We start from the raw sequence: 52,389 nt of genomic DNA on the forward strand, positions 1-52,389 counted from the left end.
TTTTTCACCCTCTTTTCAGTTTTTCAACCCCCTCTTGTCTTCTTTTCTAAAACAAAATGCCCCCATTTCCACCTCCTTTTGTTTCTCTTTTCTTGAAAACGATTTCATCCAGGGTTCGTTCCGTTGTGTCACTTTGAAAAGAAAATAAATGGAAAACACTAGCTATTCTATTGCTTAAATTAGGAATTCTTCAGTCCTACGTGGAATCCATTAAATCATGTGTGCTAGATTAAAATTCTCGCCTAGCTTTCGGCCTCCCAACAGCAGAAAAGGTTGAAATTCTAGCGCGGTTCCTTCTTATCGAGACAAAAAAAGAAAAAGAAAAAGGAAGTCGAGAACCCTCCTCTTATCGAAAAAGCCTCCATCGTCTTCTTCTCACTTGAGCGAAAAAAACCAGTCAATTCCTATAAGACCAGGCCCCATGTAAATTTTTTTGAAATATAGGTATCCTTATCAAATTGAACTTATGTATAATTTTTATGGGTTTCATTATAAAAATAATTTAGCTTGTGAATTATTTCCTTGGAATGGGTGTCGTTATCACAGTTTGAGCCTAGAGTTATTACTTTGGAATGGGTGTCATTATCATAATTGAGCCTATGCGTAATTCCCTAAAATTGAGTCATTATCAATTAAATATGTGGGTAAATTAGGGAAGAAAAACCTACAGATTTTATCCACCTTAGTTATCCAAACCATTTAGAGAATGTAAGTGGGAAACTCAACAATTGATGCCTCTGTCAAACCCCAAGACCACGACCATAACAGCGTCGTCGCGTATCCCCATGAACACGCAAGGCAATATCTTCGCATCACCATTCCATTCAATGAGTAAACAGAGCAAACTTAGTTATCAATAGAATTCATCACAAAGGTTCCATAAACAAATCCAATCACCAACCTCCTAAGAGGTCTAATCAGAATAAAATAATAAATTGTCTAAATTGTCTCTACAAAATTAGAATTAATTGTAAATAAACTAAAGTGTCCATCAAGTAAATTTCCACATTCATCCCAATTTCCTGATTTACGTCCAACCCTAGTCTTCGTTATATGAAAAATAAACAACATGCGTGGAATGAGGTAACGCTCAATGAATGGACAAGCATCCTATAACAGGTGGATCAAGATTGCAATACAACGATACAAATACAATCATGATACATTTCAAGATATCAAGACTATACAACATTTATCATGACATGCATGCAACAAAAACATTCTCTAAATTGCCACCACCCTTGTGGCTTCACAGCCTCCACAGGCAATTTCTAGTTTCACCACCCTACTAGACGAGGTTCCCAATTTCACATCCCTACTGAATGAGGTTCCCAGCTTCACAGCCCTGCTTGGTGTGGTTCTTAGTTTTACCTCCCTACTGAGTAAGGCATAGCCTCCACACACTATTTATACATGTCCAGTTTCACCATCCTACTAGACAAGGTTCCCAGTTTCACATCCCTACTGGGTGAGGAACTTGAGCCAACCACTAGCAACCTTGCAGCCTTTCCACATCACCTACCTGCATAGGTTCAATCTCACCAATTCATGGTAACAAGATATATACAACAGGATACATATCACTTTGGCCCACACGGATCCAATACAACATTAATGATGCATAATTTAAGAAATAGTAGACATGCTTTCAGATTTAACATCAAGGCTATATGCATAGCTACAATACGATTATGATAAACAAGTGCAACTAGCTACCACATGCAAACAGACTTGATCCAAACTTTTGAAATCCATGTAACAATGCACAATACAGGATCTCATGTTTTTATTTCTAACAACATTCCTCCAATTCTCTGATCTAGCAAATAACCCGATGTTTAAATATGGCACATGATTTTAAAACACTGTTATAGGAACAAGCCACTCACCAATAGTCGTTTAACAATTTGTCAGTACAAGCTTGAACCCAAGTACTTCTACTCTTCTCAAGGATCTCCTAAAATTCATATTATTTGAATTAGTGTTCCAAACAACAACCATAGGGCATTAAAGAAGTTCTAATGGACCCTAAAAGGTCCGAGAAGAGACCAAACACCCAAGCCGAACCCCAAATAGCCCGCAGCCCTTGGGGGTTCTAGCCGGTCGTCTGGCCCTGGCTCGGTCGACCGTCCAGAACCCTCTTCGGGTTTTGTTACCGCTGGCCGGTCGACCGGCTCTTGCTCGGTTGACCGGCCAGGACCCTTTTTTGGGTTCGGTTTAACATACAGTTTGGCTCGATTTTTTTTTCTTGTAAAAGCTCTATAAAAATCTGTTTTCCCCTCTATTAAACAACTACAATTACTTACTTGAATACCCTTTAATCTTACCTTACCATGATTTTTAAGTCTATTAAACATGAAAAGTTTAAAATGATCTTTGGAAAGCGAATTTTCAAATCCACTTCCCTCTTAAAATAAATCTAACAATCCCTTTTTCTTGGAAATCAAAATTCTTTAAATATAACAGTGATTTGATCATCAAGATCGACCCCAAATTCATGGTTTTTATCTTAAATCCCCATCCCAACATAAACTCTAACTCTTCTCTGAAGAGTGCGGAAAGAATTGATCCCAGCTGCCCCACTAGAAGTTAGATATGAGGGAGTCCATTATCTTTAGAACTACTATTGGGGTTCCAACGGCTGACAAGATATGAATTGGAGTGTTGAAAGGATGTGATTTATGAGGATAAGGCTCCCTGTTGGGAATAGTAATTTGCTCTTCCATCATTTGATCATCGTTCTTATCTTCCGAATAAGATCATCGAAGTAACTTGATTTCAATCACCCTGTGAAAAGGGGGACTCCCAAGTAAGGAAAAGGAGGAGGTTTGTTGATGAAGCCACTGATATCTGCAATATTTTTTTATGGCCTGGGGGTGTCATTTCTGAGATCCCAAAACAGCTTTTTTTTTTTTGAAGAAGGCAACAGAATATATATTTATATATATGAATAAGCAGAACCGAGATGGTCCTGTCGGAACAATGAGCAAATAAAATAGCAAGACAATGACTCAAGGGGGGAGATAGTCAAAACACTCCATTTCGGCCCGAGAAACACCACTTTTAGCCAGAGAGTCGGCTGCCACATTGGCCGATCTCCGGACATGCTGAAAGACCATGGAGTAGCCCTTTCCTCTATCCTCTATCTCCCCAAAACAGCTTTTTGATTTGTTCACTTTCAAACCTAATGCTTGGTTGTATCTAGATAGGAAGGATGTAACTTCCTTAAAGCTAGATTTACTCCAATTGGTGAAAATTATGGTGTATTCTGCGAATAGGCAATGGGTGATTGGAATACTACCACCGTTCCTTAGGAAATATGTTGCTCGGCCTTCACTGAAGAGTAAGGAATGACCTCTGCTTAAGAATTTTGCAGCTAGAATGAATAAGAATGGGGAGAGAGGTCTCCTTGCCTGAGACCTTGTGATTTGAAAAAGATGTTGGGTTTGACAACCAGTAGTGTTCACTTTCCTCTTCGATTAGATTTCTACATTTTGAAGAGAACCCAAACCTTACCACCTAAAAGAAGTACCAATTAAGTCTGTGGATTGGTTTGGCCATGTCTATCTTTAGCATCACGGTCCCACCTCTGACCTTTCTCTTTAAACTTGACATCATTTCGGGAGCAAAGCAATTTCAGTTGCTTTGGCTTGCAAACCATAACCCCAAAGCTCCTGTAAATCCCAAACAAGAGGGTGACGTCTACTATTTTGTCACGCCCACGACGTAACAGCGTTGTATACCTGCAAAGCAATCTCTACAAGTATACAAGGCTAAGCAGAATCATCAGATCCATTCCTGGAAGTTAAATCTCTAATAAAAGGTCATACAATAATTATTCATAAATCTACTTTCTAACACATCTCTCACTCTCTGCCCAACTATGGGGCAGCCCAGTGCACGAGGCTCCAGCCATTGCGGGTCCTGAGGACGGCTAGATGTACACAACCTTATCCATGTTTTGCAGAGAGGTTGTTTCCGTGACTCGAACCCATGACCACTTGGTCAGACTGGAGCAACCTTACAGTTGGGCCAAGGCTCGCCCTGTACAAAAAATTAAAATAGTTCTTTAACAGAGTCCAAATCAAATAATCATTCATTGTCAATCTTATCAAATGAAACTAATAAATGACTAGAAGAATCCTAAGGGTGTGTTTAGCAACTATTCTTGGTCATCCAGAGACGAATCGAGCTAGACATTCATAAAATCAAGGCTACTCAAGAAATGACCCCACCAAGAACTGAGAAGGAGATCAGAAGATTCCTAGGAAGGGTCTAATACCTGAGCCAATTCCTTGTACAGTTGACTACCATGTGGTGGCCAATCTTTAAGCTTTTAAAGAAGAATGCACATATGGTTCTATCAGCCTTAAAAGATTTTCCGTAGAAAACATATTTAAATTATCTCAATTAAATTAAAATTAAAAGGGATTGTCAATACAATTTCTCAAAATGCCATTTCACAGTTCAGTTTTTCAGTAAAGAACACCAACATCGAATGAAATAAATAAATATGACAGTAGCAAAATGGTGTTATGCGAATGTCTAAACAATCCCAAATTAAAATTATCGTGATGTATGCATGATTTTATGCATGTCTCTAAATTCATCTAATTACTTTAAAACTAATTACCATCTCTATTTTAGAAAGGATCATTTAGCAGATTTTCTACTTAAGAATAGCCATCACTGACTTCATTTTTCTACCTAATATTATCTAGAAAATAAGAAAAATTATCCCAATATAAGCATGATGTTATGCTTGTCTCCAAATTCATCTGATGATCGACTCAAACATTAATTACTATATCTATTTTAGAAAGCAGAAGATAAACTCGCAAATAGCCATATTAATTACCATTTTCTACCTAACAATAGCCATACCTAACTCAATGTTTCCAGCTAATACTATCTACAAGTTAAGAAAAACATTAAAACAAAGATGATAAAACTTTCCATAGATATCTAATTTGAGAGGATGAATCTTCTTCATAAGCTTGTAAATTGTTAGAATACGTGGGATCCAACGGTTGGATTGGGTTAAGATCTCACCGTTGGATCATCTTGGAGGTAGATTGGGTAAGTTGGCTAAATGAGGAGACTAGATAAATTAGGCGAGTGGATAAGAAGAGGCAAGCAAGAAAGATTAGGAAAGTAGATTTAATTAGGTAGATTTGATCAGGATTCCTTTCCTTCCATAATTATCTTGATTTCCCTTCTATGCTTATCATGTAAGTGTTTTATATAAGCACCCTTTGACTTCCCTTCTTATGCACTCGCCTAATTCATCTAGTCTCCTCATTTAGCCAACTTACCCAATCTACCTCCAAGAATATCCAACGGTGAGATCTTAACCCAATCCAACCGTTGGATCCCACATATTCTAACATAAATAGAGGCACATAGAGAAACTCCAAGACACAAGCTTAGGAGAAATGGGGTCTTTGAAACTCTTCTTTGTGGCACTCCTTGTGGCAGCCATTGCAACAAAAGAGTTTGCGGAAGCAACTAATCGCCTTCCATTTCTCGACGAGCTCAACGGTCCCATTGTGGCCAACGGAAGGGGTAAAAATTCTTGTCCCAATTTCATTTTCAATTCTCATTTGTACATTATCAGAAGAAAATGATAGCCTTAAATAGAGCCTTTTAGTATCGGTTTTTGTACTTAATTTGTATATTTTGTGAAATAACTAGGACGTTGGCTTATGGTTGGATTTTTTGTTTGCAGTTTGTGATGAATGCGGAATTGAGTTAAAGTGCTGCTTGTGCTCAAATGGAATATGCAGACGTTGCTGTGTAGAAGGCGAAGAACCCAAGTATCCCTGAGTCTTTAGGACATGTATATTGAGCTTGTGAACAAGCAGCAGCATTATTTGTGCCCAATTCCCTTTCCTTGCTTACTGTGAAATGGGATTATGATATAATAAAATAGAATAAGGAATGACCAATTCCTCTTATATTTCTTCTTTTCTGCCTTGTTTTGTTGTTTGAGGGAGAGATGGAGGGGCTTTTGTTGTTACACAACTATACAACAAATACAGTTGCTAGCAAAATGGAAACCCATTTTACTAAAAAAGACGAATTTCTCGTTTGCCTGCACGTGTGCAAAAAAAATCAAGAACGAAAGTATAATCCTAGGGCAAAATGGTGCGTCCATAGAAGATGACTAAAATACCCTTAGGATATGTTTTGGCAACCATGAAAAATTATTCCATTGAATATTTATGGGACCAGTTGTGAGAGATGCGCCAACAAAGGGGAGACTTGAGAGATTGGGTGGAGGGAGCATGAAATGTCCCTCAAAACAGGAAAAATAAATCCCAATTTCAAGTAGCGTATTATCAATCAAAAGAAATTTGAAGTAGTATATTTTTCAATGTTTTGGGGATTTTTCATACTCTCTCTAATCTTGTCCTATTCTAGGCTGTGCTTGCATGTAGGCTGTGCTTGCATGCCACATGCAAGGGATCCTCAAGCAATCCCTAAGCAAAAATATGGACCTTTTGGATTACTTGGTGGTGTTTGTTTGCATTTGTGACATCCAAATCCCTAGAGATTGCCAGTCAAGAAGCATGAGTAATAATTGCATGTCACTACCATTTACATATGAAATATCTGAAGAAAAACAATGAGAGACTCTCTCTCTCTCTCTCTCTCTCTCTCTCCATGTCCTTCTCCCTCTCATGTTTAACTTGCATCCAAACAGAGTAAAGCACGTGGCTCTCTCTCTCTCTCTCTCTCTCTCTCTCTCTCTCTCGGTTAACTTGCATCTAAACAAAAACAAGCACATGGCAGGATTTTGGCTGCCATGTAAACTAGGGCTGGCAGCGGGGCGGAGCCAGATGTAGCATTCCCCGTCCCAGTCCCCGCTTCGGGGGATGGCGGAATCCCCGTCCTCGCCCCACAGAGAATATCTAATCCCCATCCTGTCCCCACACACTATAGGGGGGAAATCCCCACCCCAAAAAAAGCTTTTTAATGCCCATGAAAATGACAAGCTATGTCCGTGCACTTATCAAAATATGGTAGTGCCAATATCATTTACCTGAAAGAAATCTTTACCGTTCACAAAAAAAAAAAAAAAAAAAAAAAAAAAAACTAAAAGTACTAAAATAAAGATGGTACTGATAATGATTTGCATATTGAAACAGCGCGGGCAGGGGATGGGGCAGGGCAGCCCATCTCCATCTCTATCCCTGGTCAGGGTAATTTTAATCCCAGCCTCACATGGGGCAATGTACGGAGTGATGAGAACAATTTATCACAAGGTGACCTAGTAAGTCTAATCGGATGCAAAAGGGAGATCCCTCATTCGAAAGATTTGAGTCATGCAAAAATCATCAAAAGTATAGTAATATTTGATGAGAGTGGTATGAACATGTGATGGTCAACAATATTCGTGGACCTGGTCACTATACAAATGGCAGTGGGTGTATGCCGTATATGCTCATTTTCATTTAGGATATGTTTCTTTCAACGTACAATGGGCGTAAAACAAAGTTTATGGGTATGGTCATTAGCCATTTTCATTGAAGCTTAAAAAAAAAGACAATGTTCATGGACCTGATCCCCATATACATGGTAGTGGGTAAATGCATTTTCATTGAGGCTCCGTAAACTTTAGGCCTATTTCTAAGTTGAGAAAACGGTTCCTACACATATGTGTAGAGAGTTCTCTACACACTAGCTTAAAATACAGTGGGGGCCCACATTGTTTGGGTGATCCAAGCCATCAATTTTAAGGGCCCTCGCATAGATAGGGTGTCTACAAAAAATCAGATCCATAGGATCATCCCAACCCTACGATTTGTGGAGGTAAAATTGATGTCTTTAAACCTTCACAAATTAGTTCATTTTGTGCCTCCACAGTTCGAATGGTTAGGATGATCCTACGGATCTGATTTTTTGTGGACACCCTATCTATGTGAGGGCCTTAAAAATGAATGGTTTGGATCACCCAAATAATATTGCCCCTACTGTATTTTAAGCTAGTGTGTAGATAACTCATCTACACATGTGTGTAGGAACCGTTTTCTCTTCTAAGTTTCTGTTTCTTTCGACGTAAAAATGGATGTAAAATTGTTTCATATTGTAAAAATTTATGTTCATTTTCACATCGAAAGAATCCATGCCTAAATGGAAAATGGGCATATAATTTTGTTATCTCAAAAGAAGTGGAGCCTGAGGAAAAGAATGCTAGTAGTAAAAGATGATTATTTCCTTTCTCAATATATAGGGGGAAAAGTACAAGTAACGACTACTTGATCAGTGATCCAAAACTTTTATCAGCAAGTAAGGTTGTTAATGGACCCATACGGTCCAATGGATCCGAATGTTAATAGACAAGAATTTAGGAAGAGCAAGTGGATCTGATGGCGTCCATTGGATCCATATCCTAAGGTTTGAAATTATTTAGGATCATGACATAGTCGTAGACACTAGGACCTATATCTGAATTAAGGTGGCATTTTCACAATATTTTATACAATTTGCTATTGCTATCAATAAAAAGACCTAAAAAAAAGAATCTGATGAGCAAAATATAATCAACATACTAATTATGAATCGAAAAAAAATTAGAGCAGAAATAAACATCATATAAAAATGGCACTGCCAAAATAGGAAATGTAAAACAATTCTCCAAATTACCAGGGAAAATGGCACCTGCCTAAATAGGAAATACAAAAGAAATCTCCAAATCTAAATTAAGGCAACCAATTAGCTTCCATATTTACGTCAAAATGAACCTATGTACAAGCTTCATAAACTTAGTAATCAATATAACAATGGCTGGTTGATGAACAAAAAAATATATTGAAACAGTATCTGGTATGTCTAAGCTATTCAACGGAATAGCCGCTTACTCTTCCTTTTCACAATAGCTTCTCCGACCGAATCAACTTTTTCCGGCGAATCGTCGACTACTGATTGTTCTTGTATGACCAGGCCGCGGTTTCTCGTCAGTTTTCTTATTGGTGTTGTCTGTTCAGCTGCCTTATAATTGGCGGGTACTGGCTCCTGCTGTGACGCACTAGATATGTTTTGTGAATGCCTATTAGGCATAAGTTCCTCTCCATTCCCAACTAAACCAATCATCAACTGCAACCACAAACTATATCATTTGCACCAAAACTATAACTCGAGGATAGAAAATGTCCAATTCCTATGTAAAAGAAAGTCAAAGAAACAAGTCCAGTTAAAAACAAATGTCTTTCAATTCATGGGTTTAAGCTGCTTCCCTGTCAGAAATATAACAAAACCACATTGATGATTTAAAACTTAAGTTCATTCCAATTCAAATATTTATCAGAAACAAAAGGCTTTAGCAAATTGGTGCATGTTATTTCTTTCCTATAATTGTAATAGATTTTCCTTCTTGTTGCATACCTTCCAATCCTTATAATCAAATCTGAAAACAAAATGGCTGTAAGTAACCTCGCCGGAGGCAATTGCACTTGCAGAAGGTGCATTTCTTGGAGCTGATGGACAAAAATAATAACAACAGTTAATACAAAAGAGGAGTTTGATAAGAAAAAATACTTGCATATCAACTGGTGTGAAATCTTACAAACTATATGACGCCCACTGTCATTCACTGTCATTTCAGCTCGCCCATCTTTAACAAGAAAAGAGAGAGCAAATATGTTCTCTACTGTCTGCGCAAAAGAGGTTCTGTTCAGAACCAAGTTTTCGAGTCTCACGCTTTTGTTCTTCCTCAGTATATCAAACATCGTCAACATGTTCTTATCAGTATCTGTTTTCCCTTCCTCATCAGTATCATCAACCTGCAAATAAAATGCAAGAAGAATAGACTTTGATAAGAATTTTCAGGAGATGGCTATTTTACTGTGATTTAGATAAATAAATTGCCGGACTTTATTTGTCAAAACCAATGTTTCAAAATGCAAATGTGGGCCAAAATGAGGCCAAAGCAAATCCTAGTTGGCGCAGCAACACGATCAGTACTTGGTTGACAAGTTCATAACTTGAGTCAAGGAGTTTTGATTAATTTTGTAGGGCAAAAAGATGAATAAAGGGAGTCAACTCAGGTGAGTCAGAAATGACACAGGAGTTTTGTTACTTTGTTACTTTATGCGCTGAAAGAGCAATTCTTAAAACATGATGAAAGTCACCTGATTCTTCATAAGTATTAGCATTTTTCGGAAAGCCACCCATACCCTCTAAACGAAATGTTTATTTATACAAACTACTTTATATAACAACACCACGAAAGATCATCTATTGGGTTTTACCACGTCAGAAGGTCGGCTAATGAGAAGGCGGATTTGCTTGCTCGGAAGGGGGCATCTGGCAAATTGCTAGAATGGTTTGATTATCTGTCACCATGAGGAATATAGTGCATATTTGTATCTTTTTCTCACTCTTTTGATTTTTATATCTTGTATTCTTGGGTGGTGCATCTCGGGCTCCTGTTTTTCTTTAATACAATCTTGCCATTTCAAAAAAAAAAAAAAATACAACACCACGAACGATATATATTAAAACTGTTATTCTTCTCAAAATGAATGGGACTTTGGAACTTTCTTGGGCTGCAATCTTTTCTCTCCACTCTCTTCCTTTCGTTGCATGAAATTTGGTTGTTTCATCAGCTTTTGAAAGAATAAATATAGGTTGTGCTTGGGGTCATTGGGATGTAATGTTTTTCCAATTGATGTAATTTTTATCCACTGATCTGTCCTTCCAATTTCTGTCGGCCCACCTAATGTGCTATCAAATCCAATTTCTTGTGCTTCTTCAATCATGATTTCACAACACGCATCAATCATCTCTTCCAGTGAATCATTGATCGATTTGCTACCATAAAAAATAAATAGTTCATCATCTTCACTCTTTAGAAACAACTAAGAATTCGTCTTCTAAATATTCATCATATATTGGCAGAAATTCCCAGTTTATGATTTCTTGCTCGAAGTAATAATAAAACGATTTCAAGTTCAGACTTACCTCCCAATCTTGGCATTCCGCAACTCTCCTTTGAAGTAAATCAAGCATCTCACACTTAAGCCACAAAAGGCAGTGGTGGCAACTTAATTGTTATTAATCACTCAAATGGGCTGCGAGGAACATGTGACAAGGAGGTCGCAAGTGTAAATGATGGGGATTTAGAGCATGGAATTTCTAGCAAACATCTGGTTTTAAATTTCGGCCTCGGTCAAGACCAAAACTGTCACGCCCTGAACAGACTACGGCCCGGCACGTGGCAGCACCGCAAGCCAGTGTCTCAGCCATATGAGCATGCAAGGCTATCCAACAAGTTCCCCATGCAACAATGCAGAGCTACTAATACCATCATTTATTTATAGCATCAATAAGTTCTACAACTAGAAATCCATAAGTCGCCATTCATAACACTTCGCTAAGGATAATTAAAATTACATAAAGAGTCTGCCAATTGTCTTAAATTGAAATAACTAAATTCTCAAAATCAAGATCTAGGAAGAGGGTTTTTCCAAATAAGAAATTAATCTGCCTCTCTAAAGACGAAGTCCAAGAGTAGCTATCGCAAATGGTGGTGGTTTATCCTGAAATGGTAACATTAATAGGGATTTTCTTTAGCTTAAGTCCACTAAGTAACTAAATCAAAAGGCTATATATCTAGTTCCAAAAGGGCCTCTGATTTGAATTGCTAAGATCAAGAGATATCACAGATTCATTTTCCAAGTAATACATGCTTTTGCTTCACTCAAAATCTAATGCCTTAGACTAAATTATGGCTTCAAGACAACAGTCAAAAGAAGAGGTAACTGACAATCATAGTAGAAGGCTTACCTTATATATGGATTGGATCGATCTTCTTTTGGTGAATCTTGTCCGTTTAATGATTTCACAACATGATGCCTTTTACACAAAACCTACTTCTTGCCTTTATGATGCCTTATTCTAGATTTTGCAAGGAAAGGATGGTTTCTTGGAGAAATGGAGTAGAAGGTGGGGTATTGAGAGAGAGGAATGGGTTGAGATGAGTGCCCGGTTGGGATTTATGGGTGAGGGGAAGAGGCATGGGAGAGAAGGATCTCATTAAAGAAAGGGATGGAGAGTGGGAGTGGGTATACTGTTGGGCGTATGGGAGGCAGAGAAGGGTATGGGTAGTCGGTTGGGATAATTATGAGCGGGAGAGGGAGATGAGAAGTGGGGAGTATTTGGGTGGAATGGGAATTGGGTCTCACCCTCTGCATCTCTCTCTCTCTCTCTCTCTCTCTCTCTCTCACACACACACACACACACACATGCCTTGGGCTAAAACTGCCAAGCAATGAAAGCATAAATAACTCTTTCATAAATCCATTTGCTTTGATAATGACACCCAACTTAGAGGTTAATAGCCATAGGTTCAAGTGATAAGGACACCCCTTTTCAATTGATTGTCATGGTCTTAATTTTAATAATGATACTTATTTCAGGAAAAATTTAAAAAAAGGAAATTTAACATGGAGCTGGGTATTACAGAAACCAAAACGTTTCGAAACCAAAATTGCTGAAATTTACCAAATTTCGGTCGAAATTTCATACATTTCAAAATTTCCTCGAATTTTTTTATAAATTATTCAGTTTTTATTCCTTTACAGAATTTCAGCCGAAATTACAGAAATTTTGGCCCAAAAAACGACATTCCGAGCGCTTCTACTGAATTTCAGCCGAAATTTCAAGATTTCTGCCAAAATTTCAGTTTAGGTGAGGACGTAAATTACCCCCGAAACCAAAATTTAAAAATTTAGTGGTAGATTAGGCAAGTGGGTAGAATAGGGTAGCCTAGCTAAATTAAGTAGCTGGATTGAATTAGAAATTAGGCTAGAATAGAATGTTCCATTCTCGTCTCTTTCCATAGTTATGAAGATTTGATTCTATGTTTGTCATGTATGTGCTCTATATAAGCACACCTTTAGATTAATTGTAATTAATCCAAGATCAATAGAATATCTCTAAATTTATCACGCTTAGGATATCTTTCTGTTTTCTCTAAATCCGATTTTATAGAAAAGCAAAGGACATGTTAGGGTGAAACATCGCACTTTTTTAGTACATGAGAAACGTTTCCCAAACGGTCACTAAACCACGATTACGCCGTATCTCAAACAGAACAAAGAGTTAAGATAATAACGGTAATAAAATAATTAATAAAAGAAGAAAAAGAAAAAGAAAAAGGCTTTGGGCAATGCTCGGCCAGCCGAGCTGAGCCGGGCGGCGCACATGTGTGGTATGGTATAGCCCGCCGGGCCACCAGACGGCTCATGCACGAAGGACCCCCATTTTCCTCTTCTCATTCACAAGACATAGAAAAGTGGATCTATATATATACCCATAAGTTTCTCCTTAATTCTCCCACCTAGGACTAAAGGTTTTCACCTTACTTTAGAAGAGTTGGAGGGAAACTCAAAATTTGAGCTAAAAGGCTCCAAAGGCAAAGAGAGACACCAAGGACAAACCATAAAGTAAGTCACAAAGGACAAACCATAAAATGACAAAATATATTCTACCATTTGTAATTTTGAATTACAACTTGGTTTTTTCAATAAATAAAAATCAACAAGATATGCATGTCTCCAAAATCATCTAATCACCTCAACATTAATTACCATCTCTATTTTAGAAGCAAGAAGATCTGCTTGCGGATTTTCTATCTTCTTCATAAGCTTTTATATAGTGGCACACAGAGATTGTGCAAGACACTAGCTTAGGAGAAATGGGGCCTTTGAAATTCTTCTTTGTGGTATTCCTTGTGGCCACCATTTCAATCAAAGAGGATGCTGAAGCAACTAATCGCCTTCCATTAGTCAATGAGTTCAACGGCGTTACGCCTATTGTTAATGAATCAGAACGTAAACATCGTATTCCAATTTCGTTTTCTATTGTCATCTTTACCTTACTACAAGAAAATTATAGCTTTGGAAAGTGCTTTTTAGCATTGGTTTTTGTACATAATTTGTATATTTTGTTAAAGTCTAAAGATGGCTTATGGTTGGATTTGTTGTTTTCAGGAAGTTATAAAGCATGCGCTGCGACTGGGTGCTGCAAATATTGGCTCGGAATAGTATGCACGCACTGCTGTATGCCTGCCAAAGAACCCCAATATCCCTAGTATTTTTAGGACATGTTAATGGTGGTTGGAGACAAGCAATAGCACTGTTTTTGTCCATTAACCTTACCTTGCTTAGCATTGAAATTGTATGATATAATAAAATGTAATAAGGAATGACCGTTTCCGCTTATATTTGTTCTTTTCTTCGTTCTTTTTGTTGTTTGTCTTTTCTTTCTCTTTTTCATTTGTGTTTTGTGTATGTTAGAGGAAGGGAGGGAGGGGGAGTTCATTTCTTTCACACTGGAGAGGGCGGTCTCGATTAAAAAAATGGTTGATATATCACTTCCCTTAATGTTACATAACTATATAAAACAGAAACTTTTATAAAATGGGATAGAGAAAATGAAAATGATTTTTTCACCCTCTTTTCAGTTTTTCCACCCCCTCTTGCCTGTCTTTTCTAAAACAAAATGCCTCCATTTCCACCTCCTTTTGTTTCTCTTTTCTTTAAAATAATTTCATTCAAGGACCGTTCTGTTTCATCACTTTGATGGGAAAATAAATGGAAAACACCCGCTTTTCCATGGAGAAGGATTAAATTGGCCGTTCTTTTGCTTAAAATTAGGGCTTCTTCAATCCTACGTAGAATCCATTAAATCTGATGTGTTGGCTTAAAATCCCCGCTCAGCTTTTTGCCTCCCAGCAGCGGAAAAGGCTGAAATTCTAGCATGATTCCTTTTTATCGGGACAAAAAAAGGAAGTTGATAACCCTCCTTTCGAAAAGGCCTCCATCGTCGTCCTCTCGCTTGGGCTAGAAAACCAGTCAGTTCCTAAATTACCCGGCCCCATGTAAATTATATATGTGTGTGTGTGTGTCCTTATCAAATTGACATATGGATATTTTCTGGGTGTCATTATCAAAAAAATATCTTGTGAAGTATTTTATTGGAATGGGTGTCGTTATCACAATTGAGCCTAGAGTTATTACTTTGGAATGGTTGCCGTTATCACAATTGAGCCTATGCATAATTCCTTAAAATGAGGTGTCATTATCAATTAAATATGTAGGTTAATCATAAAAGAAAAACCTATAGATTTTGGCCACCTTAGTAATCCAAACCATTTTGAGACTGTAATTGGGCAACTCAACGATTGATGCCTCTGTCATGCCCCAAGACAGGGACCATAAGAGTGCCACGTATCCATGTCTTACCCCCATGAACACGCAAGGCAATATCTTCGCATCACCATTCCATTCAATAAGCATAGCAAACTATGTTATCAATAAAAAAATTTGAGAACATCCGCCCGGCAAAACAACCCGATTGTGCACAAATTAGATGAAAAAGTAAAAGTAAAAAATCTAGCCACAAGATGAACACAAAGATTTTACGTGGTTCGGCCAAGCCTACTCCACGGGCAGAAACACGATCTTCCACTATGAGAAAAACAAAATACAAGGATTACAATGGATTTAACCAAAAACCCGCAACCTTTCCTTGCTCTCGACTTCAGGGGTTGCAGGCATTTAGTTGCACGTGGAGCCATGAAAATCACACGCGGCTGTATGGTTTTGATGAAAGGTGAGAAGTGTGACAAATTATATCATCTGGTCGGGGACACAGTGACTAGAGTTCCTAATATCTCAATGGCTAGTTGGAAACAGGGTAATTGTGTATGCACACGTAGGGTCTCTTTCGTAGTTGGTGTAGAGACGAGTTTCTAGGTTGCAGACAATGGTGAGAGGATGAAAGTACCTGTGTTGGGGAGGATTGATCAAGATTCATCTCCAAGGTTGACTAGATGAATCAACGGGTTGGCAGCTGCACATGTGTGCGTTGCCCGTGTTGATGGAATCGGGAGGAGTCAGAACCAAGATGATTCGAAGGGTGTGTAGATGGCACTCCAGAAGGCAAATGGCGTTTTACGATGATAGTGGACCGGTGGCGACATCAACGGAAAATCTTCAGGTGGTTGGGAAATAATTCAGTGGTGACTGTTGGAAAGTTGCCTTATTTCCCACATGGTGTGCAGGAAAGACAAAATAGAAAGTCTTTTTTATTCTAGGTTATGGGAAAACCTAGGATATAAGTTTCTCTCTTGCATGTTTTTTAAGCAAGAGACGACAGAAGTGTGAATGTGAGAGAGAGAGAGAGAGAGAGAGAGAGAGAGATTTCTCTCGGGGTGTTTTTCACAGGTTTCTTTCTAGGGTTTTCTCTCAGGGTATTTCTCGGGGTTCTCTTGGGTACGGTCTTGGAGATGCTAGATTCCTTCGCATCTTTGAGACATATGTCACACCACCCAAAGTACGAACCACTCCATCGAACATCTTGATCTTCACTGTCCCAACTCCCATGATGTCACAAGTAGACCCGTCACCCAAGGACACTACACCCTCACTTTTCTCCTGGAACATATCAAAGTATTCCCTCCTAGAGCATACATGAACAAAGCACCCTGAATCTAAAATCAACTCATCGTGAGGAGAAGTGTGATTACCTATGGAGACTGTGAAAATGTCTCCAAACTCTTCACCTTGCTCATCTGTAACCGCCACCATCATATTCATAGCACCATTATCGTCCTAGTCAACTCACTTTGGACAATCCCACTTGATGTGGTCATATTCCTTGCAGCAGTATCATTGCATGCCCTTTCCACCGACCCTGGATCTTGACCTGCCTTTTCCCAATCCCCTATCACACGACCTTCCTCTTTGATTCCCACCATGAGCAACCAACCCATGCTCTTCATTTCGCATCTCATTCGATAAGAGCAACATCCAACTTCCTCCAACTTTATCGTATCATTACTATACAATAAAGTCGTCACCAAGTTGTGATACGAATCGAGAGCGAAGTAAGAAGCAAAAGGGCCTTTTCTTCTTTCTTAACTTTTCATCAACCTTGTAGAGCTGATCCACAAGTTCGTTGAACACCGTGATGTGTTCCAAAAGATTCCCGCCTTGCTGCATCTTCAGCCCATACAACTGCTGCTTCAGATACAACTGGTTGACCAAGCTTTTTGACATGTAAAGCTTTTCTAGCTTCTCCCATAATTTTAGTGCATCTTCTTCTTCCACAACGTTAAACATAACACTATCTGCCTGACAGAGCTGAATCGTGCTGACCGCCTTCAACTCAATGTCTTCCCACTCGGCATCCGTCATCTTCTCTGGCTTGCCATCTTTTCCCTTCACTGCTTAGCCAATCTTTGTTGAACTGGGATATCCTTCACCCTCATCTGCCATAGGGTGAAGGATATCTTCTTCTTCCACAACGTTAAACATAACACTATCTGCCTGACAGAGCTGAATCGTGCTGACCGCCTTCAACTCAATGTCTTCCCACTCGGCATCCGTCATCTTCTCTGCCTTGCCATCTTTTCCCTTCAATGCTTAGCCAATCTTTGTTGAACTGGGATATCCTTCACCCTCATCTGCCATAGGGTGAACCTGAGCTTTCCATCAAATTTATCAATTTTGAACTGGGTAGAATACCGCCATCTCATATTACTTCGCACGTCTCAGTGTAGCGCTCCACCTCGAACACGAATCTTCTTGGACAATCTTTCTACCCTCAAATATCACTCTAGCCCCGATCCAACCACAACACCCACGATCACTCCACTTGGCTTCAATGATCGCTCCAACCACAGCTCTGATACCACTTGTTGAGAACATCAGTCTGGCAAAACAATCCGATTGTGCAAAAATTAAATGGAAAAGTAAAAGTAATAAATCAAGACACAAAATGAACACCAAGATTTTATGTGGTTCGGCCAAGCCTACTCCACGGGCAAGAAACACGATCTTCCACTATGAGAAAAATAAAATACAAGGATCACAATGGATTTACCCAAAACCCGCAACCGTTTACTTGCTTCTCAACCCAAGGCCATACCCAAGAGAACCCTGAGAAATAACCCAAGAGAAATCCTCAGTAAGAAACCTGAGAAAAACACCCCGAGAGAAATCTCTCTCTCTCTCTCTCTTTCTTTCTCTCTTTCTCCTCTCTCTCTCTCTCTCTTTCTTTCTCTCTTTCTCCTCTCTCTCTCTCTTTCTCCTCTCTCTCTCTCTTACGTTCTCACAGTTGCTATCTCTTGCTTAAAAAAACACGCAAAAGAGAAATGCCTCTTTTATATGCTAGGTTTTCCCATAACCTAAAATAAAAAGGGAAACTACTAAAAAACCCCTAAACAAAAACTTATCAACACAAATCACCCCAAAATTTTCTTAATTACCAATAGGGCCCTAAATAGATTTTAATTTTGGCTTTTACCCATTTTACCCTTATATCACCTTACAAATCCCTAAAATCTCTCCATCCATTAATCATTTGAACTCTCTCTCTCTCTCTCTCTCTCTCCATCAATCCATTCCCTCATTGGTCCATCTCACACTCCATCCATATGGACAATCCTAACCCTCCGATCCCCATTTTAAGCCTAAACAAATCGGAGGGTTAGGATCATCCTACGGAGGAGATATCCTGGGCACTTCTTATCCACGTTAGGGAGCAACAAATGAATGGCTTAGATCACTAAACTAATGTAGGCCCACTGTATTTACGACAAATGAATGGCTTGTATCACCAAAAGATCGATTGTGGGCCCACTGTATATTTTTGGGCTGCACGTACATGAACGCCTAAAATTTCTCAATTAAGAGAGCAAGAGAGAGTTCAAACTATCCTTATTGATTGAATGATTGAGAGAGAGAGAGAGAGATTAATGGATGGAGAGATTTTAGGGATTTGCAAGGTGACATAAGAAAGGGTAAAATGGGTAATAGGCAAAATCAAAAGATATTTATTGGGTGATTGGTAATTAAGAAAATATTGGGGGGCTTTGTGTAGATATGTTTTTATCCAGGGGGTTTCTAGTAGTTTTCCCAAATAAAAAAGACTTTCTATTTTGTCGTTCCTGCACACCATGTGGGAAATAAGGCAATATCTTCGCATCACCATTCCATTCAATGATTAAACATTGCAAAGAGTGCGGTCTCAAGTAAAAAAAAGGCCGATATATCACTTCCCTTGGTGTTACACAGCTATATAAAAATAAACGGTTAAAAAATGGGAGAGAGCGAAGGAAAATGATTTTTTCACCATGTTCAGTTTTTCAACCCCCCTTTTCTTTCTTTTCTAAAACAAAATGCCTCCATTTCCACCTCCTTTTGTTTCTCTTTTCACGAAAATGATTTCATTCAGGGCCCATTCCGTTGCATCACTTTGACAAGAGAATAAATGGAAAACACCCACTTTTCCATGGAAAACACTTAAAATGGCCGTTCTTTTGCTTAAAATTAAGGATTCTTCAATCCTACGTGGAATCCATTAAATCTGACATGTTAGCTTAAAATCTGTTCCCAGCTTTCAGCTTCCCAGCAGTGGAAAAGGTTGAAATTCTAGCTTGGTTCCTTCTTACGAGGACAAAAAAAGGAAGTCGAGAACCCTCCTCTTATCGAAAAAGCCTCCATCGTCTTCCTCTCACTCGGGCCAAAAAACCAGTCAGTTCCTATAATACCCGGCCCCATGTAAAAAAATGTATATATAGGTGTCCTTATCAAATTGAACTTATGGCTAATTTTTATGGGTGTCATTATCAAAAAAATTAGCTAGTTAATTATTTCCATGGAATGGGTGTCGTTATCATAATTGAGTTAGAGTTATTACCTTGGAATAGGTGTTGTTATCATAATTGAGCTTAGGCGTAATTCCTTGAAATGGGGTGTCATTATCAATTAAACATGTGCTAAATTAGGAAAGAAAAACCTACAGATTTTAGCATCCTTAGTTATCCAAACCATTTTGAGAATGTAAGTGGGCAACTCAACAATTGATGCCTCTGTCACACCCCGAGACCACGACCATAACAGCGTCGCGTATCCATGTCTTACCCCCACGAACACACAAGGCAATATCTTCGAATCACCATTCCATTCACTGAGAAAATAGAGCAAACACAAGGCAATAACCACTAGCAACCTTGCAGCCTTTCCACATCACCTACCTACGTAGGTACAATCTCACCAATTCATGGTAACAAGATATACAACAGGATACATATCACTTTGGCCCACACGGATCCAATACAACATTAATGATGCTTAATTCAAGAAATAGTAGACATGCTTTCAGATTTAACATCAAGGCTATTTGCATAGCTACAATATCATCATGATCAACAAGTGCAACTGGCTACCACATGCAAACAGACTTGATCCAAACTTTTGAAATCCGTGTAACAATGCACAATACATGATCTCATGCTTTTATTTCTAACAACATTCCTCCAATTCTCTGATCTAGCAAATAACCCGATGTTTAAATTTGGCACATGATTTTAAAACACTGTTATAGGAACAAGCCACTCACCAATAGTCGTTTAACGATTTGTCACGTACAAGCTTGAACCCAACTACTTCTACTCTTCCCAAGGATCTCCTAAAATTCATATTATTTGAATTAGGGTTCCAAACAACAACCATAGGGCATTAAAGAAGTTCTAATGGACCCTAAAAGGTCCGAGAAGAGACCAAACACCCTACCCGAACCCCAAATAGCCTGCAGCCCTTGGGGGTGCTAGCCGGTCGTCTGGCCCTGGCTCGGTCAACCATCCAGAACCCTTTTCGGGTTTTGTTACCGCTGGACGACCGGCCCTTGCTTGGTTGACCGGTCGGGACCCTTTTTTGGGTTCGGTTAAACATACAGTTTGGCTCGATTTTTTTCTTGTAAAAACTCTATAAAAATCATGTTTTCCCCTCTATTAAACAATTACAATTACCTACTTGAATACCCTTTAATCTTACCATGATTTTTAAGTCTATTAAACCTGAAAAACTTAACAAGATCTTTGGGAAAACGAATTTTCAATTCCACTTCACTCTTAAAATAAATCTAACAATCCCTTTTTCTTTGGGAATCAAAATTCGTAAAATATAAAAGTGATTTGATCATCAAGATCCACCCCAAATACATGGTATTTATCTTAAATCCCCATCCCAACTTAGATTGACACGCAAAACTAGTTGGATGGGTTTTCCTTTCAATTCATCCATCTTTTGTGAGACTTTTCTCTTTGCGATGTTGTGCCAAGAATACCTTCCATGGGTCTGTCTTTTCGGACTTTCTCCTTAGGTTTTCATCTATCATGGAATGCTAAGGACTGTTGGTAATCAACCGGCCTTTGGGGGACTAAGTCATAGCAGGCAATCAGCTAGGACATTTGTTCAACCAATAAGCATATCTGGCCCAAACAATGACCCATTCTAGTTCGCATCTCTTGTATCTCTTCCATCATTTTTATTTATAGTTTCTTCAATTCTAAACTAAATTTTTTTTTTTTGTTCAGACTCTACTCTTCTCTGAAAAGTGAGGAAAGACTTGATCCTTGCTGCCCCACCAGAAGTTAGATAGGTGGGATTCTATTTTCTTTAGAACTACTATTGGGGTTCCTATGGCTGAAGATTGGAGTGTTTGAGAGGATGTAATTTATTAAGGAATTTATAGTTTGATAATCTCAAAATAAAAACCCTCCTAACCAACTTATCGCAAATAGATTATGTAGACAGAAATCTTTAGCCCATTAAATCAAAATAGAAAATTCCACCTCCACACAATCAGCCTTACATTATTAGGTTTTATTCAGTTAATACAATTTATACAAAGATATCATTGTACATCTATCTCTCTCAAATGAATTATTCATTTCACTAAATCTCAGCAAGGACTTCTTAAAATTTGGCAACCACCACCTATTAAAGCTCCTCCATTAACAAATGGGAACTTCCTTATTAATTTGTTACTTCTAATAACACTTTCTAAGCCAATAGAATTTCCTAAATTATCTAAACCATCTCTCACGTCCAAATACGTTGGATTTCCTAAACTTTCTACGGCTTGGATTGATGAAAAATCAAAGCACCTTCCATTTAGGGCTTTAAGCTATGAAAGAATAATAACTATTACTTATCGGTAATTAATTATCTAATTTAGAAATTTGCCTTATCATTTTACTACGAGAGGAGAAAAACTTGTAAATTTCTGTTTCGTAATAGTTAAAAATAGCTCTTTTTAAGGGCTCTTAATAGCACCCTCTAGCCTCATTTGATCAGCACACACATTTAAATTATTCTCTAACTTTTACAAGTAACCAATCCTAACAACTCTTTAAAATTAAAATATCATCTAATGAAATATGGAAATAGAAATTAATTAATTAAAACTTCTTTAATAATAATAAAAACAACAACAACAACTAAACTAGGCCTACTAGACTTAGTGATCGAATCGATGTGGGCCGTCCATCTAGTCGGCTCTCCGCTCTCTTGATGACCTTTGGGCTATCGGCATTCGAATAATATTTGTTGATTGGATCGAAAGTCTTGATTATGGGATTGGTGATCTTAGGATCTCAACAGTCCGACCAAAGATCTACAGCTTTTCAATCAATTTGATTTCTCTTTTGAAACATCCGACCGCCGATCAACTAAGATAGTTGTATCAATTTTCTTATAGGTGTCTTCAAGTAGCCCCTCCCCTCTCTGAATTTAAATATCTAATATAATAACATAAAAATCCTTATATTTCATTGTTGTGGGGCCGGGTATTACAGGTTGAAAGTTGTTGAGGTATTTCCAAAGTTATCCAAAGTTGTTAGGACAGTACCAAATAGGGCTGGCAATTTCACCCGAAAAAGCGGGGATTCGCCCCGCCCCGCTTGGGGAGGGGATTCCCCGATTTGAGTGTGGAAGGGGATTTAAAAAATTCCCCGGTGCGGAGAAGGGGATGGAGTTCGCCCCGCCCCGCATTAATGCCATTTTTTTCTTGTATTTTTTTAAGTGTTTTCTTTTTTTTGGGAAAACTACTAGAAACCCCTTGGATCAAAACATATCTACAAGATTCCCCCAAAATTTTCATAATTTCCATTATTACAGTTTTGTCCCTGAAATAGCTTTTTATGTTTTCTTTTACCCATAATCCATTGGGCATTGTCCCTCATTATATTAGTATATTACCCTTAGAAATCCTTAAAATCTTTCCATCGAACCATCACTGTAAGGCAACATTAAATTCTTTGAAAATCTCCCTCCCCCAAATAAAGGCAACATCTCTCTGATGAGTGATGAGATTTTATATAGTGTGCGCTTGTATAGTCCATTATTTTTCAAAAAGTAATGTATGGGCTACACCATAGGATGATCCAAACCGTCCATTTGATAGGCTACAATTTAAAAGTACTTTACAGGCCACACCATAGATCATCTAAACCGTCCATTTGATGGGCCACAACGTAAATATATTGCGGCTCAAAAATCATTTCCATAGGATGATTGCAACCCTCCGATCTATAGAAGGTACCATAATATGCAATTCCTCTATAGATCAGAGGGTTGGGATTATCCTATGGAAATGATTTTTGGGCCACAACCTATTTGCGTTGTGGCCCATCAAATGGACAGTTTGGATTATCCTACAATGTGCCCATCAAGTGGAAGGTTTGGATCATCCTATGCCTATGGTAGTATGGTGTGCCCATCAAATGGACGGTTTGGATCTTCCTATGGTGTAGCACGTACAGTACTTTTTGGCAAGTGGGGTTGGGAATTAGGGATCTGCTAGGGACTATTGATCAATTAAATGAATCTGAGAGCAACCACCTTTGTCCCCATGTTAATAAAATGATAAGACAAAATCTTAGCCTATGTGGGTTGTGTGGCTACTCTCACATGCAACAGCCAAGCCGCAACATGCATGAAGTGATTGTCCCTAGCAAATCTTTAGTTTTAAACCTAACATTTAACAAAGTAAAGTGATTGTCCCCGAAGGATGCGGGGAGGAGAAGGGGAGGGGATGGAGATTAGATATTCCCCGTGGGGAGGGGAGGGGGATTCCCCACCATCCCCGCAGTGGGGAGGGGAAGGGGAGGGGGGAAATTCCCCGCAGAGGGGAAGGAGTAGGGGACCCCAACATCTGGCCCCGACCCGCCCCGTTGCCAGCCCTAGTACCAAAGCACCAAGGGTGAAGGTTGTATCCGGATTAGCTACTAATTCGGTCAAATCGAAAAAATCAAGTGAATAGGTTCACAGATTAACAACGGGTCGATGAGAGCCGTTGAAATCGTGAAAGCAAATAACATATCAGAAAAAAAGACACCCCTCAAATCCATAAACTAATAGCATAGATTTTCGATCGGGAGTTAGATATGCTTGTAGGCTTCGAACGGGTCGAAAATCCATTGATTTCGCAAGAAAATGGGCCATTGACAAGATCAACGCCTCTCATTAAAATGGTAGGCCACCTCATTCCACTTTTCTTCTTTTTCCATTTCCTAAGCCATGAGTGTGCATCTTCTGGGGGCATGACACTTTACTTCTGTTATTTTCATTTTCGTGAGTACTATGAGAACCACATTATTATTTCATTTTTGGATTCAGTCATTGTTGGAGGACTAGTAGTTTAATGGAATAAGGCAGATTACTTTTGCCTTGTGGTTTTTCTGGATTACTTTTGCCTTGCATATCCGTGAGGTAACTTTCCGGTATGTGGCACTGTCATGTGCCGTTGTATGGCTGAGGTCATGGCATGACAGCAAGTTGTGCAAGGACTACTTCACCCTTGCCAGTTGCCAACTTGCCATTTTTAAACTTTCCATATATTTCCTCAAATTAAAATTATCCCAATAAATGCAAACTTATCCCAATACATTCATATTTAGAAGAAAGAACAGCTTGCTGATAACGAAGATGATAAAAACTTAGGGGTGTCAATAGATCCAGACTGTCCCATGGATCGTCCGAATCCGAACGTTAATGAACGGGATCTAAACATATGAATGGGATCCATGGGCATATTTTGGATCATCAAATCTGGGATCCGAAAAATTTTGGATTGTGTATGGGCACGCCATAGATGCCCATTGGATAGTCACGATCCGAAATGGTTTACAAAAATACCCTCCATATTTTGTTAGTGCTAACCATTCTATGAAGGGTATTTTGGTCAAAACCTCTCTTATCACTTAATGAATCGGATAGGAATGCGATTTCACTCATTTCAGTCGTTTCATTTCATACTTTCACAAAGGAAAAGAGATAGGGGTTTTGTTCTTTATGCATCATATTTTTTTTATAACAGTTATACATTATATTTGTGTATGTAATTCTGATTAGTTTTATTGTTTACAAGCATTATTATACAGATAGATTAAACATAGAAAAAATTTTAATTTATGTGAAGAAAATGCATAGAGACACACTAATAGTGGACTGCCATTCTATCTCTTTGCAAAAAAATTAATTGTATACTTAGTTTAGCGGGACATAATAGGACACTCCGATGGGCGGTCCGAATTAAAATGGATCGTGATCGTGACATGGAAAGTAGGATCCGAAGAACAATCCGACTCCGACCCGACCGATAAGTAATTTGAATGGATCGTGACTGTGACATAGGTGGATCCGACCCGAAGTGGATCCGTTGACACCCCTATAAAAACTTGCCATATATATCCTAATGTTTGAGGAATAGTCATCCTCACAAGCCTATATATAGATGCACCCAAAGACAATGCAAAACACAAGGTTGAGAGATATGGGGTCTTTGAAATTCTTCTTTGTGGCACTTCTTGTGGCCGCCATTGCAACTAAAGAGGTAGCAGAAGCAACTAATCGCCATCCATTAGCGGACGAGGTCAATGGGGTCACGCCTATCGTTAACGAATCAAAATGTTAACATCCTATTCGAATTTTTTTTTATCATCCCTACCATACTACATGAAAACAATAGCCTTACAAAAAGCTTTTTCTTACCTAAAAAAAAGAGCTTTTCGGCATTGGTTTTTGTACTTATTTTGTATATTTTGTTAAAGTAAAAGGAGGACAACTTATGGTTGGATTTGTTGTTTTCAGGGTGTCGTACTAGTTGCGAGAAGAAGAGGTGCTGCAAATGCTTCCTCATACTATGCTTAAAGTGCTGCGGAACTGGGGATGAACTCCAATATCCCTAAGAATATTTTGGACATGTAAATGGTGGTTTTGGACAAGCAGTAGCACTGTTTTCGTCCATTAAACTTTCATTTCTTACCACCAAAATGGGATTATGATATAATAAAATGTAATAAGGAATGACCGTTTTCGCTTATATTTGTTATATTCTTCATTGTTTTTGTTGTTTGTCTTTTATTTTTCTTTTCATTTTTTGTTTTGTGTGTTAGAGAGAGAGAGAGAGAGAGAGAGAGAGAGAGAGAGAGAGGGGGGGGGGGGGGGGGGGGGGGGGGGGGGTTGTAGTTCATTTCTTTTACACTAGAGAGTACTGTCTTAAGTAAAAAAAAAAAAAGGCCGATATATCGCTCCCCTTGGTGTTACACAACTATGTAAAAATAAACAGTTACAAAAATTGGAGAGAGCGAAGGAAAATGACTTTTTCACCCTCTTTTCAGTTTTTCAACCCCCTCTTGTCTTCTTTTCTAAAACAAAATGCCCCCATTTCCACCTCCTTTTGTTTCTCTTTTCTTGAAAACAATTTCATCCAGGGTTCGTTCCATTGTGTCACTTTGAAAAGAAAATAAATGGAAAACACTAGCTATTCTATTGCTTAAATTAGGAATTCTTCAGTCCTACGTGGAATCCATTAAATCATGTGTGCTAGATTAAAATCTTGGCCTAGCTTTCGGCCTCCCAACAGCAGAAAAGGTTGAAATTCTAGCGTGGTTCCTTCTTATCGAGACAAAAAAAAAAGAAAAAGGAAGTCGAGAACCCTCCTCTTATCGAAAAAGCCTCCATCGTCTTCTTCTCACTTGAGCGAAAAAAAACCAGTCAATTCCTATAAGACCAGGCCCCATGTAAATTTTTTTGAAATATAGGTATCCTTATCAAATTGAACTTATGGATAATTTTTATGGGTTTCATTATCAAAAAAATTTAGCTTGTGAATTATCTCCTTGGAATGGGTGTCGTTATCACAGTTGAGCCTAGAGTTATTACTTTGGAATGGGTGTCATTATCATAATTGAGCCTATGCGTAATTCCCTAAAATTGAGTCATTATCAATTAAATATGTGGGTAAATTAGGGAAGAAAAACCTACAGATTTTATCCACCTTAGTTATCCAAACCATTTAGAGAATGTAAGTGGGAAACTCAACAATTGATGCCTCTGTCACGCCCCAAGACCACGACCATAACAGCGTCGCGTATCCCCATGAACACGCAAGGCAATATCTTCGCATCACCATTCGATTCAATGAGTAAACAGAGCAAACTTAGTTATCAATAGAATTCATCATAAAGGTTCCATAAACAAATCCAATCACCAACCTCCTAAGAGGTCTAATCAGAATAAAATAATAAATTGTCTAAATTGTCTCTGCAAAATTAGAATGAATTGTAAATAAACTAAAGTGTCCATCAAGTAAATTTCCACATTCATCCCAATTTCCTGATTTACGTCCAAGCCTAGTCTTCGTTATATGAAAAATAAACAACATGCGAGGAATGAGGTAACGCTCAATGAATGGACAAGCATCCTATAACAGGTGGATCAAGATTGCAATACAACGATACAAATACAATCATGATACTTTTCAAGATATCAAAACTATACAACATTTATCATGACATGCATGCAACAAAAACATTCTCTAAATTGCCACCACCCTTGTGGCTTCACAGCCTCCACAGGCAATTTCTAGTTTCACCACCCTACTAGACGAGGTTCCTAGTATCACATCCCTACTGAGTGAGGTTCCAGCTTCACAGCCCTACTGGGTGAGGTTCTTAGTTTTACCTCCCTACTGAGTAAGGCACAGCCTCCACACACTATTTATACATGTCCAGTTTCACCATCCTACTAGACAAGGTTCCCAGTTTCACATCCCTACTGGGTGAGGAACTTGAGCCAACCACTAGCAACCTTGCAGCCTTTCCACATCACCTACCTGCATAGGTTCAATAATCTCACCAATTCATGGTAACAATATGTATACAACAGGATACATATCACTTTGGCCCACACGGATCCAATACAACATTAATGACGTATAATTTAAGAAATAGTAGACATGCTTTCAGATTTAACATCAAGGCTATATGCATAGCTACAATATCATCATGATCAACAAGTGCAACTGGCTACCACATGCAAACAGACTTGATCCAAACTTTTGAAATCCGTGTAACAATGCACAATACATGATCTCATGCTTTTATTTCTAACAACATTCCTCCAATTCTCTGATCTAGCAAATAACCCGATGTTTAAATTTGGCACATGATTTTAAAACACTGTTATAGGAACAAGCCACTCACCAATAGTCGTTTAACAATTTGTCAGTACAAGCTTGAACCCAAGTACTTCTACTCTTCCCAAGGATCTCCTAAAATTCATATTATTTGAATTAGTGTTCCAAACAACAACCATAGGGCATTAAAGAAGTTCTAATGGACCCTAAAGGTCCGAGAAGAGACCAAACACCCAAGCCGAACCCCAAATAGCCCGCAGCCCTTGGGGGTTCTAGTCGGTCGTCTGGCCCTGGCTCGGTCGACCGTCCAGAACCCTCTTCGGGTTTTGTTACCGCTGGCCGGTCGACCGGCTCTTGCTCGGTTGACCGGCCAGGACCCTTTTTTGGGTTCGGTTTAACATACAGTTTGGCTCGATTTTTTTTCTTGTAAAAGCTCTATAAAAATCTGTTTTCCCCTCTATTAAACAACTACAATTACTTACTTGAATACCCTTTAATCTTACCTTACCATGATTTTTAAGTCTATTAAACATGAAAAGTTTAAAATGATCTTTGGAAAGCGAATTTTCAAATCCACTTCCCTCTTAAAATAAATCTAACAATCCCTTTTTCTTGGAAATCAAAATTCTTTAAATATAACAGTGATTTGATCATCAAGATCGACCCCAAATTCATGGTTTTTATCTTAAATCCCCATCCCAACATAAACTCTAACTCTTCTCTGAGGAGTGCGGAAAGAATTGATCCCAGCTGCCCCACTAGAAGTTAGATATGAGGGAGTCCATTATCTTTAGAACTACTATTGGGGTTCCAATGGCTGACAAGATATGAATTGGAGTGTTGAAAGGATGTGATTTATGAGGATAAGGCTCCCTGTTGGGAATAGTAATTTGCTCTTCCATCATTTGATCATCGTTCTTATCTTCCGAATAAGATCATCGACGTAACTTGATTTCAATCACCCTGTGAAAAGGGGGACTCCCAAGTAAGGAAAAGGAGGAGGTTTGTTGATGAAGCCACTGATATCTGCAATATTTTTTTATGGCCTGGGGGTGTCATTTCTGAGATCCCAAAACAGCTTTTTGATTTGTTCACTTTCAAACCTAATGCTTGGTTGTATCTAGATAGGAAGGATGTAACTTCCTTAAAGCTAGATTTACTCCGATTGGTGAAAATTATGGTGTATTCTGCGAATAGGCAATGGGTGATTGGAATACTACCACCGTTCCTTAGGAAATATGTTGCTCGGCCTTCACTGAAGAGTAAGGAATGACCTCTGCTTAAGAATTTTGCAGCTAGAATGAATAAGAATGGGGAGAGAGGATCTCCTTGCCTGAGACCTTGTGATTTGAAAAAGATGTTGGGTTTGAGAACCAGTAGTGTTCACTTTCCTCTTCGATTAGATTTCTACATTTTGAAGAGAACCCAAACCTTACCACCTAAAAGAAGTACCAATTAAGTCTGTGGATTGGTTTGGCCATGTCTATCTTTAGCATCACGGTCCCACCTCTAACCTTTCTCTTTAAACTTGACATCATTTCGGGAGCAAAGCAATTTCAGTTGCTTTGGCTTGCAAACCATAACCCCAAAGCTCCTGTAAATCCCAAACAAGAGGGTGATGTCTACTATTTTGTCACGCCAACGACGTAACAGCGTTGTATACCTGCAAAGCAATCTCTACAAGTATACAAGGCTAAGCAGAATCATCAGATCCATTCGTGGAAGTTAAATCTCTAATAAAAGGTCATACAATAATTATTCATAAATCTACTTTCTAACACTCTCTCACTCTCTGCCCAACTATGGGGCAGCCCAGTGCACGAGGCTCCAGCCATTGCGGGTCCTGGGGACGGCTAGATGTACACAACCTTATCCATGTTTTGCAGAGAGGTTGTTTCCGTGACTCGAACCCATGACCACTTGGTCAGACTGGAGCAACCTTACAGTTGGGCCAAGGCTCGCCCTGTACAAAAAATTAAAATAGTTCTTTAACAGAGTCCAAATCAAATAATCATTCATTGTCAATCTTATCAAATGAAACTAATAAATGACTGGAAGAATCCTAAGGGTGTGTTTAGCAACTATTCTCGGTCATCCAGAGACGAATCGAGCTAGACATTCATAAAATCAAGGCTACTCAGGAAATGACCCCACCAAGAACTGAGAAGGAGATCAGAAGATTCCTAGGAAGGGTCTAATACCTGAGCCAATTCCTTGTACAGTTGACTACCATGTGGTGGCCAATCTTTAAGCTTTTAAAGAAGAATGCACATATGGTTCTATCAGCCTTAAAAGATTTTCAGTAGAAAACATATTTAAATTATCTCAATTAAATTAAAATTAAAAGGGATTGTCAATACAATTTCTCAAAATGCCATTTCACAGTTCAGTTTTTCAGTAAAGAACACCAACATCGAATGAAATAAATAAATATGACAGTAGCAAAATGGTGTTATGCGAATGTCTAAACAATCCCAAATTAAAATTATCGTGATGTATGCATGATTTTATGCATGTCTCTAAATTTATCTAATTACTATAAAATTAATTACCATCTCTATTTTAGAAAAGATCATTTAGCAGATTGTCTACTTAAGAATAGCCATCACTGACTTCATTTTTCTACCTAATATTATCTAGAAAATAAGAAAAATTATCCCAATATAAGCATGATTTTATGCTTGTCTCCAAATTCATCCGATGATCGACTCAAACATTAATTACCATATCTATTTTAGAGAGCAGAAGCTAAACTCGCAAATAGCCATGTTAATTACCATATTTTACCTAACAATAGCCATACCTAACTCAATGTTTCCAGCTAATACTATCTGCAAGTTAAGAAAAACATTAAAACAAAGATGATAAAACTTTCCATAGATATCTAATTTGAGAGGATGAATCTTCTTCATAAGCTTGTAAATTGTTAGAATATGTGGGATCCAACGGCTGGATTGGGTTAAGATCTCACCGTTGGATCATCTTGGAGGTAGATTGGGTAAGTTGGCTAAATGAGGAGACTAGATCAATTAGGCGAGTGGATAAGAAGAGGCAAGCAAGAAAGATTAGGAAAGTAGATTTAATTAGGTAGATTTGATCAGGATTCCTTCCCTTCCATAATTATCTTGATTTCCCTTCTATGCTTATCATATAAGTGTTTTATATAAGCACCCTTTGATTTCCCTTCTTATCCACTCGCCTAATTTATCTAGTCTCCTCATTTAGCCAACGTACCCAATCTACCTCCAAGATGATCCAACGGTGAGATCTTAACCCAATCCAACCGTTGGATCCCACATATTCTAACATAAATAGAGGCACATAGAGAAACTCCAAGACACAAGCTTAGGAGAAATGGGGTCTTTGAAATTCTTGTTTGTGGCACTCCTTGTGGCAGCCATTGCAACAAAAGAGTTTGCGGAAGCAACTAATCGCCTTCCATTTCTCGACGAGCTCAACGGTCCCATTACGGCCAACGGAAGGGGTAAAAATTCTTGTCCCAATTTCATTTTCAATTCTCATTTGTACATTATCAGAAGAAAATGATAGCCTTAAATAGAGCCTTTTAGTATCGGTTTTTGTACTTAATTTGTATATTTTGTGAAATAACTAGGACGTGGGCTTATGGTTGGATTTTTTGTTTGCAGTTTGTGATGAATGCGGAATTGAGTTAAAGTGCTGCTTGTGCTCAAATGGAATATGCAGACGTTGCTGTGTAGAAGGCGAAGAACCCAAGTATCCCTGAGTCTTTAGGACATGTATATTGAGCTTGTGAACAAGCAGCAGCATTATTTGTGCCCAATTCCCTTTCCTTGCTTACTGTGAAATGGGATTATGATATAATAAAATAGAATAAGGAATGACAATTCCTCTTATATTTCTTCTTTTCTGCCTTGTTTTGTTGTTTGTGCTTTCTTTTCTTTTCTTTTCTTTTTTTTTTTTTCCTTTTTTTTTTTTTTTTTTTTTTTGAGGGAGAGATGGAGGGGCTTTTGTTGTTACACAACTATACAACAAATAGAGTTGCTAGCAAAATGGAAACCCATTTTACTAAAAATCAAGAACGCAAGTATAATCCTCGGGCAAAATGGTGCGTTCATAGAAAATGACTAAAATACCCTTAGGTTATGTTTTGGCAACCATGAAAAATTATTCCATTGAATATTTATGGGGCCAGTTGTGAGAGATGCGCAACAAAGGGGAGACTTGAGAGATTGGATGGAGGGAGCACGAAATGCCCCTCAAAACAGGAAAAATAAATCCCAATTTCAAGTAACGTATTATCAATCAAAAGAAATTTGAAGTAGTATATTTTTCAATGTTTTGGGGATTTTTCATACTCTCTCTAAACTTGTCCTATTCTAGGCTGTGCTTGCATGCCACATGCAAGGAATCCTCAAGCAATCCCTAAGCAAAAATACGGACCTTTTGGATTACTTGGTGGTGTTTGTTTGCATTTGTGACATCCAAATCCTTAGAGATTGCCAGTCAAGAAGCATGAGTAATAATTGCATGTCACTACCATTTACATATGAAATATCTGAAGAAAAACAATGAGAGAGACTCTCTCTCTCTCTCCATGTCCTTCTCCCTCTCATGTTTAACTTGCATCCAAACAGAGTAAAGCACGTGGCTCTCTCTCTCTCTCTCTCTCTCTCTCTCTCTCTCTCTTAACTTGCATCTAAACAAAAACAAGCACATGGCAGGATTTTGGCTACCATGTAAACTAGGGCTGGCAGCGGGGCGGGGCCAGATGTAGCATTCCCCGTCCCAGTCCCCGCTTCGGGGGATGGCGGAATCCCCGTCCTCGCCCCACACACTACAGGGGGGAAATCCCCACCCCAAAAAAAGCTTTTTAATGCCCATGAAAATGACAAGCTATGTCCGTGCACTTATCAAAATATGGTAGTGCCAATATCATTTACCTGAAAGAAATCTTTACCGTTCACAAAAAAAAAAAAAAAAAAAAAACTAAAAGAGTACTAAAATAAAGTTGGTACTGATAATGATTTGCATATTGAAACAGCGCGGGCAGGGGATGGGGCAGGGCAGCCCATCTCCATCTCTATCCCTGGTCAGGGTAATTTTAAATCCCAGCCTCACATGGGGCAATGCGGATCCCAATTTTCACGGCTGAAATTGTAGCCCTAATCTAAACCTTAGTAAAGCCATAATGCTTTTTTGTGTTTTAAATGCTAGTTAACCAACAGAGGAAGAGAGTTAGAGAGAGAGAGAGAGAGAGGAGGAAGAATACCTCTAAATCTCATCTTTTTTGCAGTATTTCATACGTAAATACTAGTGATGCCATGTCACCAGACAAGCAATTACTACATGTTTCTTGTGTGGTAATCTCTAGGGTTTTGGGTGCTACCTTGGCAAACAAACACCATAAAGATGTGGCATCGAAACAGAATCTAATGTCTCCCTTTGTTTTTGCGTAGATACGAAAGACACTGTTACTTGCTAAAATACTAGTGTAAAGTTGATATATGATACATACTAAAAAAGTTGATACATTGTTCTCATATTGATGAATGAAAATGAGTGTTATCTAATAAACATATGTACTGAGTGATGAGAACAATTTATCACAAGGTGACCTAGTAAGCCTAATCGGATGCAAAAGGGAGATCCCTCATTCGAAAGATTTGAGTCATGCAAAAATCATCAAAAGTATAGAAATATTTGATGAGAGTGGTATGAACATGTGATGGTCAACAATATTCGTGGACCTGGTCACTATACAAATGGCAGTGGGTGTATTCCGTATATGCTCATTTTCATTCAGGATATGTTTCTTTCAACGTACAAATGTACAATGGCATGGGTATGGTCATTAGCCATTTTCATTGAGGCTTAAAAAAAACAGACAATGTTCATGAACCTGATCCCCATATACATGGTAGTGGGTAAATGCATTTTCATTGAGGCTCCGTAAACTTTAGGCCTATTTCTAAGTTGAGAAAACGGTTCCTACACATATGTGTAGAGAGTTCTCTACACACTAGCTTAAAATACAGTGGGGAGCCACATTGTTTGGGTGATCCAAGCCATCAATTTTAATGGCCCTCACATAGATAGGGTGTCTACAAAAAATCAGATCCATAGGATCATCCCAACCCTACGATTTGTGGAGGTAAAATGGATGTCTTTAAACCTTCACGAATTAGTCCATTTTTTGCCTCCACAGTTCGAATGGTTAGGATGATCCTATGGATCTGATTTTTTGTAGACACCCTATCTATGTGAGGGCCTTAAAAATGAATAGTTTGGATCACCCAAATAATATGGCCCCTACTGTATTTTAAGCTATTGTGTAGATAACCCATCTACACGTGTGTAGGAACCGTTTTCTCTCTTGAGTTTCTGTTTCTTTCAACGTAAAAATGGATGTAAATTTGTTTCATATTGTAAAAATTTATGTTCATTTTCACATCGAAAGAATCCGTGCCTAAATGGAAAATGGGCATATAATTTTGTTATCTCAAAAGAAGTGGAGCCTGAGGAAAAGAATGCTAGTAGTAAAAGATGATTATTTCCTTTCTCAATATATAGGGGGAAAAGTACAAGTAACGACTACTTGATCAGTGATCCAAAACTTTTATCTGCAAGGGTGTTAATGGACCCATGCGGTCCAATGGATCCGAATGTTAATAGACAAGAATTTAGGCAGAGCAAGTGGATCTGATGGCGTCCATTGGATCCATATCCTAAGGTTTGAAATTATTTAGGATCATGACATAGTCGTAGACACTAGGACCTATATCTGAATTAAGGTGGCATTTTCACAATATTTTATACAATTTGCTATTGCTATCAATAAAAAGACCTAAAAAAAAGAATCTGATGAGCAAAATATAATCAACATACTAATTATGAATCGTAAAAAAATTAGAGCATAAATAAACATCATATAAAAATGACACTGCCAAAATAGGAAATGTAAAACAATTCTCCAAATTACCAGGGAAAATGGCACCTGCCTAAATAGGAAATACAAAAGAAATCTCCAAATCTAAATTAAGGCAACCAATTAGCTTCCATATTTACGTCAAAATGAACCTATGTACAAGCTTCATAAACTTAGTAATCAATATAACAATGGCTGGTTGATGAACAAAAAAATATATTGAAACAGTATCTGGTATGTCTAAGCTATTCAACGGAATAGCCGCTTACTCTTCCTTTTCACAATAGCTTCTCCGACCGAATCAACTTTTTCCGGCGAATCGTCGACTACTGATTGTTCTTGTATGACCAGGCCGCGGTTTCTCGTCAGTTTTCTTATTGGTGTTGTCTGTTCAGCTGCCTTATAATTGGCGGGTACTGGCTCCTGCTGTGACGCACTAGATATGTTTTGTGAATGCCTATTAGGCATAAGTTCCTCTCCATTCCCAACTAAACCAATCATCAACTGCAACCACAAACTATATCATTTGCACCAAAACTATAACTCGAGGATAGAAAATGTCCAATTCCTATGTAAAAGAAAGTCAAAGAAACAAGTCCAGTTAAAAACAAATGTCTTTCAATTCATGGGTTTAAGCTGCTTCCCTGTCAGAAATATAACAAAACCACATTGATGATTTAAAACTTAAGTTCATTCCAATTCAAATATTTATCAGAAACAAAAGGCTTTAGCAAATTGGTGCATGTTATTTCTTTCCTATAATTGTAATAGATTTTCCTTCTTGTTGCATACCTTCCAATCCTTATAATCAAATCTGAAAACAAAATGGCTGTAAGTAACCTCGCCGGAGGCAATTGCACTTGCAGAAGGTGCATTTCTTGGAGCTGATGGACAAAAAAAATAATAACAGTTAATACAAAAGAGGAGTTTGATAAGAAAAAATACTTGCATATCAACTGGTGTGAAATCTTACAAACTATATGACGCCCACTGTCATTCACTGTCATTTCAGCTCGCCCATCTTTAACAAGAAAAGAGAGAGCAAATATGTTCTCTACTGTCTGCGCAAAAGAGGTTCTGTTCAGAACCAAGTTTTCGAGTCTCACGCTTTTGTTCTTCCTCAGTATATCAAACATCGTCAACATGTTCTTATCAGTATCTGTTTTTCCTTCCTCATCAGTATCATCAACCTGAAATAAAATGCAAGAAGAATAGACTTTGATTAGAAATTTCAGGAGATGGCCATTTTACTGTGATTTAGATAAATAAATTTCCTGACTTTATTTGTCAAACCCAGTGTTTCAAAATGCAAATGTGCGCCAAAATGAGGCCAAAGCAAACCCTAGTTGGTGCAACACGATCAGTACTTGGTTGACAAGTTCATAACTCGAGTCAAAGGAATTTTGATTAATTTTGTAGGGCAAAAAGAGGAATAAAGGGAGTCAACTCAGGTGAACCAGAAATGACACAGGAGTTTTGAAGGAAAATGGATTCAGGTGAGTCAAAACATAAGGAATCAGATAATAAACACAAATTATGGATTCATTTTCTTCGGAAAGAGGAAAATGAACTTCGTTACTTTATGTGCTGAAAGAGCAATTCTTAAAACATGATGAAAGTCACCTGATTCTTCATAAGTATTAGCATTTTTCGGAAAGCCACCCACACCCTCTAAACAAAATGTTTATTTATACAAACAATTAAAACATTAAAACATCAAACTAAAAGGTTTACTGATTTCCAAAATGAAATAACCCAAGTCAATGAAGAACACAGCCACTGGCAGCGTTGATCTCCATAAAATAATGACAAAAGAAATTGGTAACAAAAACAAATATACAAGGGAAGAATAAAGGAGGTGATATTTGCATCTCCTTGCTCATTATATCACTCTCGTCCTTATTTTAGAATATAAAAGTTGCGCATGCCACTGATTGGGAATTGTAACCACAAACAAGAAAAAGGGAAGTGATATTTACACCCCTTTTGTTCACCAGGGACACCCAGTGCCAGTGTACGGGGCAATCAAACCCACTGGATTTTTCTAACATCAAGTACATTAGCCCCTCTTTAGTCATTGATACACTGGCGCTGGGTGTCCCTAGTGATCGAAAGGGGCGTAAATATCACTTCCCCAAGAAAAATCCTAAACAAATATGTGCATATACCTCACAACAAGGGTTTGCAAATATCAGATCCCAAAGAATAATATGTCAGAATAATGATCAATAGTCGTGGTATAGGAATACGGAAGTGAGAATTAGGAAGAAACAATGAGAAGTAAAGAAGAAATATTTGTCCCAATCACCATTAAGATACATGAACTGCATAATGGAGATGGCGTGCAACAATTTCTGCAGCTTGAGCCAGACATAAGAAGATTTTTCATACATCCCTACATTGATGGTTAGTGGGAGATTTTGCAAGAGTTCAAGGCGACAAGTGTGGATAGAAAAAACGGGCCAATCTAAAACAATGTCAAAAAGAAGGGATTTCAAAAACAATACATAAAGTATTATTTCTGCCCTTCAATAATCAGAGTGAGTTCAAAAACTGTTAAGTGAGTTTATATTGAATAGGTTGTGTTTCTCATAAAACAGAAAAAGATTACTTTCAGTGACAAGTGGCTGGATCATGACCAAACCGATTAACCGCACCAGTCCAAAGTAAAATTTATAATTCTGTCTAACCTTTGTTTTACAGGACCACAAGAAAATTATCATGGTTTACTAGAGATCTAAAAAATGATTTACTAGAGAAGAAAAGGAGTTAACGCATCTCCTCCAAATAAGCAATATCATAAGACTGCAACATCAACCTTCATATTATGTGGTTTGATGATTTATAACTTTACTAGATGTACTCCTTTTCTTAATTACATAAAACCAACAATAAAAAAAAATGGTTGGAATACTGGATTTGTATTATAAGATAATCAGGGCAGCCTGTCTGATTTGAAAACATAACTTCATCGGAAAACCCTTACCAATGTTCACAAAATCATTGGTAAGGAAAAAACAAACTCCTTATCTATATACATTTCATAAAAATATAAGCTCTTGAGAGAAGCAATGTATACCTCTTCAGGACGTGTGCTTTCAGATGGCCTCACTCGCTTTCTCTGAACCACAGCTTTCCGTTGTTTCAATTCAGTATTCATAGGACCAAGCCTAACAAGCAGCAACAACCAACAGAAAGAAAACCGGTAAGAAAAAATAGAAAAGTTCTCTTTCTTTTTTTTCTTTTCTTTCAAATTGCGTGTGGGATTGTGATTTACATGGTGCAGCATCCAGGCGCTTTCCTGATAACATGAGAGACAGCAAGGCCAACATCTGCCCAACACATTGAATCACTAGCAGTCTCCGTGTTTGACCCATCTTGTTGCCCGAAGTTCCTAAGCAGAGAGGTTACAAAATCTGAGGGTGTCACTCCTTCATTGCTTTGTGACCTCACAGATGTCACCAAGGTGTTGGCTATGTCCAGAAGTGCTTCGGCATCGGCAACCTGTTCTCGAGGCTTCTGAACTGAGAAAAGGAGAGAGAGAACAATGCTTCATTTCTACTAACCGAATTAATATACATATATAGAGACTACAGAATTAAAAATCCCAAAATAAGTACCCATATGTCATACATTGGGAATACTATAAGCAATTAGAGAAATGGGCAGTCTCAGTTCGAATTTTGCCACGTCCCCAAATCCAATAGAGGACACCTGGGCCTATTTCGTAGACCACCTTGTTTTATTTCGTTGCTAAATAGGTATTTATTTCTGTTAATGTGGTTTTATTTTTATTAGTAGCCATACAGTACATGGCATTTTCCCAATAATTGGTTTGACCTCTTTAATTATGAGAAGTAAACTTGCTCTAGAAAGTGTATGTGTAAGAATGAATGTCTTGTGTAATGGGGTTTTTTTGGAGATTGCTATATAAAGAAAACAACTCAGCCATGAAGGGTATGCATTGAATAAAAAGTTGTCCGTCCATGAAATTCTCTGAGTTCTTCTTAGGGCATTCTCTTGAAGATTAGATTGCACAGTGAGAATAATCTAAAAGAATCCACTAGCGCAGCATTGGAAAGGTTCAATGTCCTATCACAATCAGTGATAGACCTGGTTTGTTGCACACACACATATTTTTATACGGGTATTCTGTTTGCTGAATCCAATCAACTTTGGGCTTGAACCTTTCATCAAGAATATGTTCTAGGGTTCTAAACTAAGAATGAAAGAGTTCTGAAGTCGTTTCTACCAGATTCACCCACCAACATGTGACTTTCTGTGTTTGTCTGTGGACTCATCGGAAAATGGTGAGTATTCAAAACCAAAGTGCCTGTGGGCCATGGTTGTTTTGTATAGAAATCTATTTGGGGGAAATGAATTGGAAGCACATTAGTTTGTGCTCTATTTAAAAAGGGGAATAGCAGCCAAATTGTGACCTCGTGATGTATACACGTATACAAGCTGTGGGCCTGATCAACCTTTGGGAGCAGCAGGTAGTTGAGTTTTGAATGGGGATATTGGATTAATGCTGAATTTCCATTCAAGTTCATCATATCAGGATCGAGCCTTGCGGATTTTCAATCATATACAAGTAGGATATCCATCACAAACTGATCTGTTTCAACTTCAGTTTGTGGGTTTTAGAAAAGGATTGGCAGAAGCAAACCATCATAGAAATATTGTTGAATCATACTGTTTTGGGGGGATTACAGTGTTTAATATATTCAAGATCTTTTCCAGATCTAAAAAATATATATTCAAGATCTGGAACTTGACCTCGTAGTCCTGGGATTCCCGGGATTATCACGATAGTTCTAAGGCTGATTTTCTTGCCTATTAGGAGCAGAACATGGATTTGTTTGTCCATTTCAGAAGCCACTATATCTTTGTTATATCATACTCGCTGTTTGGTATAACAAAGCAAATTCATCGGAATTACCTGGTTTTACCTATAGGAGATAAGGACTAAGATTCATTTTGCAAGTTAATCATAAATACAGTAGTGTGCTCAGATCCCAAATTTGGGGCTGTATAATCGCTTTATAGTTTTGAATTCCTCATTTTACTATTGAAGAGTTGTGATTCTTCTCCTGAATTCAACAGTCACAGGTTCTATTATATGAATTCGATGATTTGGTACCAAAGTGGGTGTGTTGCTGACATACACTTGTTGGCCAATTTGCAAACCAATATATAGCTAAAATTTAGTGAGCATCATAGATAGTTGCAAGTGTTGAAGGTGTTGTTTCAAGGCACCTATAAAAAAAATGGGATTCCGAGTTACCGGTTCATGTAAGATACATATCTATATCTAGCAGCAGATCAATCTTTCTTTGACCTGTTTGCAATCAGAGCATCATTCCAACAGTGAATCATCATGTTGGCAAGATTACTCTCGCAAAGATTGAAAAATATCAGGTGGACATTTTTCGTCAAGAGCAATAAACTGCACTTGGCTGATTACAGTTCCTTCTAATCGTATTGTTGTTGCTCGCTTAACTGCCATAATGCCTCCAACACAATATTTGCAAGCTGAAACCGTGTGCAATTCACAGTATACAAAGCAGAAAAGAATTTGGCATGGATAAAAGTTTTACACCACATCAAAGGCAAAGTGGACTAGCAAAGCACTTTCAGTTCTCATTCTTTTTCCTATAGTTTCAAAACTCCCCCGAGTCATCAAGGGCTCCCTTGACTCAACTCCTTTTTACCTTGGCAGCGTTCTTGTCCGAGTCCATGTTTTGCCCAACAACGTAAATCAAAACTCCTTTGACTCTCTCGAGATATGGCCACGTCAACTGAGTGCTCCACATCATGCCGAGTCGACCAGGATTTGCTTTGGCTTCACTTTAGCACACATCCGCATTTTGAAACACTGGTTTTTCATGATTGAGGAATTCTAAGATGATAGATATTCTTACAGCATGTTTTTTAGGTACGATTCTTTCTTTATTCAATTATATGCCTTGAAGGATTAATGCATTTATCTTCTAGAGTAACTACTGTTGAATTCTTAAATATTGTTTGTGGAAATAACAAGTGAAGAAAATGGATATTATCATATCCTTGGTCATTATTCTTGCTATTGATATTATCTAATGGAGAATAGGCTAAGGACTGTTCATGAATCCTTAGACCATTCCATGTCGTAACAGAGCTCCGTATTCAGGGTCATCACAAATTTAATGGTTTCTGAACATAGTTTTTGCTAAATTCCACCCCCAAATCCTGAATTAGCATAACAGAAAATCACACAACAAAGAACAATTCACCCTCTAAAAACAACAAAGGAATGAGAGAATAGGTTTAAACCCTACAGCACCTCCAAATCAAATTCACAAAGTCCTCTCTGATTTTGTGATATTACCATCAGCAGAAAAATGAATATGAAAAACAATGAATATATTATTTGTATTTTGCAGCGGTAAATAAAGGCTACTGATATGGGCACTACCATAATTTGACAATTGCACAAACCCATCTTGTCGTTTATTGTTTACACAGTTGTCAATGGTTATTACAGTTCCCAAAAAGCTATTACAATCTAATTAAAAAAGAAAAGACACGCTGAGTTCGTGCAGTTATCAAAACATGGTAGTGCAAGTATCAGTATTCTGAACAAAATAAAAACTAAAGAGCAAAAATTTGGTTTTTCTAACATACCTAGCTGATGCAGTGTTTCTACTTCGCTGATAATTGAATTGAATGTATCAGACCCTGCTTTAGAAATATCATCTCTCTCATCTGCAACAACCCCATAAATAAACAACAAAAACAAATAAGAACAACAAACAATAAAAGTTTTTATATGGTGTAAGCCTGTGTAGTCCAGTATTTTTCAAAAAGTATTGTACAGCCAACACCATAGGGTGATCCAAACCGTTCATTTGATGGGTGAGTACCTAAATAGATCCAGCCCAAAAAAAAAATCATTTCTATAGGATGATCCTAGCCCTCCGATGTATGACGAAGTGCATAATCGGAGGGCTGAGATGATCCTATGGAACGGATTTTTTGGGCACAACCTATTTAGGTTGTGGCACATCAAATGGACGGTTTGGATCATCCTATGGTGTGGGCCGTACAGTACATTTTTTAAAAAAAATACTGGAATATACGGGCTTAGACCATATAAATTTCACACAACCCTAAACAGAAAAGGAAACAAAAAATATATATCAGCACAATTCGAAATCGAGAAAATAATATCCACACCGTTAATTAGAGTTTTAACGGCCAGATAACGAGATCGGATTGCTCTCCTTTGCGACATTCCATCTCGATTCGAATCTCGTCTCTCCTCGTACCCTGTCTCCTCTCTATTTCTACTATTCCCTGGCTCGCGTTTAACAACCCTAGCCATGGATCCCTAAAAAATACGGAAAAAAAAAACCCTAATTTTGATCTAATAAACGAGAAACGGCCTTTCAATCTCAAAAAAAAATTCGATTAAAAAACCTCAGAACCCTAACCCTAGACCCAGAAACTGAGAAATCCCTAATTTTGATCAAATAGAAGAGAAAAGGCGTTTCAATTTTACGAAATTTCTCGATCAAAAAACCTCAGTACCCTAACCCTAGAACCGGAAACTAAGAAATCCCTAATTTTGATCAAATAGAAGGGAAAAGGCGTTTCAATTTTACGAAGTTTCTCGATCAAAAAACCTCAGTACCCTAACCCTAGAACCGGAAACTGAGAAATCCCTAATTTTGATCAAATAGAAGAGAAAATGTGTTTCGATCTCTGAAATTTCTCGATCAAAAAACCTCAGAACCCTAACCCTATAACAAAAAATATCTTAGCTCCAAAACCCTAACCCTAGAACCAGAATTCTTAGCTCCAAAACCCTAACCCTGGTGGAAGAAAAAACAGAATATATAGGGTTAGGGTTTGTTTTATTTCGAAGGGAATGAAATTTTCCCGCCTCGGAAAATTTTGGAAAATTTTGGCTCGACCTTTCTCTCTCGTTCCAAAATCCAAAAAAATAAATTGTGTAAAATAAAGAGGAGTTCAAAGTTCAAACGACATTAGATTCTAGAAGGGGTTAGATACGTTATCTTCCCTGACAAGTCTAAGGAAAATGAACGGTCCAGATTGGATCGTTCGGATTACGAGGTCTTAGATTCGAAGATCGGTATCTTCGCTGACACGTCAAAGGCAAATCTCAAAAATAACCCTCGAACTTTGCCTATGTCATTGAAAATGAACGGTCCAGATTGAATCACAGAGATTATGAATGACTTAGATTCAAAGATTCGTATCTTCCCAAAAAATCATTACCATGGGATGATTCTAACCCTCTGATCTAATGAGGGACTCACATTATGGAAACTTCTAAAGATCGGACAGTTGGGATCATCTTACGGAAATTATTTTTGCGGCACAACCTATTTACGTTGTGGCCCATCAAATGGACAGTTTGGATCATCCTATGATGTGGACTGTACAGTCCATTTTGAAAATTACGGGGTGATTCATACATAGAAGGGGGTGAATTCATCACCGCCCAAAAAGAAAAAAAAAAACATTATTTTGGCAAAAAATGCGGGTAACCCACAGGTCGACCCAACCCACCCGCACTGGGCGCAGGTCACCTAGTTGCTGACCGGTAGGAATGCGGGTCATTTTGACCCGCACCCGCATGACCCGCGGGTAACCCGACCCAACCCAACCCAACCCGCCTGTTTGCCAGGTCTGGTACCAAACCAAAAATCAATAGCGTATCTCATAAATTCCACGTACCAATTCATTGGTGTATTAGCTTTTGCAATAATTCGTTGGAGATGATTTTTTGGGGAAAGACCTATTTACATTGGCCCCATCAGATGAACAGTTTGGATACTCCAACAACAACAATGTGGGACCGCAGTGAATTTTCTAATAAATTTTTGCGTTGTATGGTATCTGTACATAGTTGCATGTATTTTTTAACAAGAGTCGGGCTAACCTTGTTCAAAGATAGTTGTTAGGTTCCAAAGTAAATACATCGTCCCACGATAATCATCTCCATTGGATGATCTATAGAGATTTGAGAGCGGAGCCACATAGACTCACTTTTCAACATATTTTGTCTTATTCTCTGTGGCGACTCCTCTCTCATACAACGCCGGTCCAGAAAATGCCTTCTTCAATGGTTCCTAGCAAATCCCATCATATAGTTTTTCTACAAATTAAGAGTTTAGGATCATCCAATGGAGATTATTTTGGGGCATGGTCTACAAACATTGGGGCGCCCCAACAACTGAATGGTTTGGATTTTTGAAAAAAAAGGTAGGCTTCATTGTATTTTCCAAAATATAGGCTCACCTACAAACCGACGTAATACCCACTTAATTATTAAATGGCACTACGTACATTATATAACGCATGTTATTTAGAAAATTTACTTGGCCACTTGTTGGAAAATCTAAGTTTCAAAGAGTTAATATCATCTTAGGGAGATTATTTTTGGGGCAAGGCCTATGTATGTTGGGCCCCACTAAGGATTCGTATTTAAAGAGAGAGGAGAGATAGTACAAGTTGTGAGAATAAGTATAAGTGGGGCCTTCTCCTCATTCCAAGATCTAAACAATTCAGTTGTTGGGCCCACCAAGGGTTCCTAGAGGGAGAGAGAGGATGATATTGTCCTTCAAAGTGGTGAATTTATCACTGCCCAAAAAAGATGACAATATTTTTTGCTTAGATTTATCTTGTAAAATGAATGACCACAATAAAAACTGGGAAATGATATCTGCGCCAAGTGTTTCAATAAACATACGATCCACTTGTTTGTCCTGTAGTATTTAAAGGGTTTAAAGAGCTTTTTGAAAACCGTAATATCTTTTGAAATCCCTTTAAATACTACATGACAAACAAGTGGAGCGCTTGTTTATCAAAACACCTTGGCGCAGATATCATTTCCCTAAAAACTGGTTTCAGTTGTTTCTTTTGAGGCTTGTAAAATGGGGAATAAAATGGGAAGTAAATTTTCTATAATGTTTCACTGAACACAACACAAGTGTAAAATTCATATTCGCTCATTTTGCATGCAATGTATTAGAGGTTTAGGTGTTATAGAGCAAGAGCAACTCAAAGGAAAACCGTGTGTTATAGAAAAATTAACAGAACAGTAAAGAAGATTAATTAAAACGATACTAAAAATTAAAAAGCTTTGAATAAGAATGTCATTGTCTAACAAATAACACATTTTTGTCTACAAAGATACATTTGGGGAAAAAATACTAATACACCCATCCATCATCATTAAAAAAGAAAAAGATAATATAGCCAACTAAGAAAAAGAGAAGATACTCATCCAGTGAAACAAAAAGTGAAACTTTCCTTGCATTCTTCACTAAACCTCGCATTTGTATATACTTCTAGAGCAGAAGAGAATAAAAAAGAAAACCAGCTAAAGATAAGATTTTTTTAATAACACTTCTCATTTCTCATTTAAATTGAAAAACTGTATAAGCAATGTTCACAACAAATTTCACATGCATGAAAAGGGAAATCACACACATAAAATAAATTGGGATCAAATTTCCCTCTTGAAAAGAAGAGGTTTTATTAATTTTTGTAGGGATCGTACACTTACAGCTCTATTGGCCGTTAATTACATTTCTTGAAGAAAGAAAATACCTCTGATTATCCATCAAGAGGTTCCCTATCTAAATATTATTTTTAATTAATTATCGTCCAGAAAGATTTGATTCTTTTTGTTAACAGATCTTCTCGGAGAAAATTTCATCTTCTCAAATTTTCTTCATTTTTTCTTTTGGGAAATGACATCTTTATTGTCTTTTTCCACTTAAAAAGTCTCTAGAAGAGACTTTAAAGGGAGTGTTTATCACCTTTCTCCGTTTAGAAGTCCCTGGCAGAGAATTTAAAAAGAGGAAGGTCTTCTTCAGTTTTCTCCCTTTAGAAAGTCCCTAGAAGAGATTTTGAAAGGAATCTTTATCATCTTTCTCCATTTAAAAGTCCCTAGAAGATACTTTAAAGGGAGAAAGGTCTTCTTCAGTTTCCTCCCTTTAGAAAGTCCCTAGAAGAGACCTTAAAGTGAGAAAGTTCTTCTTCAGTTTCCTCCCTTTAGAAAGTCCCTAGAAGAGACTTTAAAATGAGTCTTTATCATCTTTCTCCGTCTAGAAGCCCCTAGAAGAGACTTTAAATAGAGAAAGGTCTTCATCTTCCTTTTCTCCCTTTAGAAAGTCCTTGGAAGAGACTTTAAAGGGAGTCTTTATTATCTTTGTCCGTCTAGAAGCCTCTAGAAGAGACTTTAAATAGAGAAAGGTCTTCATCTTCTTTGAAGAAACCTGCAAAAAGAAAGAGAGAAGAAGAAAAAAGAAACGGTTAGCCCTCCATCTTTTCTCACCTTTCTCTCCTTTTCTTCTGCTTCTCTTTTTGCGTAGCTTTTTCCCCTCCAAGATCTGATCCCTTTACTGAAGGATCTTCTCTCTATTTATAGACTTCTCTTGAAGTGGTTGGCAACTGCCACCTCATCCCTTTTTCTCTCAACTTCACGATCTCCGCTTCCCTTTTCGTGGAGAGTTATATAACTCCTTTTTGAAAAGTGGATGACTCATTTCTCCTTTTGTGAGAGTCCTTTTTATTTGCTAAATTTTAGCGATTTAACCTTTTTATATTTATCCCTTTTTCTCTTAACTTCACGATCTCACCTTTCTTTTTGGAGCAGTTGTGGGTACCACTCATCTCTTATCCGGGATTCCAAGATCACTTTCCCTTTTGTAGGGAGTTACGTAACCTCTCCTTTTGGAATATGGGTCACTTGATTTCCTTTTCACGAGAATTATTTTGTTCCCTTAAATTTAGGGATCTCTTTTAAAAGTATTTTAACTTTTACGTTTATCCCTTTTACTTTTAGGAGTAGCATAAGGTATGATTACTCATTTAATGAGGGATTTTTACTATTTTACCCTTTGTCGTAAAATTTCGAGTCCAACAAGCAAGAAAAGAATACAGATGAAGGAAAAAAAATCTAAGGAACAGATGCAAGGATATTAAAGACTTGAATGTAATTTCCGTAATTCGACAAATAATGACTTTTTTTTTAAAGTCTCATCTAAAGATGTGAAAAATCTTAAACAACCAAGATCTACGCAAAAAAATAAGCCAAAAACATAAAAAGGAAAAGAAAATTAATCTTTCCTGAAATCTCTGTTCCTAGACAAAAATAACATGAAACAAAAATACCCTTGCATCCAAAACCCGTGCAAGATAGAGTAGCAGCCACCACCTTCACTGAAGAAGATATTAAAAATATGTATAATCCCATAATTCACGAGAGATATGGGTATTTTGTTTTTTTATAAGATCAGTGAGATTGGCTATTTTTCATAAGATATGGGTATTTTTGTTATTTTTTGAGATAAGAATATTTTTATAATGAGTAATTATCATTTTCTTTGAAAGAAGTGAACACAATGAACTTTATAACAACTTCTAAGTACCCTTTTCAGCGAAGAGAACACAATGAACTTTGTATAACTGCAATGTGAAAATCAATAAACCAGATGTTGATGTGAATATAAATAACGGTTAAGACATCATTGATTTTATACAACTTATGAAATGTGAGAAATCATGCTACCAATAAACCTGGATCACATACCATATTTTAGTGGACCACTGTGGACCCCGATCTGAGAGGACATGCGGAGGACACGTGAGGTCCTCATGCAATCCTCAAAGATATCCACATGTGAAGGAGAGCTCTACCAAGGAACTCTCGAAACTGTTGCCACTCTCACAGTATAGCATGAGTGGCGATACAAGACGAAAGAGATACATCCTGATTCGGAGCCAGGGCTCGAAACCAAGATGTACCTAAAAATAACTCAGAGTCGCCATCCATGGATGCGCCATGGAACCAAAATAAATGCTCTGCTTGCAAAAGATAACCAGAGATACAGAAGGTCTGTGCCTGGTGACGAATGGAGAAGGTCTGAAGAGCACCCCCAATTCACCCGAGTGCGAACATTTGGTCTCTTATGCCATTTATTATTAACCTCGAAGAGTTCTGGGCGAAAATCATGTGAAATGGGAACAAAATATCCTCCGGAAGACGTCTACCTAATCATGCAGGACCAGGGGATAAAATAATAAGCACACACAAAATAAAATAAAAGATGTGTCACCTAATGACAGCTAGGTTATGTGTGACATGCCTAATGGGTGTCTAAGTTCTGGTGGGCAAACACATGCATGCTACAGCTAAAGGTATAAGGTCTGCGCATGAAAGTAAGAAAACATAGCAAAACACACAACATAATAAAACAACAAATCTTAAGACTCTAAACGATTTAGCCCTAGTCCTTGGCCGGAGAGAATGGGTTTTGAGATGAGTTTGAGGTGGGCTTATAGAGGCGGTGGCTGGTCGGTGGCAAATTGCAGAGAAAGGGGTTTTGGGTCTGAAATGGAGAAGATGGGGTAGATGGGCTTAGTGACGGTGGCTGGGGTGGAGAAGCTCCGGTGGAGAAGTTCCGGTGGAGAAAAAGATGGAGGAGGTGGGTGGTGGTAAAATGGAGGAGGGCTTGCCGGATTCCGGCCGAAAATGAGGCCGGAGAAGAAGATGGTGGGGATAATGGTGGGTGTGGTTTTTTTTGAGAAAAAAATAAAAGAAGAAGATAAAGGAGATGGTGGTCAGCCGGAAAGATGAGGGAGATGGCCGGAGCTCCGGTGGGAAAACGAGCCGAAGGAGTGGGTTTTTCTTCTTCTTCTTCCTCTACTTGCCCTCTCTCTCTCTCTCTCTCTCTCTCTCTCTCTCTGATGGAAATGGGTTTTGCCTAAATGAGGGATAGAGGTGGGTTTGCCGAATTTAATGAGATCTTGCCGGGGGAGGAAGGTTAGAGAGGTTGATGTAATGGTAAAGCAGATGAGGGTTTGGAGGTAGAAGATGAGGAAGAAAATGGCTCGGCGGAGGTTTGGTGGTGATTCGGATGTGGTTGTAGAGGGGGAGATGATGGTTGAAATGGGTTTCAATAGGAGTTTATAACAACAGGGGTTAGATGGTGGAGTGAATGGTTGATGTGGTTGGAGATGGTGGTAATCGGATTCCGGCAAGCTTGCCGGAATCAATGGGGATGGGGTCGGTGGTGGATGTTGGGGTTGGTTGCAGAGAAATGGGTTTTGATATTCAGAAATAGAGGTAGGGATATGGTGGAGGTATAAGGGGAAGGAAGAAAATGGAGGTGGAGATGGAGAAGTGGTGGTTGTGGATTTGGATGGCCGGATTTCGGTGGGGTTTGCAGATTTAATGGTGGGAGAAGAGTAGTGAGAGCTTGCGGTTGGGTGAAGAAGAGGATGAGGAAAATGAAGTGGGTTTGGTTGAGTGGTGGCTGTGGTGGCGGTAAGGGTTTTAGGGAAGAAGAAGATGGGGTTTGTGATGGTGGATAAAGGAAAATGAAGATGGGTTTGGATTTTAGGGGTCTCTCTCTTCTTCCTCTCTCTCTGTTCTCTGGTTAAGAAAAATCTGCTCCTTCAAAACCCTAGCTCGATCGGCTTTTGTAATGCAAGGGAAGTGATAAATCCGACCCCCCCCCATTTTTTCCAAGACAGCCCCCTTTAGTGTTCCTTTTTGCAACTTTATTCTGCAAAGGGGTGGCCCAAGAAGAAAAAGAGAAATGATATATTTGTACCCCCAAATCTTCCAGGACAGCCCCCTTGGCAAATTTAGGACAACCATTATTCTATAAGAGGCGGCCCAAGTAGAAAACAGGGGGAAATTTTTTTTGCAAAAAATATCTTCTCTCCTTTTGATCTCAACCCTTCAAATCACCTTTTGATTCAAGGGTTAAGATCAAAGAAATCCTAACCACCTAGGAAGCTTCAAGGAAGCTTCCTAAGATTCTCCCCTAACTAATTTTGTTACACACTAATCTGTATACCCCCCCGGTATCTCCCTGGACAACCCATTACGGAAAATTTGAACTGGTTTTCCAGCTCCCAGCGCACCCCTGCTTCTGGCTAAATCGCCACTCATCTGAACTTGTACTACGACACTTTCTGAGGTTTGATTGCTCGGCAAATTAGCTCGGATTCTGATAAAAATTTACAGGAATATTAGTGAGACCCTAACCTAGCTTGGGAATAAATTTGGGACATTAAAACACTAGTTTATTAGGGTAATTATTTAAAACAAAACATAAAAGGGTTCGGTCAAAATAGGGTGTCTACAACCACATACCATATTGACCTAGGCATATTTCTATTGTTTTCCCAAAACATCATTAAAACAGGAAAAGCTAATATTATCCTTAAGAACATGCAGAATGTTCAATATTAATTCCATCCTGAACTTAGTTATCATATACAAAATCATTTGAAAAACAATTTATTAGACATTTAAACCTTAATTTTTTATAACTTGAAAAATACGACATTCTCACAGCAAGGTATTTATTTCTTGAAAAATCAAAGAGACAGAACACAAATGAAATGGTCCTTCACTTTTAAACACAATAATATTAACATATGCTCATAAAGATATGACTAAAAGAAACAAAGTGTTCAACATAAACACGATCAGCATTCAGGTAATCATATCTAGCCAAACTCTCTTATTTCCAATGTCAAATACCACAATAATCATTTCAATAATATCAACTCCACGATAACCATATTCTATTTAAAATAATCACTTCTGAATTTCAAACAAAGCATAAATAGATAGATAATGGATTCATTCTATTCTTCAAAAATTATCAGAGCATTAAAGAGATCACTAACATTTACATCCAAACAAAATAAAAGAAAGAGAGAGAGAGAGAGTGAGAGAGAGAGAGAGATTTCTATATAATCCTCCTCTCTCTCTCATGGTTAACTTGCATCCAAACAGAGTAAACCACGTGGCTTTCTCTCTCTAACTCTCTCTATCTCTCCCTATCCTTCTCCCTCTCATGGTTAACTTGCATCAAAACAAATAAAGCACATGGCAGGATTTTGGCTGCCATGTCAACTAGGGCTACCAATGGGGCGGGGAGGGGAGGGGGAGGACCGGATATTGCATTCCTCGTCCCCGCTTCGGGGATGCCAGGAATCCCCGTCCCCGCCCCATGGGGAATATCTAATCCCCATCCTGCTCCCTCCCCACACACTACGGGGACAAAATCCCTGCCCCAAAAAAAACTTTTTAACACCCATGAAGAAGAAAAGACAAGTTGTGTTCGTGCACTTATCAAAATATGGTAGTGCCAATATCACTAGCCTAAAAGAAATGTTTACTGTTAAAAAAAAAAAACACTATAATGGTACTAAAATAAAGATGGTACTGATACTGGCTTGCATATTGACAAGGGGCGGGAGGGAGGGCAGGAGGGGGCAGGGCCAGCTCCATCTCTGCCCCCGGGAAACCCCATTTTCACGGCTGAAATTGTTGCCCTAATGTAAAACCTAGTAAAGCCATATTTTTTGTTTGTTTGGATGCAAGTTAACCAAAGGGAGAGAGTTAGAGAGAGAGAGATAGAGGGGAGGGGACGATTACCTCTAAATCTCATCTTTTTTTGGGATATTTCATATGTAAATGCTAGTGATGCCATCTTACCATACATGCAATTACATGTTTCTTGTCAGGTAATCTCTACGGTTTTGGGTGTTACTTTGGCAAACAAACCCCATAAAGTTCAAGAAAAGTGCTTTTTTTTGCCTAGGGATTGCTCGAGGATCCCTTACATGTGGCTTCCAAACAGAATCTAATGTCTCCCTCTCCCTCCTTCACTGGCCCATCTTTAATAATTTGGCCGATGAATATTCCATTGAATAATTTTTCATGGCTGCCAAACAAACCCTTTGTTTTTGGGTAGATCTGAAAGCTAGCTATTTCGACATGTGACATTGTACATCACATTGCATTGTACATCTCATTTTCTATATAATTCGCTCCTGCTTGAAGAAAGCTCGACCTCAAGTTTTGGTCATAATCCTCCAAATCTAATCGGTTGGCGTTGCATCAACCTACTATTCTTCTTTCCTTTTTCTATCTTTTGTGATCCCTACATGGCATTTAACCATGAAAAGGGCTCTCGAGTTTTGGTCATAACTCAGATGTTATGCCTTTTTATTGATCATTTATATTTTTTGTCACCCTCGTACATCGCACGGGGTCTCTTACTAGTGTTTGCGCGCGCGCGTATGTGGAGAGAGAGAGAGAGAGAGAGAGAGAGATTCTGCTCGGTCGAGCAGATAACTTATCTGCTCCATCCATTTCC

General features: G+C 38.2%; 1 protein-coding gene across 2 annotated transcripts; it reads right to left on the bottom strand.

The window, feature by feature from the left end:
- Nucleotides 1–8,682: 8,682 nt before the first annotated feature.
- Nucleotides 8,683–43,210, bottom strand: LOC143858014 (non-structural maintenance of chromosomes element 4 homolog A-like). 2 transcript variants are annotated; one of them, XM_077368598.1, is made up of 7 exons: nt 42,404–43,210; nt 41,852–41,932; nt 38,463–38,709; nt 38,265–38,355; nt 9,569–9,785; nt 9,388–9,479; nt 8,683–9,099 (listed from the first exon to the last, which is right to left on the bottom strand). In XM_077368598.1, the coding sequence occupies exons 1-7, from the start codon at nt 42,549–42,551 to the stop codon at nt 8,845–8,847; spliced, it is 1,131 nt and encodes a 376-aa protein (XP_077224713.1). In that variant the 5' UTR covers nt 42,552–43,210; the 3' UTR covers nt 8,683–8,844. The 2 variants fall into 2 exon arrangements, with proteins under 2 accessions (XP_077224713.1, XP_077224712.1); XM_077368597.1 differs by lacking the exons at nt 8,683–9,099; nt 9,388–9,479; nt 9,569–9,785 and adding exons at nt 35,273–35,689; nt 35,978–36,069; nt 36,159–36,375 and having other exon boundaries at nt 42,404–43,209.
- Between the last annotated feature and the right edge of the window lie 9,179 nt (nt 43,211–52,389).

This window comes from Tasmannia lanceolata, unplaced genomic scaffold (genome assembly GCF_043159265.1).
Source record: "Tasmannia lanceolata isolate RefF3 unplaced genomic scaffold, GAP_Taslan_0.1 ptg000025l, whole genome shotgun sequence".
In the NCBI taxonomy this organism is placed as follows: domain Eukaryota; kingdom Viridiplantae; phylum Streptophyta; class Magnoliopsida; order Canellales; family Winteraceae; genus Tasmannia; species Tasmannia lanceolata.

Bases quoted from the DNA above. Each gene is read 5' to 3' on its own strand.
- LOC143858014 (XM_077368598.1), bottom strand. From the start codon at position 42,551: ATGGCTAGGGTTGTTAAACGCGAGCCAGGGAATAGTAGAAATAGAGAG. The intron at 38,710-41,851 runs GTATGTTAGAAA...TCCTTTTCTCAG, and splicing joins AGAAACACTGCATCAGCTAG to TTCAGAAGCCTCGAGAACAG. The intron at 9,100-9,387 runs GTATGCAACAAG...TTGTGGTTGCAG, and splicing joins TTGATTATAAGGATTGGAAG to TTGATGATTGGTTTAGTTGG.